Source organism: Mustela erminea, chromosome 10 (genome assembly GCF_009829155.1).
Source record: "Mustela erminea isolate mMusErm1 chromosome 10, mMusErm1.Pri, whole genome shotgun sequence".
NCBI lineage: Eukaryota > Metazoa > Chordata > Mammalia > Carnivora > Mustelidae > Mustela > Mustela erminea.
In genome coordinates this window covers 37,135,231-37,192,462 of record NC_045623.1, presented here as the reverse complement: position 1 = coordinate 37,192,462, position 57,232 = coordinate 37,135,231, and the positions used below count along the sequence as shown (strand labels likewise).

The 57,232-nt window shown below is 38.2% G+C and overlaps 1 protein-coding gene across 1 annotated transcript; it reads left to right on the top strand.

The window, feature by feature from the left end:
- Positions 1–7,176: 7,176 nt before the first annotated feature.
- CLCA1 (chloride channel accessory 1) lies at positions 7,177–37,353 on the top strand. Its single transcript, XM_032303497.1, has 14 exons — positions 7,177–7,416; positions 12,218–12,358; positions 13,128–13,275; positions 15,865–15,970; positions 19,869–20,046; positions 23,041–23,259; positions 23,826–24,053; positions 26,899–27,073; positions 28,917–29,023; positions 31,028–31,243; positions 31,813–32,074; positions 33,139–33,309; positions 35,536–35,775; positions 36,856–37,353. Exons 1-14 carry the CDS (start codon positions 7,255–7,257, stop codon positions 37,236–37,238), a joined length of 2,736 nt encoding a protein of 911 aa, XP_032159388.1. The 5' UTR covers positions 7,177–7,254; the 3' UTR covers positions 37,239–37,353.
- Positions 37,354–57,232: the final 19,879 nt, after the last annotated feature.

The following is a 57,232-nucleotide window of genomic DNA, read 5'->3' as shown; positions in this document are numbered from 1 at the left end:
CTCTCTCTGCCTGACTTTCTGCCTACTTGTGATCTCTGTCTGTCAAATAAATAAATAAAATCTTTAAAAAAAATTGACTCTTAAGTGTCCATGACCTTAAAATACATACTGGTCATTCTTGATACCATCTAATATAAAGCTCCAGCTTTCTCCAGCTTGTTGGTTTTTCTCCTATTTCTCGCCACAAAGTTAAGGTTTGGGTGAGTGGAAGAGAAGGGGAAGCATATTATTTGTTTGTTAAATAAATTTTTTGTTTATTAAATGCTTATTTTTGTTTTTATTTTATTTTTTGTTTATTAAATAAATTCTAGGTGCCAGGCATTGTGTGACTGTGTTATATTTATTTTGCTTTATTTTTTCAATATTTATTTATTTTATTTTATTTTTTTTTTTAAAGATTTTATTTATTTATTTGACAGAGAGAAATCACAAGTACACTGAGAGGCAGGCAGAGAGAGAGAGAAGGAAGCAGGCTCCCCGCTGAGCAGAGAGCCCGATGCGGGACTCGATCCCAGGACCCTGAGATCATGACCTGAGCCGAAGGCAGCGGCTTAATCCACTGAGCCACCCAGGCGCCCTATTTTTTCAATATTTAAATAACAGTATACCACAGCAAATGTCATAAAAAAGTAGATTTGATGCAAGAAATACTAGAGAAAATATAGGTACTATAGAAAAGGCATTTTATAATGACAATGATATAACAATCCTAAATTTGTATTCAGCAAATGACATAGCTTTAAAATACATAAAGCAAAAGTTGACAGAACTAAAAAAAGAGACAGAAAGAAAGAAGAAAAAAAGAAGTAAACAAATTCACAATCATAGTTGGAGATCTTAACACAACTCTATCAGTAATTGAAAGAACAAACAGACAAGAAATTGATAAGAATAAAGAGGATCCGAATAATGTGATCAACCAACTTGGCCTAACATATATAGAATACTATTCCTAACAACTACAGAATGCCCATTTTTCTCAAAAGCACATGGAAGATCTTATCAAAATAGACCATAATCTGATTCAAAAAGAAAGTTTCAACAAATTTCCAAGTATTTAAATTTACAGTATGTTTTCTGACTATAGTGAAATAAAACTAGAAATCTGTAATAACTTAAAGTAACCCCAAATGTCTGGGAAATTAAACAATATACTTCTATACAGTTCCTATGTTAAAAAAAAGAACTTGAAAGTTAGAAAATAATTGGAAATGAATGATAATTAAAATGTGACATATCAAAATTTCTTACATTATGAAGCTAAAGCAATAGTCAAAAGGAATTTTAAGAAGGAAACAATATCTGTTTCAGAGAATAGAAAAAAGGAAATTCTTCCCAACTCATTTTTTGAGGGAGATAGCCTTGATTCTAATACCTGGCAAGGACATTACAAGAAAGGAAGAGTACAGAGCAATCTTTCTCATGAACATAGATGCAAAAATCCTAAACAAAATATAAGCAAATTGAAAAGGATACTATATCATCATCAAATAGAATTTATGCTAGAAATATACCCCATGTTAATTTAATATTGAAAAATCAATGTAAGTCACCACATTACCCAAACAAAGAAGAAAAATGACAATAATCTCAATAGATGCAATAGATGCAAAAAAAGCATTTGATAAAATTCCCCGATGCGTAGGTGGCTCAGTCAGTTAAGTGTCTGTCTTCAGGTCAGGTCATGATCCCAGGGTCCTGGGATTGAGTCCTGCACAGGGCTCCTTGCTCAGTGAGGAACCTGCTTTTCCCTTTGCCTGCCCTGCCTGCCACTCTCCCTGACTATGCACTCTCTCTCTCTCTCTCTCTCTCTCTCTGACAAATAAGTAAATAAAATCTTTTAAAACAAAAAAAAAATTTTATAAAAAAAGCATTTGATAAAATTCAACACTTATTCATGGCTTAAAAAAAGAAAACTAGGAATAGATGGAGACTTTCTTAATCTGGTAAAGGTATCTATAAAATATCTCTAGATAAAAGCATTCTTAATGGTAAAATATAGAATCTTTTCCACTCAGGATTGGGAACAAGAAAAAAGAGCCCATTCTCTTCACTTGTATTCAACATTATACTGGAAATCCTAGCAAGTATAATAAGTGAAAGAAACAAAATAAAAGACATAAGATTGGAAAAGAATAAGTAAACAGATTATTATTCACAGGTGGTATAATTATATATGTACAAAATCCAAAAGAATCTAGCTACTAAAAATAATAGGAATTTAAGAAATTTACTGAATATAAGGTCAATACATAAAAACCTATTATATTTCTATATACCAGCATAAACAATAAGGAAATGAGAAGTTATAAAAATATCATTTATAATAACACCCCCCCCAAAAAAACCTTTAAGTAAATCTAATGAAAAACCTTACCCTGAAAATGGTAAGACATGAGATCAATGAAATAAAATTAATTTAGATCAATTAAATAAAACCCAAAATGATCAATTAAATAAAACCTATCAATTAACTAAGATCAATAAAATAAAACCTAAAATGAGAAAGGTTGTGTTCATGGATTGAAAGACTCAGTATTATAAAGGGGTCAATTCTCCTCAAACTGATATACAAATTCAATGGAATCCTATCAAACCCAGCAGGTTTTTTTTTTGGTGGGGGTGGAGGGTGAAATTGAAAAGCTCATTCTAAATATTATGTCAAAATGCAAAGGACTTAAAATATCTCCAAATAATCCTGAAGAAAAACAAATCTAGAATGATATCAGATGTCAAAACATGCAAAGCAGCAATAATTAAGACTCTATACTACTGAGGTAAGGAGAGTCACATAGACTAATGAAACAGAAAAGAGTCCAGAAACAGACAGGTACATTTGCAACCATCTCATTCACAACAAAAGCACAACTGCAATCCAGTGGGAGGCAAGTATGGTCTTTTCAATAAATGGTCTGGGCCTACTGGCCACCCATAAAGGAAAACCAAACAAAACAAGACAAAAATCTTGAATCTTACCTCATACTATGTTAAAAAAAAAATGACTTGACATAGACCACAGACCTAATTATGAAAGGCAGAACAATACAGCAGAACAGAATACTGTGTATTTTCATGAACTTGAAAAAGCTGTTCTAAATATGACACAAAAAACACTACCCATAAAAGAAAAGATTAGACTCCCTCTGCCTGCTGCTCCCCCTGCTTGTGTTCTCTCTCTCTCTCTCTGACAAATAAATAAATAAATAATCTTTAAAAAATAAAAAAAATTAAAATTGGGCAAAAAGACTTGAACAGGCACTTTACAACAGAGGACATCCAAATGACCAAAAGTACATGAAAAGGTACTTAACAACATTAGTCATTAGGGAAAATGCAAATTAAAACCACAGTACAATATGATTACATTTCTACTAGATTAGCTAAAATCATAAGGACTGACATTACCACATACTGATAGAAATGTGCAACAAGCAGTGAAACCACTTTGGAAAGTGTCTGGCAGACCAACTACAAAAAGCTGGACAGGGACGCTCTTCCTCTGTAGCTTCCCACTGCTTGTGTTCTCTCTCTCTCTCTGTCAAATAAATAAAACCTTAAAAGTTAATAATAAATAAATATATAAATAAAGCTAGACCTATGTATACCCTGTGACTCAGCAATTCTGCTCTTGGTATATATACAACCGAAATCAATGCTTATAGTTTTATTAACAATAGTCCCAAACAGGAAATAATCTAAATGTTCTACAACAGTAGCCAGTGACTAAACTGTGCTATATTCTTAAAATGGAATACAGTGGATAAAGAACATATTGCTGCTACATGCAACATGGCTGAATTTCATGCAGCAAATGTTATGTGAAAGCAGCCAGATACAAGAGGATGTACTGTGTATTTCTATTTACATGAAGTTCAAAAACAGGTATAATTAATCTAGGTGGTAATGGAGGTCAGAATAGTGATGACCATTTGGGTGGGGGTTTCTGATTAGAAGAGAACAAAAAAGAGACTCTGGGATGCTGAAAATACTTTACATCTTTGGCAAAAGTTGTCACTCAGGGTGTTAACTTCCTGTACCTCTGCTTAGTGTTTTCTGGCCCATCTGGGCTGTCTCTGACAAGACCAGATCCCGTGTGCCATCATACAATGTTTTATCTGAGCCAAAGACTCTGTGAATCTGTTTAGGCTGAACGTGGACACCAGAGAGAGTGGAGCTGCCACTCCAGCTCATACTAAACTAGGCACTCTCCTTGCGGAGACAAAGATGAGACAAAGATGAGGAAATGAGACAGTCACAGCAGCTGCATGGACTCTCCATTGAGCAAGGAGCCAAGGCTCAGTCAACAGAGAAGGCCAGGCAAATCTGGGGAAGTGCCTGAACTGGGTCTGTCACATCTTTGTCACAGGCAACTGCAGAAGTCACAATCTAATAAGAGCAGGGCAGCTAAGGGCTCAGATCCTTCAGGAATGAAGTCTCTGGTTATACCAATAGGCAAACAAACAATAAGATGAGCCAAATGCTTGCTAAAAGTGAGGGAAATTGGAGATAAAGGAAGGTGATAAATATCCACAATGGCTGTGAAAATTAATATAGGGCAACATCGGTAAAGTGGAATCAGGAGGATAGGAGAGGAGGCTAGAAGGGGGAATCATAGCACTCAACATCAATTGCAGGAAGAACTGTCAGTTATAGACCCCAAAAGAGAACCATCAATAGGAAAAATTAATCCCTTACATGCCTCAACCAGGAAAGATGTACATGGCATCTCCTATGAGAAATCAACTACCCCTGCAACTTGGTCAATTTCCCCAATGGATGGACTTTCTTTCAAAACAACTCTTCCCAATTTCCTCAAATAATGTTCCTTTCCCTTCTTTTTTTTTTTTTTTTGAAGTTGCCATAGCTGGCATGCCCCAAATTACAATTCTCTATTATTCCTGAATAAATCCATTTTGCTGGCAAAAGAACTGACTTTTATTTTAAGATTAACATGGTCTTGAGACCAGCTCTAGCAGCAGACTTTAATTTATTTCAGTATGTCTCTTGCTTTAGGTATTTTAGGAGATTGCAAATGGCGACAACTTTGAAGAAGATTCTACAAAGGACTTGTACCTTCTTTCAGAGAAAAAAAAAAGCTTGGGCCCATACACACAAAATGTAAAGTTTACATTATAATATTAGAGCTAAATATTCTGGAAGGACAACAGTGGATCCCAGCAGTTGAAGGGGTAAATTATGTTGGATTAATCTGACAGAACCCCCTTAGATTTTCTTGGCCCCATCCGTGCAACTGGACCCTCAGTTACTTACTCCCCCTCAGTCCCTACCTCCTACTTGAGGGCCCAAATGGTTCCACCGCCAGAGGCCAACCATTCACCACTTGGAATGTACTTCCTTAAGTACGGAGAAGGCTAATGATCTCTCTTTCTAAGCTGCTGCTGAAGGGGTTGGAAAACACAGCCAGAAAGTTCAGGGAGCTGATCACCTATAGGAGATGAGAAGCCCAACACTTCCCCTTCCTCCCTCCCACAGACTGTTCTAAGGCCTGGTTTCTTTCCATAGGCCCTTAGTAGACATCCCAGATATCAGGGCAAGTACAGTGGTCAGCTTCAATAACATTTCACCTTTCATTGCTTCCTAGCCATCCCCGACTATTTTCCCCTTTCCCTCACTCTCACTGTTCTGGGATTTAATTCTCTAATTATTACACATAAGCTTGCCTTGGCTCTGTTTTTTAGGGAACTCAGGAAAAATTTATATAGTTGGGGGTGTGAGATGTTTTAGATATAAATTTTTATGTATAATAAATGTATATGCTTATTCAATTATTGAATAAGTTATTTTTGTATAAAAGTATATTTAGATCATCTGGACAACCACTTTATAATTGAGTATTTCCACTCCTATGAGAAATCAACTACCCAGCAACTTGGTCAATTTCCCCAAGGGATGGACTTTCTTTCAAAACAACTCTTCCTGATTTCCTCAAATAATGTTTTTATCTCAATCTCAATGGCTCACTTTGTATTAAAGATTATGTATTTAAGCAGTAAGTTCTAGTTATTAGCTATAAATACTAATCTAATTTTTATGAGCCAATGTCAAAGAAAGGGAGTGGACAAGGTGAAATAGATGCTTACTACAGTGTGAAGACCAAATGAAGCCACAGGATGAATGGATATTTCAACTAATTTGAATATTGTGAAATGGTGGACCAATTTGTGTTTCTTTCTGAGGTTCAGCAAACTTAGAAGTGTCTATACAGTAGCTGGAAGTCCATAATTCATATTCTTTTTTTTTTAAGATTTTATTTATTCATTTGACAGACAGAGATCACAACTAGGCAGAGGCAGGCAGAGAGTGAGGAAGGAAAGCAGGCTCCCCACTGAGCAGAGAGCCCGATGCGGGGCTCCATCCTAGGACCCTGGGATCATGACCTGAGCTGACAGCAGAGACTTTAACCCACTGAGCCACCCAGCTGCCCCCATAATTCATATTCTGAGAGACATTTATTTTCAATAAAATAATTTAATGTTGTTAATTTTCATTATATTGATCAATGGGAGCTTTGGAATAGAGAAATAGAGGTCTGATGAGGAAACCGGAGGGTGTTCGCTTTGCACAGTGATATGTAAATTTTATCTTTTCTCTCCATTATAAAATATCCAATAGTATGTTGCTTTCTAATGTTTTTTGGTGCCGGTGGATTCTGTAAGGGAGTATGAAGAGGTGATGAGGCTATGTCAAAATCAATGAGGGTTACAAAAAAAGTGGGGGGAGAACACCATAAAGGAAAACTGGGTATATGGCTTACACTTAATAAATGCTCACTGAATATGCAGAACAGTCAGACCTCCATGGGCAGGTGAAGGTTGAAAGGTGGTGTTAGGTGGGTCCCTGGTTGGCAAACATTTGTAATAAGTAAATATCTTTCAGTGGCCAAGCTGCTTGTCACCTGTGAGTCCCTCCAGGGAACCGGATGTGGGCTCCCCACCCTCATTCCCAGCATCTGGCACAGGCAAGGCTAATAATCCTTTCAAAATGAAACATTTGAAAGTACACAGAATTTGAGACCAAGCTTTATTTCCTTATGGAGGAAACAAATGCAATAATGAAAGAATTTTGGGTCAAAGGGTTAAAGACTTTGATAAACTACCTCTGATAGCTTGGAAAAAATGTGTGTCTATATATTCATGTCTATATATATATATATACCCATATATATATATGGGTAAAGAATACCTCTAAAAGCATCATTCTCCAAAGACAGAAATCAAAGTGCAATGTACAGCAATGAGGTCATTTAAGAGTTCTGTTTTCATCTTGGTCTTTCATCTCCTTGAAGGGGCCCTGAGCAATTCACTCATTCAGCTCAATAATAATGGCTATGAAGACATTGTCATTGCAATTGACCCTAATGTGCCAGAAGATGAAACACTCATTCAAAATATAAAGGTAAGTTCAGGGGCGCCTGGGTGGCTCAGACCGTTAAGCCTGTGCCTTCGGCTCAGGTCATGATCCCAGGGTCCTGGGATCAAGCCTTGCACTGGGCTGCCAGCTCAGCAGGGAGCCTGCTTCTCCCTCTCCCACTCCCCCTGCTTGTGTTTCCTCTCTCTGTCTCTTTCTGTCAAATTAAATAAATAAAATCTTTTTAAAAAAATCAATCAATCAATCAATCAATCAAGGTAAATTCAAAATGGTAATTATCCATGCTTTTAAAAAAAAAATCAAGTGTAATCTTGTGATAGAGCAAACGTGAGTTCTCTAACTCCAACTGTGTGACATTAGCAAATTATTTTCATATCTGAGCCTGTTTCTTCAGGGATAAAATGAAAATAATAACACTAAACTACTAGGATTCTTGTGACAGATGAAATTATAAATTCAGTCACATAACTCAGAGTTTGATACATTGTGGGAGCTTAATAAATGACAGGTTATGGACGATATCATTGAAAACTATTTAGCTTCACACTAAGGTAGGGCCAGCATTGACAGATATTGTGAGATATGGGGAAGGTAATTCCTTTGCTTAATTTCACTATTGGCTTATATCATATTCTCCTTTTACGGTCCCAATTGTAACCCCCTTGTCTGTTATCCTAATATAGGAGCCTAGGAAGCAAATTTCTGATTTTAGAACGATCCCAATCCTTCCAATGAGAGGAAACTGTGCATTTTACCAGCCCTAATGCAAAGGAACCCTCTCAGGGCTGCTAGGCAGCCTCACTTCACTTACTACTTCTCCTATGGGAGAAGGAAAAACGGGAAAAAGACTCTTTGTGTTCCAGCAGAGGCATCTGACCGCCCGTAAGGTAGAGGGATTAGGGAGGTCGTGTGCAACAGCAAACAGCTAAGAATAAAAAGGAAATGCCTTATAAAAGGCTGTAGCACACATCCAGAAGCAGTATTGTATAGTGAGTAGAAGTGTTAGTCTGTAAAATGGGAATAATAATAAGTACCTTCCTCATAGGACTTTGTGAGGATTCAACATAACAATGCATGAATATAAGGGAAGCAGAGTGAAGTGTATATGGGAACTCTGTACAATTTTTGTATATCTTCTATAAGCCTAAATTTATCTCAAAATTAAAAAAAAAAACTTCAAAAACATATGCATAGTGCCTAGTATGTAATGAGAGCCCAGTAAATTGTAGGCATAGTCATCAATTACAAGTACCACTTTTAATTCTTCTAGATCAGGAGTTCCTCCCTCTTAACCAAGCCAAAGGGACTGAAGCTTGTTTCTGGGCAAAGTTCTTGAGTGTGAGCTCAGAAGTTAGTAGAGCAAGGGCTCCAACGTTCACCCTCAAAGGTTCTTTGCTCTCAGCAGCAGCAGATGAGTTTGGAGAGAACCATTTTATCACCAAGAGCATTTTAGGGTTGGAGAAATGCAGCAGTTGATGGGGGCAGAGAGTTTACCTATTGAACTAGAAGACTATCAGGTTTACCACCATTGGTGAAAGAAATTTACACCTTTTGAAATCTCTCAATATCAGAAACCTTGGGTAAGTTTTTGATTACCTCTAAATTTAGAAATGACTACTTCAAAAATGAAGTAGTCACTGAGCAACAGACAAAGTATGGAAGAAAAACATGGCCAGTGATGTTTCTGTCTCTGGCTGGACAGTGAGAAGGGCTCAGAAACTGCCAGAAGGAGGATACAGATGATTTACCTTGAATACAAAGGTCATTTGTATTTAGATGGTGCCTTAGAGCTTTCAAAGTGCTTTCACCTAATATCTCTGGGAGTTTTCCTCCTGAAAAAAATGCACTTCTCACTTCAGTTCAACTTTATGGTTGAAGTCCTGAATGTGCTGCCTGTAAGTTCGTTTCCATATCTTCTCTATAAAAGGAACACTGGGAAGGGCACTAAGTGTGCTCAGTGTCCCTGAGTAGCTAATAAAAGTAGTTTCTCCTATTTGATGTTCCAGATCCTCAGAGGTGAGGGAGCTCACTGTGGGCTTTATCGCCTTTCCTGGCCATTCCTGACTCTGCTTTCTGAGGGGATTTTCTCCCTCCTGTCCTCAGAGGGACAGAAGCTGCAGCTCTTAAATACCGGCTTCCCCAGGACAGTCCCCAACTTTTTTCCACTTACAAGGCCGGCAGATGGCGCTGCAGCTGTTCTAGCCACCGCGCCTACACTCTACCCAGCGTTAGAGAAGCCTTGGGAGCACATCTACCAGATGAGGGAATAAGAGTCAGGGACTCACTCTCTGTGTGTCCTCTCTCTCTTCCCCCTTCTCTCTCCCTCTCTCCCGCTCTCTGACACACACACACACACACAAACACACACACACACACACACACACACACAATCGGAGTGGTTGGGGGTCTCCTCGATGCATGGGAGCCCAGGCATCTCCTGACTTCGCACTCTTGGACAGTTTACCACTCATCATAACCACTTATTTCATTCATTCAGTCTGTTCCTTCATTCGACAAATATTTACAGAGCATTTACATTATGCTGGCACCAGGAACCTAGTGATGAATGATATGATACCCTTGTCCATAAGGAATTATCAGCCCTTCCTCAAAAGCTGTCATCCTCAACTTTCTCCAAACCTCAAAAGTTTAGATGTGTATTTGGATGTGAGGTCATCTCAAAACCTGGAACAGATGCCGAAGCAAAGATCCCTTATTAATGGTTCCATTAAAACACGGAAGATAAGAGCATTTCATGCTGCTTATTCTTCCAGGAGACACTGAAAATTCACATTTCATAAGTCAAGTTGTGATATAACACCCTAAGGTCGGAAGTTTTATACCTACTTTTCAACTTTTTAGTGATCTTGACTTGATGTTTTCTTTCTTTCTTTCTTTCTTTCTTTCTTTTTTTTTAAAAATGGTTAGTCTACTTTTTTTCTTTTTTTAAGTTTTTATTTGACAGAGATCACAAGTAGGCAGAGAGGCAGGCAGAGGGAGAGGGAGAAGCAGGCTCCCCACCGAGCAGGGGCCCCGATGCAGGGCCCAATCCCAGGACCCTAGGACCATGACCTGAGCAGAGGCTTTAACCCACTGAGCCGCTCAGGTCCCCCTCCGTGTTTTTATTTCTAAAAATGATACAATGTTAAATTCTCCTAGTGGATTGTTAAAAATCTGTCTTTGGGAGAAGGAGGCAATGCAAATCATTACAAGAACTTTTTAAATAATATCCAGGCAGCCATAATTATTATCACTATCTGAAAGGAGGGAAACAGGCTCTTTGAGATAAATTCCCCAAGTTTATCCTGTTAGGAAGTGGCAGGGCAAGAGTCCTCCTGTATCCATGCTCAAGCGCTGCTTCCCCATGTAATGATGAGCTGTTCCTGCCTCTAAGGCCAGCCCCACTGGGCACTGGGGGCTAGTCACTTTGGTCTGCTCCTGCAAGGACATTGCTCCCGCAAGTCTGTTTTCTCTTACGTTACCTGGGTTGTTTTTTGTCGTCGTTGTTGTTGTTTTTCCCATAGTGTACACGTATAATAGTTTCCATTTTAAAAAAACAAACAAAACAAAACCCCTTACCCTGAAGTCCTCCTTCAGCTACTTCTTCATTTCTGCATTCCTCTTTAATTCATAGGAAAACTTCTTGATCTGTTGTATTCACTGCCTCTGCTTCCTCAGCTCCTCTTCTTTTGAACTCACTCATATGGAGCTATCATCTCTCTTCCACTAAAACGGATCGCTCAGGTTGCTAGATCCATTGCTCAGTTCTTAGTCCTCACCACACTTGATTGCCCAGGAGCATGAAACGCCGACAAGGCCTCTCTCCTTCCTGAAACACTCTCACCCCAGTGCCTTTTGACTTCCTCCCCATGCACCTGCTGCTCCTTGAGTCTCCTTTGCTGGCTCCTCCTCACCTCACCTCTAATGCTGGGGCCCTGAGGCTCAGTCCTCAGCCCTCTTTTTTCTTCTATCTATACTTGCTTTTGTGCTTTTCAGTGGGTTTTGGTCCCAGTAGATCCAATGCCCCCTGGTATAATGAATCTCCTATAATACCCTTTCTACTCTTTTGTCATGAAGCAACTCAGGGAGTCTGCAGAGGCATTTAAAATTTAACACTATGGCTCTTTCATTTCAGAGAAATAAAGTTAGGTGTAACTTGAAGATAAATTAATTATGCCACTTCCTTATATTGAACACTTGGTACTATACTAAAAATAAATACTCTCATAACATTTAGTTAACCCCCAATTTATTACAGCGACGTGAGCAGCTGTACTCATTTTAATTTGGGCTTCTCTCCCAGTACTACTTGGTGCGTGACTTTGAGCCCTATACTCTCTAATTGTCATTTTCTCCCTGAAAGGTTTATTGATACTCCAAAGAGCAAATGAAATGAAACCAAAAGCTAACATTTCATAAGCACTTGTGCTGAGTAAACATGGTCTGAAGTGCTTTCCTGACTTCCATTGACCCTCACAACTTTACGAGCTAGTCAATAGAATATTTTCCACTCTATACCTGGAGAAACTGAGGTTCAGGAGGGCTTGAGAAAATTGCATGATGTGCTAATGTAAGTGGTGGAGCTAGAATTAGTGTCTGCCTCTGGGGTCTGCTCCGTCAACCATTACAGCGTGACACAGCATATGGTAAGTGCTCAGAAAAGGTTAACTATTATTATTAATAAAAGGCAATTCCACATTTCCCCTTCCCAGCCTGATAAATAGCTAGTCTTTGGAGATGTGAAATACAGGTGTAAATTTGAATGATTGGCAGCTTTGCCTATTTTCTGTCATAATTGTGCTGGTTACATATGTTTTCTTTTTCTCAGGACATGGTGACCCAGGCATCTCCATATTTGTTTGAAGCTACAGAAAAAAGATTCTACTTCAAAAGTGTTGCCATTTTGATTCCTGAAAAATGGAAAACAAAGCCTGAGTATGTGAGACCAAAACTCGAGACCTACAAAAATGTGAGAATCTCAAGTTCTTTTTTTCAAGTTCAATTCCTTCTCTGTTCAGATTTTTTTCATCAAAATATTCTAGAATCAAATGAAATTGTTCCAAAATCCTCCTGTGTGAATAAAGTCATTTATTTGCTGATATCGATGTGGGAAACAAAAGTAGAAGAAAACTTACTAAGTTTCCTTACTACCTACAGCCCATGCACAAGTCCTTAAAACAGGCAGAATGACATTCCTCTAGGGACTGAACTGTCTTTGTTGATACTTTGCTAGTGGCAAATGCAACCTTAGCCCAACTTTCTGGAACCCATAAGTCTACTTTAACGTGTAAGAATTCCTTTGGAAACTTCCTTATCTCTACCCTCCCACGATACTTGGGATACATCCCCCAAGCATATGACCTACTGATATACATTTGAAAGGTCTTATGACTAGGTTTTACTAAATGGGAAGATATGACCTTTCCTTACAATAGCTAGCCCCCTCAGGATCCTGGAAACCTTGTTTCCAAAATACTGGGGAGTCTTACACTATAAACTTTCAAGTTGGAAAGGGGTTAGGGATACCTAACCCCTTTCCAACTTGAAAGTTTATAAGGAGCCACTCCTCATGACTCCAGTGCAGCTTGTTCTGCCCACAGGTTCTGTCCCTGTGCTTTAATAATACCACATTTTTGCACCAAAGAGGTCTCAAGAATTCTTTCTTGACCACTGGCTTTGAAACCTAATGTCTTTCTTACATTAATATTTTGTGATAATGACTTTTCCTTAAATTTCAGGCTGATGTCCTAGTTGCTGAACCGAATACTCCAGGTGACGATGAACCCTACACGGAGCAGATGGGAAACTGTGGAGAAAAGGGTGAAAGGATTAATTTCACGCCAGACTTCCTAGCAGGGAAAAAGTTGGATATATATGGACCACAAGGTAGGGGTAGAAATAAAATATTCTGCTATATTTCTCACAATTTAATAATTTTATGTTCAAAGTAGATCAACAATCAACATGATCTGAGTGAGCATATATAAGCAAAATAAACTATTATAACTTTCACTTAAAATAGGGAATAAGAATAATGCATTTCTCAGTTAAAGTTTAACTTCTTCGTATTTAGCATACATGTGTAAATGCAGTATTTTTAATTTTTAGAGACTGTTATCTGGTAATATTAGTATAAGATAATAACTGTAAGATAGTTTTATATGTATATTAGGTTTCTATGGATCCTGCGGTGGGGGGTGAACACCTGAACAAATTAAACCTCCTGCCTGCAACTCAGGTAGTAGCCACCAGATGGCAGAGGTGCACAGTGCGCTCAGACTCTTCTGTGATTTCACTTCAGAAATGGCTTAAAATGCAGATGCTGTTGAATAGGTGTGGGACCAGACTCAAGAATCCACATTTTTATAATTTTTTAAAAGAATTTATTTATTTATTTGACAGAGAGAGATCACAAGTAGGCAGAGAGGCAGGCAGAGAGAGAGAGGAGGAAGCAGGCTCCCTGCTGAGCAGAGAGCCCAATGCAGGACTTAATCCCAGGATCCTGGGATCATGACCTGAGCTGGAGGCAGTGACTTAACCCACTGAGCCACCTAGGCGCCCCAAGATCCACATTTTTAATAAGTTCCCAGATAATGCTGATACTGTGAGGCCATGGACCACACTTTGAGTACCAGACAGAATATCTCAAAAACCCATGACTAAAGAAAAGATCCAATTTTTCTTCACAAAATAAGCTACCATTCCCATATCAGCTATTTAGAGCAAACTTTGGAGGAAATATTAAAAAAAACAAGCAATGGAGTATACATGTTATGTACTTCCCAAGTATAATGAAATATGATTCCTTTTAGATAATTAGGTTAACTAATAACTAGTAGTAGGTTTCTTCACTATCTTGAAAAGGTTAGAACCAGTTTGATTTTATTCATTTAAATGGGCAAGGCAGAGAAAACAAACAAGAGTGCTAGCACCTCCATACCCCACCCCCAAATACCCTAGAACACCGACAGACCTTATCAGAAAGAGGTGTCAAACAAATGTACTTCTTTGTTGTTCTTTTACAACACTCGATCTCAACTCCGTATCAAAGAGAAAATTCCCAACATATGGCTCAATGTGTGTTGAATAGATTTACCTAACTGCCCCCTCCCACTCCTGAGCCCACCTTAGCCACCATAGTCACCACATATAATGCCATTCCTTTATAATCTTTCCTTTCTGTACTGTGACTTCATGCCTGCTCCCCCAAAACCTACCCTTCCCTTTAAGAAGCCATGAGTTATTCCCCAGCACTGATAGAATAGTTTAAATCTTCAGTGTGATCTACAAGGTCTTTCTTAGCATGTGCCCTCTCATTTAGCCTTCCAAATTCAGCATACCTAGGAATTTACATTCCAGAAAAACTGAGCTGAATATAAGTCACTAAGATTCATGCAAATTTAACAAATACTGAGTGCCTATTTAGTTCTAGGCACTATTTCCAAGGCAAGACAGTGAAGAAATCAAGGTGTCTGTTCTTATGAAAACAAGTGTCTAGGGGAGACACTAGCATGTAAGCAGCATTGAAAATATAACATGTTAAGTGCCATAATGGAATGTAATGAAAGCGCAAAGAAGGAGTATCTGGACTAGTCTGAGGGTGTCTGAGAAGGCTTTTGGTGACTATGAGCCTGATTCTGAAAGAAAAGTAGGAGCTATCCAGATGGAGAAAGAGAGAGAGTGTGTGTTCTGAGCCAGAGGAAAAATATGTGAAAAGAACCAGAGATGGGCAAGAGCAAGGTGTAACCCTAGAAAGTAAAAGGGAGTTTAGGAATTCACTGTGCTTGGAACTGAGTTAAGAACAGCAAGAAATAATGGCTACAGAGAAGAGCAGGGCCTGGATCATCAGGAACCTTGTATGCCATGTTGAGAAATGGGATTTAACTTGAGCACCATAGGGCAGCCACCGAAGACTAGCGATATGGAGGCGAGGTGGGTTTCTACTGCAGTGATTCAGGAGTAGGTGGCGGTAAGACTAGAAATATGAGACTAAGTCAAAGCAAAAAGGCAGAAGTATAGTAGGCAGGCCTTGACAGTTAGCCAGAATGAGCCGTGAGGGAGAAGGACACACTGGTGATGCTGCCCAGGCTGCCTCGTGACTACCTCTAGCTCCACAGCAGCCCGCGCTGACTTCCATCATGACACTTACGCAACTTGGGATTTAGTTATCTGGTCATCTGCGTCATCTGCTGGAGCATGATCTGCATGAGGACAAGGCAGTTGTTTCATCTTTGTATGAGCAACTGCCTGGCACTTACCAGTGTCTAATTAACATTTGAGGAGCCAAAATAAGGAGTTACATTTTTAAGAAATGTGCAGTTGTTATTTGATTTTTTCCTAAGGAAATCAAACATTTAATTTTAAAAAATTAACATAGCAAAGTATAATGATGTTTGGAAAAATTATTTTCTCCCAGCACGAGAAGATAATCTTGCCATTCTTATTGTAATTGGGTGTTTCAAATATTTCTTACAGGAAGAGTCTTTGTCCATGAATGGGCTCATCTACGATGGGGGGTATTTGATGAGTACAATAATAACCAGAAATTCTACTTACTCAATGGAAAAAGAGAAGCAGTAAGGTATGTATATTTTGATTTAACTTCTCCCAAACTATTTTAAATTGAAAACAATTTTTTCAGGAATTGATGACATTAAAAGTATCAGGTTTTTTTCATCTTATTTTGATCTCTCATTCTTAGTGTCTTCTTTTTCAGCTTCCCAAAAAACTACCGATTTTGTACACATTGTAAGTGCTTCAAATAGTTGAATTCTCTACTGTGTAGCTATAAATTATTTGCTTCTGTGTGTGTGTGTGTGTGTGTGTGTGTGTGTGTGTGTAACTATAAGAAATCCACAGGTGCTATGTTCAGTGTCTCCATCTTCCTGCATCAGAATCAGGGACATAAACAAATCTCACGCATTCTTCAGTGCCTTCAGGGCAGAATGATATCTATGCAGACTTCATTAGTATGATTGGGCCTAGGAGGGACAGTAGAACTTAAAAGAATGACAATCCAAATATTAAAACAAAACAGAATTTATCCCAATTTAATTTTTTTTTTTTTTTTAATTTGGAAGAGAGAGAAAGAGCATGAGGAGGGAGGAGGGGCAAAAGGAGAGGGAAAAGCAGACTCCTTGAGGATCAGGGAGCCCAGTGCAGGACTCAATCCTAGGACTCTAGGTTCATGACCTGAGACAAAGGCAGACACTTACCCAACTGAGCCACCCAGGTGCCCCCCATCCCAATTTAAATTAAACTTTCTGTGGTGTCAATAGAAAGCAAACTGAATATTTGTAAAGTACTCTTGGCTGCCTTATTTTATGAGTGAGATTGGTTTCAGTGAATATAAACTTCTTTAGCACAAACAGGAAAGACAGGGAAATTCCTAATCTACTTTGAAGAGCTAGCATAATTCAGAATACTAAAATCTGACAGGCGGGGCACCTGGTTGACTTTTTAGATGAATGGGTAAAGAAGATGTGATATATATAATATTATATATTCCACTCTATGTATATAATATATATATTCCATTCAAACTCTGTTATATGGAATGGAATGATGGAATAATATATTCCATTATATATACAATATGCTGTTAATCCTATATATAAAAATGGAATATATATATGTATACATATATATATACACACAACACACACATATACATATAATGGAATACTACTATTCAGTCATAAAAAAATGAAATATTGTCATTTGCAACCACATGAGTGCAGTATAATGCTAAGTGAAATAAAACAGAGAAAGACAAAAAAATAAATAAGATAGAATAAATTTTAAAAAGACAGAGAAAGACAAATGTTATATGATTTCACTCATATGTAGAATTTAAGAAATAAACACATGTGCAAAGGGAAAAAAAGAGTGAGAGACAAACCAAGAAAGACTCCTAACTAACTGAACAAACTCATGGTTACCAGGGAGGAAGTGGGGGTAGGGGAAGGAGTGAAATAGGTATTAGGGACTAAGGAGTGCACTTGTCATGATAAGCACCACGTAATTAAAATAAAAACTTAATAGATAAATAAAATAATTTTTTTATATATATTTTATTTTATTTTATTTTTTATTTCCAGCATAACAGTATTTATTATTTTTGCACCACACCCCGTGCTCCATGCAATCCGTGCCCTCTATAATACCCACCACCTGGTACCCCAACCTCCCACCCCCCGTCCCTTCAAAACCCTCAGATTGTTTTTCAGAGTCCATAGTCTCTCATGGTTCACCTCCCCTTCCAATTTCCCCCAACTCCCTTCTCCACTCTAAGTCCCCATGTCCTCCATGCTATAGATAAATAAAATAATTTTTAAAGTAGGGGAAACTCTAGGCAATGTGAAAATCAATATGAAGAGAACAACAAAATCCTTCTAAAGGGTTTAAAAGAATATCAAGATAAATTGGGAGACTTTCAATTCATGGAAGATGTAAATTCAACCCAAATTAATATATAGGTTTTATGAAACTATTTAAGATGCTAACAAAATTTTTTAAAAAAAGAATAATAGTAATAACAAAGGGAAATTCTACTTATTGAATTTAAGTATATACTAATGCTACATTAATTAAAACAGTATGGACTGGTAGACACATATATAATAATTTATTATTTAATACAGCTAGAATTACAAAGCTATGAGGAAAGGCAGAATTTCTTAAGAGATCAGGACAATTTTTAAATATGTGGGGGAAAAATTAATAGACCCTTCTCCAATTGGATAGAGTCAACATATAGTGAGAGAGTAGGAAAAGTTAGATGAATATTAGCTCTTTTGTGGTGAAGGTCTTTCTATGCATTCAAGAGTTAGAAAAAGTCATAACTAAAAGAATAACATATTTGGCAACCTAAGAATTAAAATTGTTATTGTATACAAATCAAACATAAACTAAATAAAAAGGTAAAAACAGAACAAAGTATTTAGAAAAATTAAGAAATCAGGCTTTTAAAAGCTTAGTATTATAACTCAAAATGAACTTTTGAAAACCATAAGGAAAACAGTAACATTCTCATAGAAAAATGGATACTGGAAAAGAAAGAATAATTCACAAAAGAAGAAATAAAAATGGCTGATAAACATACAATAAATATTTAGACTTACTAGCACAAATTTGACAAAGATGAGAATTGTTTATTATTACTCTCAGTGGGATGAGCAGTCCCACAGAGAGCTGTAAGAGGCATGAATCGGTGCAGCTTTCCTATAAAGCAATTTGTTGACACATAAGATCTGTGAAATTTTTCTTATTTTTTGATTCTGTAATTCCGTGTTTCAAAATCCATTTTAATGGGGACCTGGGTAGCTCAGTCAATTAGGCATCTGCCTTCAGGTCAGGTTATGATCCCAGGGTCCTGAGATAAAATCATGAGTCAGGCTCTCTGCTGAACAGGTAGCCTGCTTCTCCCTCTCCCTCTGCCTGCTGCTCCCCCCTGCTTGTGCTCTCTCTCTCTTTCTGTCAAATAAATAAATAAATAAATTTCTTTTTAAAAAATCCATTTTAAGGGAAATCATAGAATGGGTTGTATCAACAGATTTTAAAATGTTCAAACTTCTACTCCAGGAATCAATCCTGCAGCAAACTTGGAAACAGTGTCAAAACTTTATGTGAATTTTTATTTATTCATTGAAGTTTTACTTTTAATACTGACAAATTGGGGGAAGCATATTAAGTAAATTAAGACTAGATTCGTATTATAGTATCAAAACATATAGCTATTAAAATCACATTTTAAAAGAATACTATGAATTATAATGATATATTAAAATCTTAAATATGCTAATATACCAAGTTTCTTAAAATAGGAAGCAAAGCTATATGTACAATGTTATGCTGATTTATAGAGAAGAAAATACTTCAACATGTTAACAGTAGCTTATTTCTTATGGTGGGACATGATTTTTTTCTTTTCTTCTTAATATTCTTGCTATTTTACAAACTTCCTCTAGTGTTCATATACTCAAAAAATAAAATATTGGGTAAAGACAATCCATTTATAATAGCCACAAACTCATAAGCATATAAGGAAAAATCTAAAATACCTATGAACATACAAGAACTATGCAAAAATTGCATGACATAAACTAACTAGAAAACCAGAAAAAGTTCACAAGCTTTTAAGGGAAACAAAAGAGAGCTTCTGATTTATGACCTAGGAAAGAGGGTCCTAGATGAGGACGTGGCTAAGGATGTGGATCCTTATTACCTGATGGTGATCATAAGCCAGACTTAGCTTTTCTGCTGCAGAGAAACAAATTCTGATACTGTTTGGGGAACTCTTCACTGTCTGGCAAACAAAAATGACACTGATGTGAATTTCATAATTTTGCTATTTAAGGTGATGTATTTGTTCACTGAATTATAAGAGGAAGTGGTAGACATCAGAACAACCTGACCACAGAGTCTAAGCCTCTGAAATGATTATAGCACCTAAACTTCTAACTTTAATATATTTTCAGATGTTCAGCAAGGATTGCTGGTAAATATCAAGCAGAACACTGTCAGGGAGGCAGCTGTGCCTGGAAACCATGTAAAATCGACCAAGCAACAGGGCTGTACAAAGAAGGGTGTGAGTTCATACCTAATAAATTCCAGACTGAGAAGGCTTCCATAATGTTTTCGCCAAGTATTAATTCTGTAAGTACCCTGTTCTTTTGCTTTCTTGGCACTTACGAATTTAGAGAGGTTCTTATTCCTGATTGCTGCAAGGAAGGATCTTACTTTAGGAAATCACCAGTGAGCAGCTGATTCTCTGTGGGACAAGCTGGAAGTACAAAATCAGGGATAAAGTCATATCTTCCTCCTCCCCTTTCCTTAGGTCAATTCCTGCGGCTCCATTATCTCCCTCCCAGAAGCTTGGACTTTTTTGTTTTGTTTTGTTTTTTTAAAGATTTTATTTATTTATTTATTTATCTGGCAGAGAAATAGCACAAGTAAGTAGAGCAGCAGGCAGAGGGAAAGAGAGAAGCAGGCTCTCTGCTGAGCAGGGAGCCCGATGTGGCACTCGATCCCAGGATCCTGGAATCATGACCTGAGTCAAAGGCAGCAGCTTAACCGACTGAGCCACCCAGGTGCCCCAAAAGCTTGGAGTTTCAGTGCTTAGAATTACTTCAAATATCCTTAAAGGCAGACAAGCACAAAAATTCTTAGTTAAATAAGAAATTTACCCAAAAGGATCAGACACTTCTTTTTATTTCTTAATAAGGACACGATTAATAGCCTTAAATCTGACTTGCAGAGATCTTTTCAGCCTGCATATTTGCTGTTGGTTGTTAACTGTAATTTTTTTTATCTTTTTAAGAGCATTGGTGAAGGCATTTGTAAGGAGTTGGTCATAGATTTAATAGGCTTAAGTAGTTTTAAAATACTTCATAATTTTTTTTTAATGATAAACAGGTGATAAAATAAACTTGACAAATTATCCTTATTAGTGCTAAATAAACATTTTGGCAAATCTGGACAACCTAAACCTAAATGTATCAGTTATCACTGACTAAAGTCAGTGGAGAGACTTTGTGGGGAGTCCCTTATCTTTCAGCCTCGTATATAAAATTCTGTTTTCCTTTTGAAATAGAGGATGATGTAAGTTATCAGAGTTATTGGTGGTCTAAGTTTTAAAAATGTGATTTACCATGCTTCAAAAGGATGCAATCCATTTCTAGACTTACTCGGAAATTTGTAAGAGGGGGTGCCTGTGTGGCCCAGTCGATTAAGTGTGTGCCTTCAGCTCAGGTCATGATCCCAAGGTCCTAGGGTTGAATCCTGTGTTGGGCTCCTTGCTCAGTGGGGAGCTTGCTTCTCCCTCTGCCTGCCCCTCCCTGGCTCTTGCTTGCTCTCTCTCTCTCTCTCTCTCTCTGACAAGTAAATAAATAAATAATCTTTTTTAAAAAGTATAATATAGAAAAATAAAAAGAAAGAAACTTTCAAGAGGGGGCCCAGATTTTGTGGCTTTGTGTTTTAAATTAATCACAAAGTTAAATTTGTTGTACAGTCAGGTTTGGGAACCTCTGCCTATAGTTTACATATAAGTTTTTCCGATCCCCTGCTAAAATAGAGCCTTATGATATTATGGAAACACAACCAAAATGACCTGGGAAATGCCAATGAGGAGGAAAATAAGTGTTTTACAGATAATGATTACTTTCTAAGTTACTAGAATCTTGGATATTTAGGATTTTTAATTGGACGATAATACCATGAATAACAATCTGAGAGGAGGAATGAAATTACACATGCTTTGGGTACTGTGGCTCCTTTTTTAATCCCTCAAATACTAGAGATACAAATCTTAAAGATAGGGGAGGAAACTGTCATTTATCGGCTGTGTTAGTATGGACCTTATTCCCTATGTTCTCATGTAATTCTTGCATAATAACTATTGCCCTTTTGTAGATTTAAAAAAAAAAACCTGATATGTAGATTTTAGGTTACTCAAAAAACAACAAACTTATATTGAGCTTTTATTATGTCAGACACTAAGCCAAGTTTTGAGGAAGCAAAATTTAATGAGACAATTTTCTACTATAGATGGGTTTGTAGCCCAATAAGTGTACTAACAATGTTAAAGAGGTCTTACTGAAGTATCTCTAGGGTACTGTGAAGCCACAGGGCTGAGTGAAAATTCTTTGGGGGGAGTAGGAAATAAAGAGAAAATGAACTTTTGGCTGAAATGTGAGGGTAAAGTTCACGATGCAGAAGACAGAGGAAGAGGAATTCCTTGACCAAGGGGGAAACCATGAGCAAAGGCGAGTTTGAGAACTTATGGATTACAGTAGGGGAAATTAGAGACTTGGAATGCACAGCCAGAGTGAGGATGGAGAGTGAAGCAAAGTCTGAATCATGGAGATTGCTGCTTGCTATGCAAATAGTCCAGAAATAGTGTGTGAGAAATAAGGAGCTGCCAAAGGGTCTTGAGCACAGAATTAATAAAGAAGCTGTTTCTGGAAACTGTGGAGTGGGCCAATTGGAGGGCAAACAAGATGGAAAAGTCAGATAGTAGACCAAAATAGTCCGAGGCAGGGACCATAAGGCTTTGAATGCAGATTCCAATGGAGAAGGAAAAAGATGATGAACTAGAGAAGCAGTGAAATAGATGGATCTTGGTTATTTTGTAGAAGGAGGAAGATAGGATTTCCTGATGGAGGTGACTGGGTGGACAGGAGGAGGAGCAGAGTTAAAGGAAAGGTGGTAAATTCAACTGCGAACACATGAAGGTTGAGGAGCTGGCGGGACGTCTTAGTGGAAAGAGCTGGAATGCAGGGTATTGGTCAGTGAGTGGGAAGAGGGAGTGGGAAGTAAAAGGATGGAGAGATAAGATGTTACCAGCAGAGAAATGTTAGGAAGTGGGTGGTTTGAAGACCGTGGTGATGCTTGAAATGGCAGTTTGAGAAGTAGGAAGGAAGCCAAGAGCAGATAAATAGATTGCTGAGGAGTACCAAGGGTCCAATAAGGTTGAAGATGTGGTATGAGACAGGAAGTCTGAATTATGACTGTGAATTTCCCCAGCAGTGCCCTGTAGTGATTGCGGGATTAAGCCAAGCTTATGGGTTAGCAGGGCAGACTAGGAAGGAGGGCAAGGGATTTAAATATCCTCTCTACTGTTTATCTCTGTAATTTTATCGACAATTTCAGGTGGTTGAATTCTGTACAGAAAAAAACCACAATAAAGAGGCCCCAAACCCACAAAACCAAAAATGTAATCTCCGAAGCACATGGGAAGTGATACGTGATTCTGAGGACTTTCAGAAAACCACTCCTATGACGACCCAGCCACCTGCACCCACGTTCTCACTGCTGCAAATTGGACAAAGAATTGTGTGTTTAGTTCTCGATAAGTCTGGAAGCATGACGGTACGTTAACTGGTCTTGGTCTTCAGGGTGCTGCTCTCAACGTTTGTGTATGATATGATTGGGACCACAGTTTGTAACAGGTTGGGAATAAACAGAACCCTTAGGGTCAGAACAGTTATAGCAATAACATTACCATTAAAAACACCCACCTCAACTCTATTCAACAGGAATTCAACAGCAAGAGTCTCATTTGCCAAATAAAATTAGCTTTTAATTTGTGAGCAAGATCTGCTGAAGTATATAGCCTTGACATTTTTTAATGTTTCACTGACAGTATGTCCATCTATAGAACTCTTACTAAAGCAGTAATGATCTAACTACTGCCTAATCTAGCTTGATCTTTTAGGGCTGTTTAAACAAAGGCCCTAAAATTCTACCCAGATGTTACTAATTATAAAGGAGAAATTTAATATGGAAATTTAATTTAATATCAAGACCCCTGAATAGGCTTATTGTCATTTACTCGATGTTAAGGCAGTCATTTTCAAATTTCCTCTGCCCTGTTTTATTATTAGTCTGCTCATCTAAACCCAACCTGACTGCTTTTCTTTTACTTTTCCATTTAGAATGGTGACCGCCTTAACCGACTGAATCAAGCCGGCAAACTTTTCCTTCTGCAAATAGTTGAGCAAGGCTCCTGGGCTGGGATGGTGACATTTGACAGTGCTGCCCATGTACAAAGTGAACTTGTACAGATAAACAGTGCTGCAGAAAGGGATGCCCTCACCAAAAGGTTACCGGCAGTGGCTGCAGGAGGAACATCCATCTGCTCCGGGCTTCGATCAGCATTTGCTGTAAGACGAGTTGCCCTGTCACTTGTCAATGTTTACAATTTGTTTCCTAAACTTAAGTCTGTTTTCAACAAAATTAAGTCAAATTTTCTCCAATACTTAAATTCTTTCATAATAGAGCACCACCTACCTACCTTTCTAAGGTCCCATACCAGGAACACTCTTCCAGGTGTCCTATATCTCAGCAACTTGGATCACTTGTCCTTCAGCGCTTCCACACCTTTGCCAGGCTCCCCCCTTAGAATATTTTCTCCTTCCTCTTCTGTCCCTCAAATCACAGTCATTCTTCAAGAATCCATCCCAGACATGACCTACTTCTGGACATCTTTCCTGATTCTTTCAGTTGTACAGAATCACTCTTTCTAAATCCTGTAAACTTTAACAAAAAAATTTCTTCTGACTTCTGGCTCTTCTGTCTGATTTTCTTTTTCTTTCTTTTTTTTTTAAACATTGTTTTATTTTATTTTATTTTATTTAAGATTTTATTTATTTATTTGACAGAGATCACAAGTAGACAGAGAGGCAGGCAGAGAGAGAGGAAGGGAAGCAGGCTCCCAGGGAGCCCGATGTGGGACTCAATCCAAGGACCCTGAGATCATGACCTGAGCCGAAGGCAGCAGCTTAACCCACTGAGCCACCCAGGCGCCCCTTCTGTCTGATTTTCTAATCATGTGCTTCACTCAAGCAAAATTTCATTAGGGATAAGACTTAACCTCTTGACCTCTGAGGCTGCTGCACAGTATCTTTTATACAGAAGGGTCTCAATAATATTGAATTATTTGATAGCACCTGATACCTCTTTGCTCCAAACACATAATCTAATATTCCATAGTTATTTAGAAGATCTTTAACCTCATGAAACAAAGAATAAGAGGCTGAAAGAAGCTGGCTGATTAAGGTCTCAAAATCCCTGTGACATCTTGGGCAGGTCAGCTGTCTGTCGAATAGGGGGAACAACACGCCCCGGGGCTGTTCCAGATTCCCAAGCAGCAGCAGGAACATTTAGTTTCCAGCTCACACTATTGTATGTGGACAACACAATATTTCCTCAAATTCAGTCTGTCCCTGGGACCTTTTATTCCACCTTTAAGTTCAGTTCCCTAAAAGTGGTTCCCACTGTATGCACAGTCAGCTGCAGAACCCTTGTCCAGAGGCCTGTGGGCATCTGGATTCTCTCGCCTCTGCCACTCACCCAAGCTTTGATTAAAGAAGCAAATGAGAGAGGTGAATGGACAGTGAAATCGCTGACATGTAATATTAAACTCCTGCTATGCAAAATCTTAGGGGAGATGAGTAATGCCAGGTGGCCTGGTGGTGAAGAGAGAACTTCTGGCTCTGCATTTCCCACTTAGATGGGTGAGAGAGAGTGTGAAGGATACAACTGGAATTTAGATGCTCCCCCTGCCCAATGGAGTCCAGATATGGGATGGGAGGAGCTTGCGTGTGATGAGGTAAAGAGCCTTGGGTCCTACAGTGTCCCAAGTTCCCCATTGGTTCCTGCAGCAGGGCCCTTGTCAGGTCTGTTTTGGGCTCCCCTGTCTGTTGAGGTGCCCATTGGACTTTGTTCTCTGGGCTTGATTCAGGCCCAGTCATCTTTGCTGACTAAGCCACACCCTGGATCCCACTATTGAAGCAGAGCCCTAAGCACCACTTTGTCCTCCATCCGACTCCTAAGGAGACTGAACACCCCTCAGCCTGTCTGGTGAGATGACCTCTTCTCTTTCCTGCTGACTTCTGTCTTCTCTGTGGGATATGTGGGAACTTACACACATTTTCCACAGCATATAGCAGTGATAGAGAGTAGGACAAAGGAATCCAAATTAAGGCCTTTCTCTGGCCTCTCAGTTTGTTCAGATCAAGGCCATGGCCATGGTTGAGAGGATCCTGGGCTTTAGGCTCTATCATGTAGCAGCAGGCACAGTTCTGCTCTCTTCCCTTGTGTGGCAGCCCCTCAGAGTTCAAACAGTGCAGCAGAAGTACTCTCTTCTCTTAGCTTTTCTTTCAACCTACTGAAGGTGCTTTCCCTTTCTGCGTCTGGTCCAGGGAAGAGAGGTTATTCAGGCTTGATTGCTAGTTTTCCCTACTGGGTCTCTCCTTCTACTCTTTTTAGGGGAAGAGTGGACTCTTGCATTCCTCTTCTGAAATGAGTAACACTATTTTTTAAATCTAATTTTCCTTCTATCAACATCTTATCCAACACTGGTAAAAAAAAAAAAATCTGTGCTTTCTACACAATGTAAAAAACTATAATCCATGTTAATCAGGAATGGTTGAAACATTGATGTCATAAGATCATTAGGAGCTGGGGTTAATAGAATAAAATTATTTATTTTAATCAGAGGTAATATTAAAAATTTTAATAATTCCTGTGACCTGGGTACTTACCAGTCAGAACTAATGCCAACCATAAACAGCTGGTATAGTCAGATGGTGAATATCATGCAAGCTAACTCTACCCTGTGTCTAATATCTCCCATATATTATCCCTATTCAATGAGGGTGGTTTCTGAAAGCATCTGGGAACCTCCAGAAGCCTGTCAAGGAGAGATCATATGAAGGAAACTAAAAACCTCCTTTGCGGCTTCCCCAGTGCTATGAATCTCTATAACTACCCTGACATTTTTTTACAGAGCCCACTTTGCAGTAGGGTAACCAAAAGAAAAGACTGTTGTCAAATTCCTTTAGTGTTGCTGATTTAAAATTTTATCACTTAGAGAGAGAGCTATTTGACAATTCTCAGGCACTTTTGTTCAATCCCTCTGGAATTTCTCTTCTCATTCCTGTTAAATGCTGTTCTCCCAAATACCTTGGCCACACTGATAACTCATACACTGCATTATGTTCTTAGGTTATTAGGAAGAAATTCTCAACAGATGGATCTGAAATCGTGCTGCTGACCGATGGAGAGGATAACACTATAAGCTCGTGCTTCAACGAGGTGAAACAAAGTGGAGCTGTCATCCACACAGTCGCGCTGGGGCCCTCTGCCGCAAAAGAACTAGAGGAGCTGTCTAAAATGACAGGTGAAGGACGGTCTGCTGCTGCTGTGTCCCACTGAATTGCTGAGTTGTCTCTTCCACTGTACTGTGCGCTCCAGTGAACAAGGGAGAAGGGGAAGGGTGGGCTATATATAGAGAGGGGGAATCTTATTAACCAACTACCCGCCTTTTCCTCCAAATGACCATTAGAATTGACTCTCCCCATTTCTCTTAAGGCCTCAGTTCTAGGATTATGGTAGTCTGGAGGAAGATGGGATCAGCACAGCACTCTAGTTAGGACTCAGGTCTCTTTTCCCAGACACTTTTTAAGTAAGGACTGCAAAGAACATAATATATTAGCCAGGAACCACTCTTTTCCAACTGGCAGCTGGCCTACAGACCCAGGGGGAAGAGATGATAAGCCACTAATTATATAATGCCATGATACAAGTACTCTATTAACTATAGAAGGCACACTAGAATGGAAAGCCTTTGACCTTATTAAGGGAAGGAGAAGGTCCAGAAAGGTGACCTCTAAATTGAGACTTTAATAAGGAGTAGCAGGGGAAAAGCAAAGAACCCGCTGAGTGCACAGAAGGTCACTCTGACAATGTAGAAAACAATGCATTTTCTCCTTAAAATATTAATATATTGAGTTCCTAATCTCACACACACAGATGGTTTAAAAAGATTCCATATGTGCCTGGCTTCCTTAGCAGAGTAAGTAGGCACAGTATTTTTTTAACTTAGGGCCAGCATTATAGATATCAATTATTATGCTGAGTTGTCTCCTGAGGGAGCTAAAATGATGGACTGCTTATTCCTAATACCACATGTCTTGGGCTGGGTTTCCTAGCAGCAGAGCCTGAGACAAGGATTTGGGTGCATGTGATTTATAGAGGGAGAGCTCTCAGGAGAACAGGAGAAAGGGCAGTAGGATAGGACAGGGGAAGGACACAAGCACAGAAGTGGACTTAGAGTCTAGCTGAAGCCTAACACTATAGGGAGCTCTCAATCTGGAATTGCATCACACATTTGGTACACTCTTGAGGCAAAGGGCTGACCTTTTGTACCACTGTGTCCATCAGTCATCAGCCGTGGACAATCAAGGCAAGATGGAGGTGAGGGAGCATGTTACTTCTCCAGCAAGCATAACCTCTTTTGGTAAGGCAATTTTCTGGAAAAAGGAAGAGTTATATTCCATTAGCAGCTAACACTTAGAGCAGCAGGGGAAAGATTCGATTGCCTCAGAAAGGGTATCTGGGTGGGGCCCCAAGAGCATTACCAAAGTACTTAAACCCTTAGATGGCATTAATGGTTTAAAAGTGTTTTCACATCAACTGTCTTAGTTACACGTGCTCTAAACAGCCCAAGACTGGGATACCTGGTGTATAATCTATTTTTTACTCTATATTATACTTCCTATAACTGTCCCTTGCAGCTGTTATTTCTTGCTGTTGTTAACATATATATGTTTTATGATTTAGGAGAAAACCCAAAAGTCAAGCTTGTTAAGATTATGTCTAAAATAAGAATAAACCAATAGGCTTGGAATAAGGCTTAATGAATTCTCTTATATGAAGCATATGACCTTTAAAACATGAAATTTTATGTTACTAGTTTTGACCTATCAGAGATTCATGGCTGCTTTGCAGATAATTGACCTAGCTGGGCAACTGAGATGTTGCTGAAGCTATTATTTAGTAGGATTAAAAATTTAGTATCGACTTCTGAATTAATCTGGATGCCTGGTTGATGGTGATTGATTAATATTTTAAAACTGCAATAGATTATTTATGTCATGTATTCTGCTATCTTAACAGTAGCTAAAATGGTGCAAATACTTGCTTTCTAGAAAACAACTTCTGATAATATAAATGTGTTTTAGGAGGTTTACAGACATATGCTTCAGATCAGGCTCAGAACAATGGTCTCATTGATGCTTTTGGGGCCCTTTCATCTGGAAATGGAGCTGCCTCCCAGCGTGCTATCCAGGTCAGAATTTTTACTCTCTGGTTTTTCATGTTTCTAAATAATTATAACCAAAATGGAGAGTTTAATGGTTAAAATTTTTAAGTGCTACATTTGTCTAGTAGTAAGGTAAAACTAAAAATAGATGTTTTACCCTGATATTGGACATTATTGCTAAAATGTAACACTACTTTTTTAAAGCAAAGCAATTAGTGTTTACTTGTTTGGAAACAGTATTGACTTCTCCACAGAAACCAGCAACATACAATATAATAGGTCCAAAAATTCTTTTTTTTAACATCTGTTAACAAGCACCCATAGCAATATAATTGGCTCAAAATTTTCTTCACAGTAGATCAACTTAACACAAATTTTCTGGGACAAGTCAGTGTTCGTGGATTATGTGCTCTATTTTTCCATTACCTCAAATCTCTGATATTTGCCAGGATTTCCTTATGGGTGAAAAGTGTTTTGCTCTGTGAAAAGCCCATGATGTCTGTCAAGACACCTGGATTCTGGTCCTGGGCCTGCCATTAACTCTCGAACTGTAGGTTAAGAACTTCTCCTTTCTGGGCCTCAGTTTCTCAGCCAGATACGAACCAGAACCATGGGCCCATTTGGTTCTAAAATGCCAAGAAAACCAAATTTTCTTTCAAAAATTTTGGGACTATTCATTAAGAAAAAAACAAATATATTTTAAATGTTCTTCTTGCGTTTCAAAAGCTACTCATATGAATTTTTAAGCTAGAGAGTAAATAATCAGAACTCACATCTATGTGAATTATTATTTTTATTGTGATAATTTTATTGTGAGAGTTTGGATGAAAGTAAAAAAACAATGTCATGCTAAAGCCAAAAATTGACAGATTTTGAAACAATAGGTTTTCTGATCTACCAGGGTAGCATTTATTCAATCAAAGAAGATAGCAGTTATACTCATTTGTGTTATCCTAGCTCAGATTTAGAAAACTGAACTCAAGAGTCCAATCTGGAAATTGGAGGAATGTGTCTGAAAAAGTGATTAAACTGATGAAGGACAAGTTCATGGTCAGGCAGTTTCTGCCCATTACTTTTGTATTTAAGAAGCCTAAGAGTGAGAGAGAGAGAGAGAAATGAGCAGAACTCATTTCCCCACCTGCCTTAAGAATCAGATTTAGGAGCCCTTCAGTATATGAGTGTAAGAGCCCTTTACTTCTTCCACATCCAAGATCAAATCTACCTATGAAATCAGAAATCTGACTCTATGACCCAGCCTCCCTATCTTCTCTTAGATATCAGTTTAAGGACAGGAGATAATTATCTAGGAGACAGTCCTCAAGGTCACATTCTCTGTAAAAGTCCTGTTAACCCTTCCCCACCTCAGTCTCTGTTCTAACCACTTCTTCATTCTTCTCCAAACAACAAATCAGCCTTGGCCCTTGACTTATTTTCATTTATCTTCACAGGGGCTACTTGATCCAGCATTGGTTATTTGCAAAAAGTCCCAGTCAGGCCCCTAAAGAGTTAAGTTTATAGTCTAGTAAACAGGATGAGATATAAACACAAGTAGGTATAAAGGAAAACACTGGGAGAGTATCAAAGGAGTGACAGAAACAAGATTCTGTGAGAACTCACAGGAGGGAGAGATAATTCTCAGTCAGTAAGTGAGATGGACTTTAGAGAAAATTTCAGAGAGAAAGTGCCATTTGAACCCAGTTTTGAAGGATTGGTAAGGCTTAGATAAATGGAGTTGAATGTATAGACTTCCAGGAAAAGCAGAGAGTATGATAAAGTCAGAGTCAGGGATTCATGAGTGTCATTTGGGAAGTGGTCTAGTTTGGGTGTAGGAATAAACATTGTGGAAGCTAAGGCTGGAAGAAAGGTAATTTAGAACTGGATAATGATTAAGACCTAAATACTAAGCCAAGGACTCAGGCATCACAGAAGGCTTTTAATGGGGCAACTGGGAATTGGAGGCAGAATGGAAGAGACTGTGTGATGGGGGCTATATTCTCCAGAATGTAAAGAGCTGTTTTTCTTTCTTAACAGCTTGAGAGTAGAGGCTTAACTCTCCAGAACAATCAGTGGATGAATGGCACAGTGCTTGTGGACAGCACTGTGGGAAAGGACACGTTATTTCTCATCACTTGGACAACACAGCCTCCCCAAATCCTTCTCAGTGATCCTAGTGGAAAGAAACAAGATGGCTTGGTAGTGGACACAAGCACTAGAATGGCCTACCTCCAGATCCCAGGCACTGCAAAGGTATGGACTAGGGTTTTATCCTTCCCACAATTTGACAAGATAAATTGAAGTTTTTACAAAATAGCTTTTTCAATGTGGGTGGTTGCTAAAAGGAGAGTTAGTATTGAATGAAAGAGAGAACAAGGAAAATTCTCTATCTAATTCTCTATCTCATTAGTATGACAGCAAATCAAGGGAAAGGAAATTGATGATATTTTCTACAGGTACTAAAGGGAGAAGTTTCAAATTACATAGAAGTCAAGATGCAAAATGGTCCTTGAAACTTCGGGATCATGAAAAATATCACCTCAGCGACCCATTGATTTGATACTGCTTTTTAGAAACCAAGGAAATAAGGACACAGCTTTCTGACCTCATTTTCCCCAACTAGGATTTTCTTGACAGTAAGAACCATGTAGTTAACCCAAATGTACCAGAATTTCCCTTGGTTGACAAAATTATCAGAGATCTTCTTAAATATGCTTTTGTAACATGCTTTTACAAGATAAGCTCTCCTATAGGTAGCATTCAAGTCAGGTCTGTGTCACCTACAGTTATTAATTGGAAATGTCTCCATTTGTTTTGGTCAGGTTGGTACTTGGAGTTACAGTCTGAAAGCAAGCTCACAAACCCTGACTCTGACTGTAACCTCCCGTGCTTCAAGTGCTACTCTGCCTCCAATTACAGTGACCTCTAAAATGAGCAAAGACCAAGGCAAATTTCCTAGCCCTATGGCCGTTTATGCAAAGATTCATCAAGGATCCTCGCCAATCCTCAGGGCTACTGTCACAGCTATAATAGAATCAGTGAATGGTAAAACAGTTAACCTTGAATTACTGGACAATGGAGCAGGTAACCATTCCAAAGATTGGAAAACACATCTTTCTTTTCCAAAAAGCAATCAAGGAACAGAAGGAGGGCATGATCTGGTGCGGACAGTTAGAATCAGAGAGTCAGTCCGCCATGGGGGGTCTGGTTGGGAGAGTTCTCTGCTTCCCCACAATTCCTGTATTTTAAAATGTTGGACAGCATGAAGAAGGGCTTACCTTTAGCTTCTGCAAAGACCAAACACATTAGTGGCTCAAGTTTAATACACTTAGATACTCTAGGGAGTTGTCAGAGGGTATTCCATACTCCCCAAAAGGGAAGGAGGAAAATTAATAGCTATTTTATGTTATAGTATCTTCATTTTTATCTTTACCGCACTTTTGAGATATTATTAACCCTACATTACAGATGAAGAAATTGAGGCTTTCACATTTAGAAAGAGGCAGAGATAAATTCATGTGCAGTTATATGTGCCTGCTATATCTATGCAGACTCTGCATTAGTTTGCCCCCAAAATGAAAATCCTGCCCATTATTTTTTAAAGAAATCAGGGAGTGAGAGAAAGAGAATTCTACATTTCTTTATAGAAGGCACATGACTGCTTACTATGATGCAAGTAACCTTATTAGAACAAATTCTATAAATGGATTTCCTACCCAAATCTACCCTGGTGAGAAGCCATAAGTTTTTTAAAAAAAGATAATCATATAACGTTTTTTCTTCATAGTAATGTGCAACAACTCAACTCAGTTCGACAGATACTTAATGAATAGTTACCTTGACCTATGTTGGATGTAGCAGACACATGGCATGACCTCTGATTTCAGAAAGAAAGACAACAATTCAGGAAGATAAAATATACACATACATATGAAGCTAAACACACACAGAGACATATACACGCATATGCATGTGCACCTAAGAGAAAAAGTAGATTTCATCTTTAATGGAATCAAATCCTAAACTCTCTTGGAGATAGTGCAAGGTTATCTTTGCTTTGAAAATTTTTAACCCACATATGAGTTGGAAATATACAAATGTGCATCCGCCTTTCAGATATTCATCAATTTCTTCATTTTCCTGTCAAGGTGCTGATGCTACTAAGGACGATGGTATCTATTCGAGGTATTTTACGGCTTATGATACAAATGGTAGATACAGTGTGAAAGTGAGGGCTCTGGGAGGAATAAATGCAGCTGGACAGAGGGTGAGACCCCAGCAGAATGGAGCCATGCACATGCCTGGCTGGATTGAGAATGGTAAGTAATCTGTAATCACACACCTGGCTTGAATAAAAAGGCTTGGGATCAGGAGAAAACCAATAAGCCTGTGGGGAGAATGGTGTGATTGGATATCAGGGTTTTTCAGTCTGAACACTATATTTTGGGCCAACACTACATTTGTGACATTTGGGGCCACATAATTCTTTGTTGTGGGGGCTGTCCTGTGCATTGTAGGAGGTATACTAGCATTCCTGTCCTCTACTCACTAGGTATCAGAGGCATCCCCCACAGTCATGGCAATCAAAACTGTCTCCAAACATCATCGACTGTCCTCTAGAGGCAAAGTAACCCTCAGATGAAAGCCAAGAGATTGAAAGCAGCTTTCTACTGCCTGGGTTCACATTCTAGCCCTCTACCAAAGTATTTTAGATAATCTCTTTGTGCTTCACTTTCCTCAGTTATAAAATGGGAATAACAATGGTAACTACCTCGTAAGGTAGTTATGAGGAATGAACAAGGAAATACATCTAATGAGCTGTTGCTGGTAAATAAAAGTGTTAAATAAATGTTTGCTATTATTTTTAATAAATTTTAAAACATTTTATAATGAAGCTCTTTCCACTGATAGTGGCATTTCTATAGAATAAGGGAATTTACAGCTTATTATATGCATCAGTATCACAAGCCCCACTGTCTCCTTTCTCTTGCTCAGACCTGGGAGAATAGTAGATGAACCTAGTATCAGCCAGTACACTGAGCCCACAAGTAAGCAGGTGGGGAAATTGTGCTCCAAGAAACAGGCAGTCCTATATAGTCTTGGTCATAAACACCTGCCCGGGATTAGAGCTGGAATTGGGACCAAGACTAGTACTGATGGGTTCCAGGACTTGTTTTCCATCAATCTCTTTTTCTTAGCACCTGGTGTATTGTAAGAATAGCTCCTCCAAGAAGCTTCCCATTGTCCTATTTACTTGGATGTGTGCTCAGTAAAAGGAGGATTTTAGGACATGTGGTGTTTCATGCAAAGGTGAGCACAAGAAAAAACAATGCATTAAAGACATTGCTTCCAAAGCTATTTCACATATTTCGGCTTAGTTTATTTTCATTTGTTCTTCTTTCCAAGTTAGGGGGAAAAGGCAGGAGCTTCTTGGTTTAATGGCTATATCTAGCCTCATGCTCAGTGTTTTGCTCACATTAGAACATTACATTCTTCTAATTGTGCCATTTTAAAGACCGAGAAACAGAGGCTAGAGAGGTTATCGGCCTGTGATAGGACCTGGCTTGGCATTGGAGAGCCATATTTTTTCCTCTATCCCTTGATGAATACCAAGAGAGATGCTCTCTATTGGTGAATTGAATACTAACTCTGAACCTGCTACAGTATCTGCTTTATCTTTGCCCAAGACCAGATGGATGGGTATGAAGATCGATCTGTCTTTACAGACAAAAATTTTAAGAGTTAAAGAAGTAGGTTTTAGGAAAGAGTAAATTCTGTGTAATGCCTTGTTAGGGTATTACGGAATATTTTTATTGAAATGAGAATTGGAGAACCCTACTGATTGAGCAGGTCAGGATATTCTTTGAGTTCCAGGATTATTTTTATACAACATTTCAGCAAGAATGTGAAGAATATTGAAATTGCTACAAGCACTAATTTCCTAGGCATTCAATGGAAAATCGGAAGTCTTCGAAAAGCATAAAATTTTAGAACCTCTAACATAAAACAGTTTATGAGAAGCTGCCGTCTAATAAGAATGATAAAACACAAACATAGAGATAGAGGGGGAAAATGCATGGAAGAAATAATCAGGGCAATTCTTGATGGTCCAAATTATTAATTACCAAGTAAATAGGAAAAATAATAAAACCAACCACATTAACTAGGTGAAAGAGATTTCTTGAGGCAGTCTAAGAAGGCTTAAAATAGAGGTGGGATTTAAACTGATCTAGGAAGAGTAAAATCAGGATGGGCAAAAAGATGGGAAGAGAAACAACTCCACGACAAATGTCATGAAAATAAATTATGAGAATTGTTATTCCAGAAAATATCTGTAAGATAAAATAAACTGTGATTCTCTCTTTGCTTTTTTTCCTCTGATGCAACCTGATTTGGGATCTTACACAAAACTAATTTTGTGTGTGGAAGAAGGCAAAGGCGAGAGTAGGAAGAGGGCAATCTGACAACAAAACAAAGGGAAGTATAGTCATATAGTTGCTTGTAATGTAATGTAATGTAATGTAGTGTAATGTAATGTGTTGCAGGTGAAATAAAATGGAATCCACTGAGACCTGAAATTAGTAAGAATGATCTTGACGGCAACCAAGTGTGTTTCAGCAGAACAACCTCAGGAGGTTCATTTGTGGCCTCTGGTGTCCCACAGGCTCCCATACCTGACCGCTTTCCACCTTGTCAAATCACTGATCTTAAGGCAAAAATCCAAGGGAACAAATTTATTAATTTGACTTGGACAGCTCCTGGGGATGATTATGATCATGGAAGAGGTAAGCGGAATGTGGTGTGAACCGTGTAAAGGAGTTTTCCAGCCAATAGGGGTGCAGAAGGAGGTGAGGCAGACAGACATGTTATGGTGCATGGGGAAGACAGGAAGCAAGAGGGATTGTGAATGTCCTATGAAATGAAAGGTTAGGATTTTTAAATAGGAGAGGTTTAGAACCTGAAAAGCTGGCCCACATTTATCTTTTAAGAGGTTTCAACCAGTAACAGGCAATCTTTAGATTTTTTTGCAATCTTACCAAACTGTCTTTTAATAAACCCCATTCTTAGCAATCACTTTGGAACGGCTTGGGAATACAGCATAGATCTCTATGGAGCAGAACTGACCTTTGGGAGAAAACTCGGGTCCTACTAGATTTTTGTCTTGAGGTATAGTCTTCAGATGGCAGCATGGACATCATAGAAATGCTTGTTAGAAATGTAGAACTCCAGTCCCCAATGAGACCTACAAAACCAGAATCTGTCTTTTAAGGTCCCTGGGTATTTTTTATGTACATGAAAATTTGAGAGGCACTGTACCCAAAACTCCTCTATAAATAATAAGCAATAAGCAATAGTTTAAAGACTTCCTCTCTCAGCCAGATGCAAATATAGAAATGCTGATCAAGACTTTAGCTCATGCCTGCCCAGTTTTAATTATTTATTTATTTATTTATTTATTTATTTATTTATTTATCGAGAGAGCACGAGCATGCATGTGATGGGGAAGAGTGGAGACAGGTGAAGGAGTAGGGGCAGAGGGAGAGGGAGAATCTTAAGTAGGCTCCATGCCCAGCAGGAAGCTCTTCAGGGCTTAATCTCACCACCCTGGATCATAACCTGAGCCAAAATCAGGTAAAGATGCTTAACCAACTGAGCCACCCAGGCACCCCTTGATCCAGTTTTACATTTATCACTCTGTTGAGATACACAAACAAGAATGTAAAAAGAATACTAAAGCTTATAAATATGGACCATCAACTACATTTATTCACTAGAACTTTATAGAATGGTAATATAGTTTCTTATAGACTTAAAACTTCTATAACACTTGAGAATAACAAGTCACGATTTTTTTTTCTTTTTAGCTCTCAAATATATCATTAAAATAAGTGCAAGTATTCTTGATCTCAGAGACAATTTCACTGAATCACTTCAAGTGAACACATCTGATCTTATCCCGAAGGAGGCCAACTCTAAGGAAGTCTTCGTGTTTACACCGGAAAACATCCCTTTTGAAAATGGCACGGATCTCTTCATTGCAGTTCAGGCTGTTGATAAGTCTAATCTCAAGTCAGAAATCTCTAATATTGTGGGAGTGTCTTTGTTTATTCCTCCACCGACTCCTCCAGAGATACCTACTCCTCCTTGTCCTGATATCAATGTCAATAGCACCATTCCTGGCCTTCACATTTTAAAAATAATGTGGAAGTGGCTAGGGGAATTGCAGCTGTCAGTAGCCTTGGGCTGAGTTTCATGAGATGAATAAATCATCCACCCTTCTTTTGATTATAAAATTCTCCAAAATGTATTTTAAACTTTCCCGTAGAGGGTGATATAATAAAATCAAATGCTAAACAACTGGCTACATATGTATAAAGACTATCATTTAAGTCCAGAAGTTTAATCATCACACAGGCATTTATTAATGATTTTTTAAAAAGATTTTGTTTATTTATTTGACAGACAGAGATCACAAGTAGGCAGAGAGACAGGCAGATAGACAGGAGGAAGCAGGCTCCCTGCTGAACAGAGACCACCCCCCGCCCCATGTGGGGCTCAATCTCAGGACCCTGGGATCATGACCTGAGCCATCCAGGCGTCCCTATTAATGATTTTTAAAGAAGAGGTGCTTGCATCAATAAATGAAAGTATGTTTAATTCATTTTAAGGAGCTTTGCCAATGAAAAAAGAACATGTAATTGCATGTGAAAGGTGCTAGGTCCAACTATCTAAATATAAAAGGCACAACTTGCTATTTGTATCAACATTACCAGGAAAATGGATTCTCTTCTCTAAACTTGCAAGGATTACCCATTTCAGGAAGAGATTGCATTGCAGAAAGAAACAGTAGGATGATGACGTCTCCTTAGGCATAGAAATGTATGTTATGTGCATGAAATTACAAGTCAGTGATGCTTAAAGCCACAGTGGTGGGAGATGAGGTAGGAAATGTAGGTTCAAGCCAGATGTGAAGTAGAAGTGACTAAGAAATAAATGTTTTTTTGTGTGTGTACTTTGTGCTAAATGCTCTACCAATGCCCCATATGCATTTTCTTATGTAGTACAATTCAGTTCATTCAACAAATGTTCCTCAGCTGCCTATTATATTCCAGGCCCATGCTAGGTCCTGAATAGAAAAAAAAAAAAAAAAAAAAGAGTAAGAGTTGGTTTTTTTCCTCTAGGTAATAAAGAACATCTGAGGATATCTGATTTTTTTTTTTTTTAATTAAGAGACAGGTATAATCAGAGCTATGCTTCAGAAGAGGTACTTTGAGGACCATGTGAAGAACTGAATAAAGGTTGGAGATGTGTGACAGATTAAAAGGGAAGGAGAAGAAAAGGAAAAAAGGAGCCAAATAAACTTAGCAGTATGAGAGTCCCCACAGAGACTGATCACAAACTGCAGGGCCTCCCAGAAGTATTACTGCAAAAGATGGTTCAGGTTCTCAGTTCATTAGCATAATGAGTTCAAGATGTGGGTGTCTCTCTGATTGAAAATAAACTATTTTCAATAGGAGATTTTTCTACATAGGCCCCAAATTTATTTCTATGTAGATCTTCCTTATTTCAAAATAGGATTTCAGGTACCTTAGAGATACATTCAATAAACACAATAAAAAATTAAGAAAAATTAAAAATGAAATGAAATAAGTATATACTAAAAATAAAAGGAAGGTTCAGTACATCCAATGCCTAATATAATGTTCTGTACAATTGCTATAGCCTAGTCGCACATTTTATTTTGAGCTTCCAAGTAGGCAGAACAAAGGAAATATACAGAGTAACAAAATTAACAGAGTCTACAGTGGAAAACACATCAGAGGCTCAGGAGGAGCCAGGTGAAGTTTTACCCATAGATTCTTAATAAATTAGGGAACTGTGATATTAAGGGCTGCAGCCTCAGTGGCATCTATATCATAATCACAATAGCAAGTTTAACAGAGTGCAGATCACAGCATTCTTCTCTGTAATCCCACATCACTGTGATGTTACAGTGGAGTGATGTCCCAGCATTGTTTAGGAAAGACAATTATACACGGGGGAATCAAGCTCTTGAGTTTGCTCCAAAGATAAATTTTGGAGTAATGGATTGCCTGTCCTTCAGAACATTTTCTAAGTCAAACTTTCATTATAGCAAGTTTGTTATAATAATTGAACAGCAGAGAGTTCTGAGGCTAGGAAAACACCGATGTTCTAAACTTCAGCATTGCTTATTAAGGACACATCCAGGTACTCGGCCAACCAAATGGACAGAAGGTCAAATCAAAGTCTTCTTCTGAAAGTTACAAAACCAAACTGAGGCACACATATGACCAGAGGGCCACTCACTTAAGCCATGTGGAAAAATGGACCTGATGTCTCCAACTCAGCCCCATAGAACTTGGCTGCTATGGGTTTCACTTGGAAAATGTCTAAATCACTCATTGAGATTTTAATGTCCCATTTGGGCAAACTCAGTGGAATGTACCATGGGATAAGGCCAGGAACTGCACAGGGATGTATAGTGTTAGTTCAGAGAAAAGATAAATGTCAGCATGTAAATAAGAAAGCAGAGAATGGCAAAGAAAAACATTTTTATTTCCTCTGGGATGTAGGGAAGCTTGTTGCAAAATGAATCTGGAGTCATATGTGGCAATAAAACAAAAAACAACAACAAAACCCCCAAAATTTTGCCTTATGCCATTACTACCCCACAACCACCTTAGTTTTTTGTTTGTTTGTTTGTTTTTTGTTTGTTTGTTTTTAGTTTCTCCTAAGCCACTTAAGTGAGTGGGTGAATCTGGTGAATATATCTAAGACATTATTAACTTAGGACTTTCAAATAAAGGCCTGTGTCCTATGTAGGCTTTTTCATCTGAACCAAGTTTTACTCTGCTTCCCCTGTGAATCTTCTCTCTGCCTTCGTTACTCAACTGAACCTGAACCCTTATTGGAAGACTCCCTTTTCTCTAGAAGATACTACTCCTCCCAATGCACAAGTACTAGGGCTGGGTGGGGAGCAGTATTCTCTAAGCTCCCCTTTGCAACTTCCAAACTAGTCCATTACTCCTATGGTCTCATGTTTGTTTTTTCATGGGTTTTTGGAGAAAGTCTTCATCCTAATCTATCGCTGATCTATGTCATCATCCATCTATTTTCTTCACTGTCATCTACCAATTTCACCTAAGACAGGCACCTGGGTAACAATGTTTCCCCCTTGCCTGCTAAAATCATACTGCCTAGTATCAGAAACGATTTGAATGAATCCATCAATATCTTAGCCTCAAAATTCTTTGATCTTCACCCCATCTCCACTAAACTTTAGCAAACTATTGGACTGATTCATGCCTACACACACACACACACACACACACACACACACACACACACACACTTTTTTCTTTAAGATTTGAGAGAGAGAAAGAGACAGAGCACAAGCAGAGGGAACTGCAGGCTTCCTGCCAAGCAAGGAGATGGATGCAGGACTCCATCCCAGGACTCCGGGATCATGACCTGAACTGAAGGCAGATGCTTAACCTACTGAGCCACCCAGGTGTCCCATATATATATATAATTTTAAAGATTTTATCTATTTATTTGACAGAGAGAGACAGCAAGAGAGGGAACACAAGATGGGGGTGTGTATGAGAGGGAGCAGCAGGCTTCCTGCTGAGCAGGGAGCCTAATGAGGGGCTCCATCCCAGGACCCCGGGATCATGACCTGAGCCGAAGGCAGATGCTTAATGACTGAGTCAGCCAGGTGCCCCAAAAGTGCCTTTTTCTAAGTAAAAAAATGAGAGAAAAAAAAACCGAGAGAATATTGACAATTCCACATGGTTTGATCTAATATTTCTTTTTAAAAAAAGATTTTTATTTATTTATTTGAGAGAGAGAGTGCATGCACATGAGCTGGGGCTCAGGGGAAGAGAGGAAGAGGGAGAAGCAGGACCCCCACCTATCAGGGAACAGGATGAAGGACTTGATCTCCTATTACTTCTAAGGCCCAATCCAGAACTAATAATGGCATAGAACAACCTCATATATGAAATCTTAAAATCCAAAAACCTATTCTGACCACAATGTCTTAACTTCTGAGTTGTTCACTTCCTAACCCACTAAACTGGCTTTGCAATTTTATGATGACCTCTCATTACTCGATAGCCTCTATTACCCAGCCCATTCTCTTTTTTTCTGTACACCCTGATATGGTGTGTCACTTCAAGTATCCCCTTGACAACCCCTTCCATTCCCTCATCTACTTCTACTTATCTTGTTACCATACCTGCCCTGAAAGTCCCTAGCTTTGCATTAAGCATATTGTCTGTGTGCTAGAGGCATTCATTTATCCATTCAACAAAAAAATTTTTTAAGTATCTACACAGTGTCCCAAGTACTGTGTTAGATGCCAAAGATACAATGAGTGGACAAATCAGGTAATCGTTTCTGCTCTTAAGGAGTTTATAGCCAGCTGGCAATAAACAAACAAGCAGGCAAGTAACAATGCACAATATGTAGGTGCTGTTTTGGGAGAAGCATCTATTTTAAGAACCTATAGTTTGGTAGCCAGTCCACATGTGATGTCTGCCAAAGGAAGTGATATTTAATGTCATAATGTCTGGCTAAAAACTAAGAGAAGGAAAAGAAACAAAATGATCCTAAACAAACTTCCATTTCTCCAAATATTACTACATCTTTCCCGTTGGTCAAAATCTATTGCCAGATGGAAGCTGGAGTGACTCTGGAATCAGGTTCTTTTCATTCACTCAATGATAATCCAATCAGCAACATCAGAAAAAGAATGAGAAAGAAAATATAAACACCATGTTTTTAAAATTATACTTTAGCTACCTGCATGTGAACCCAATGAATTCTACATGCTCCCTGATAATCCTACATGGTTTCAGACTTTTAAGGAAATATCAAAATCTTTCCAAAGAACGTGCTGTCTAACCATGTTCATTAAAACAGAAGACAAATCAGTGAGACAGTGCTCAAGAAAGCTTACAGTAAAATTTCACCAAAATGGTCAAAGATGACAATCCTAATAAGAACTAAATAATGAGGGCAGGAAATTCATTGAATTAGGAAGCCTAAGCAGTGCATAGTTATTGTAATTGAGAAAAATCTATTTAACCCAGTTCTGGGCACCCAATGTGAGAAGGGAAACATGTTAAATTGTTCTTCTTAGCCTATTTAATTGTTAGTAGAGATAAATCTTTTCCTAAATATCAGAAGTAATCCCAAATCCATTATAAAAACAACAACAACAACAAAACATATGTGATGAGCTGCAGAATGGATAGCACAATGCATACTGTAGAGTGCAGAGCAAGCTCGTGCATGATTCCAGCAGGAACAGAACTGGAGCTAAGCCTACTCCTAGGGTTTAGCCGTGAGACCCAGAGCAATACTTCAAGGAACCAGACAACCAGTCTACTTAGAGGAAGCCTTATTCAGTATCTGGGGGTTGGAAAGCAGAATACTACCATGACCATGATTATCCCACTGACTTGGGGGTGTGGAAGAGGTGTTGGTGGAGGGAGTTGTGAGCAGGGTTTCAGGGCTTTGAGCACAAAAAGAGAAAGGTATTACATTATCACCATCATCATTTGCTCTGTTACCTGATACTGATAACAGCCATCATTTACCGGATTTTACCAAGTGCTAGGCACTAAGTGCTTTCCATACTCACAACCTGGCCCTCCCCTGATATTTGAGAGGACTGGGGGCAAAATTACAAACAAGGGACCCACCTAAAATATGTCTAAATATGCAAACATTATAAATCAGACTAACAAACCATTCAAAATGGTTTTTTTTGTTTGTTTTTTTGTTTTTTTGTTTTTTTTTACCTCCTATCTTCACAAATATACCTTCATTATGACTTGGAAAGCCAGATTCAAATTTAAAATTTTTGGACTCCTCTATGGGTCGCTTGGGTGGCTCAGTCAGTTAAGCGTTCAACTCTTGATGTCAGCTCAGGTCTTGATCGCATGATCATGAGTTCAAGCCACATGTTGGGGTTTGAAAAAACAAAAATAAATAAAATAAAATCCTTGGATGCCCCCCCCCACCAATGTCATGCTGGAATATGGCAGGTCAGGAAGAGATGGGCCATGGAGCACCCTTTTTTTCCTACTCTTCCCACCTCCAGTCCTCACCGTGAGGGACCTCATGTTCATGGGTGTGGCCCCTTCAAGCCCATGTACAATATCAACAGCAGCCCTTTGCCCATTTCTCTAGCCTGGAAATGCACACACTTCTGACATAATCTGCTCTAGGGAGAACTGACCCTGGTACCCAAATCAGTTCTGGGCCGTATAGATCATGGAAGGAGGATCATTAACTAATCAGGGAATTTCCGGTTTCAGGCATGAGTGGATGAGTGGTGTGTTCTAAAAGTGGAGAAGAGGGTCATCCACTTGAAGGGTACAATTCGTTAGCCCTCTGGACTCCTTGCACCATAGAAAGGGCCAGTTACATAATTATGGGAACCTAGCACAAAATGAAAATGCAGGACTCCTTGTTCAAGCAGCAGTAACTAATGTTATTAAAGCTACCAAAATGAAAAGCTTTCTCCTTTCTTTCATAGTCTTTCTCAGCTTGTCCTGGTGTTTTAGTTATTTAAAGTTGTTCTAAATAAAAATAAATTATAATCTTAGAGTGCTTATATGACTTTACTATTCATCTTTCTATGTACAATGGGAGTCTTAAATGCAAACATAAGAATACCTAGCTTGTATGAAAAACACACACAATCTGTATTTTGTAGCTTGTACATGCATGCATATTTTATTCTTGCCAGAATGGTGAAAACAGTGCACAAAACCAACTCAAGTTTTGTTTTTTGTTTGTTTTTTTTTTTAATTTCACATCTTATTAAATGTGCTTTACCTTTAACTTCCTTGTAAGGAGAAGGAACTATGGGTGGCCCTATTTTTCCCTTTCCTTCTATACCATCATTTTCAACATAAGTAGTTAGCTAACAAAGGGAAGTAAAAACAAACAAAAAAATACAATACAATTTCTTCATTGTTTGTATTTCTTAGATTATCGATGCCTTTTTTCTTGTTCAAAGAAAGTTCTGGGTTGAACTGTAAGCTCAGACTCTCAGAGCTGTCAGGGAGACACCTACTCGATTGTAGACATAACATGTTCACCTGGTACTCACTTTGAGTCTCATTGAACTCCAGTGCATTGTGGGTCCACTCAGAATTCTGTGTTTGTGGGATATCATGAATGCTTTATGCAAACTGGGTTGTGAGGAATGGTACATGCTCATAGTGCATCTATTTCCTCTACTTAAATGCATGGCTTCATTTACAAAACACAAGCTCAAAGACAAAATTAATGAGAATTTCAAGACAATGACAGCAAAGCATTAAACCAAGCACAGGACATTTCTGAATAGAGGGCCATTTGTGACTACACAGATCAGGCCTGTGAAGCCAAACCTGGAGGAGATACGATTATCAAAGAGCCAGAGCAGGGAACTCTATAGGGAAGAAATGTCACATTAAAAGGTTATAGTTGGTTTAGTCAGCTAGACACCTGACTCTTGATTTTGGCTCAGGTCATGATCTCAGGATGGTGATATGGAGCTCTTACTGGGCTCTGTACTGGGCATGCTTAAGATTCTCTCTCTCCCTTTTCCTCTGCCCCTCTACTCCCACACTACTAATACTCTCTCTCTTTCTCTCGAAAGAAAGAAAGAAAGAAAGAAAGAAAGAAAGAAAGAAAGAAAGAAAGAAAGAAAGTTAGTTATATAGATGGGCAACTAAGGCTTGGAGTTCAGTAAGCTGCCTGAAACAATTGGTTTTGAAATCTGGACACCAGCCTCTTCAATCAGTTTACCTTAGTCCCTCATGAAACAGACACTTAGTTGTGTGAACTGGATCAACACTATACAAGCCTCATATTTTCAGACATTCTTTTCCCCATAGCCAAGAACTTCCAGGTTGATTCATTGGCAGACTGGCCCCAGCAACATAGTGGCAATGATACTATTGTTATGCATAAAGCATTAGCTTGATGAAGAGAGAGGAGGCAAGTGACTTTCCTTAGTAGTAATAAATAATTAGAACACACAGAATAATAAGAATAACAAGAATACTTATTGTTATTTAGTAGTAATAATGAGAAGAGCAAACATTTACCATGTGCCAGGTACTGTTCTAAGAGCTTCTGCTCTGTTATCGCATTGTCTTCCCAGAAAGTTTATGAGGTTGGTAATATTATTATCCACATTTTACAAATGAGGACGCAGAGGCAGAGTGGTCCAACAAATTGAGTATGGTCACACAGATAGTGACAAAGTCAGCATTTTGAACTCAGGCAGTTCTGATATTTTGAATCATCCTTATTGTTTCATAGATCCATCTTTACATTAGTCAGGTCTGTTTGCAGACAGGTGGAACTAAACCAACTGACCCAAGATGATTAGTAACGTTTCTAGAATAATAGTACAAGGAACTATTTTGTCCGACATAACTAAAATCTCATGTTAACCAGTTTTTCATACATTTTTTTTCAGAAAATAATTTTTAAGTGTTCTCCTTATAGACCTAATTTTTTAATCATGTAGCCAAGGCTCCATATGGAAACACATTTTATTTTTAATTCAGCGTCCTGTGTACCTTCCTTATCTACACTTATATTATATACAGGAACCAGGAAATAGGAGGAAAACTCTGTAGGCTCATATTACAAGAAACTGTTCTCAACACAGCTATTAACTTTCGAATTGAGTGTCATCCAAATTTGCTACCTTACCGTACAGGATTGATTGTTCCATTCAATTTCCACAACTGGGAATAAGGGTATGTTCTAGACCTAATTTTCTATGTGCTGTGAGCAATCCCACTGACTGGTAACAGCAACAACAAAATCCATACTACTAAATTAAAAATATATGGAACACTATTTTTACTTTTAAAACTAACAAGATGTTTTTAAATGCTAATATTTATAAAATGCAATGAGGTGTATACTCTCAGATACTACCTTGTGAATTATAAATTATACCTGGGCACTGTCTTTCTAGAAAGCAACTGGCAATGTCAAAGGTCACAAATATCTTCACCTCCTGACACATCAGTTTATGTCCAGGTATCTGTCATGAGGAAATAACTAAAAGTGCCAATAAAGATATTTATAGCAGCATTATCTTAATGATACCCAAACTGAAAATCAATTTCAATGTCTAACAATAATAGTAAAGTATGATGTATTCATGTGGTGAAATTGTATTCAATCATTTTAAATGGGATTTATAAAATATTTTGACATAAGAAAATGAATGTCAATTTAAATATATGTATATAACCACTCACTAGTTATGGAATATTAGGCATGTTACTTATTTCTCTGTACTATAGCTTCTTTATCTGTAATGGAGATAATAAGTCCTATCACAGGACTGGTGATAGAAGATTAATTGAACAAACACAAATAGAGTGGTTAGAGCAGGACCTGGCACAGAGGAATCACTAAGGCAATATTAGTTACCTCATTACTTCCTTCATCTTCATCCTTATTCCAAATACCACCAGCAACTTTCACAGAGCTAGAACAAATAATCCTAAAATTTGTGTGGAACCTGAATAGCCAAAGCAATCCTGAAAAAGAAAAGCAAAGCTGGAAGCATCATGATCCTAGACTTCAAGCTCTAATATAAAGCTGTAGCCATCAAGACAGTATGGTACTGTCACAAAAACAGACACATAGATCAATGAAACAGAATAGAAAACCCAAAATAATCTTTTGTAGAATGCTTATAGTATGTCCAGTTTTTAAATGTTTACAAAATTGAAAGTATAGTATAGTCTTAATAGTTTAACAAAAAAGGGTATATGTATTTATAAAATAGAATGTGATTAAAATTTCCTTCTTTAAACCTTATAATTTTTTTCCAATTTTTAATAATAAATATTACTTACAATCAGAGCAAAGATTTTAGACATAAAAAAAATCTACACAGTACAAAAGCCAAAACATTGAGGGAAAAAAAAACCAGAAGAGTGATCTTAGAAATTCAAAATGACAACAAAGAATAAGCACTAGGAAGACAGAACAGAACCAGAAATGAGAAAAATGGAGAATTTAAAACTCTGCCGCATAAGGACATCTCAGTAGTGCCTTCAGGGGCCACGGTGCCATGTTAAAGATACCTGGGTCACCACACACCTCTACGAAGATAAGCAAACTTCCAAGAATATTGTATTGGTCTCCAGAGGAGACTTCAAAGGTTGATTTAGAGAATGATGATCTCAAGTTTGCAGCTAAACAAATTCTAACATTAACTAGAAGATGCCACACAGAGGCAAGCCCAACCATTCAGAGAAGATGTCAAGGAAATGAGTTTTCTCCACTCCTTTGCCCCATTACTGATTACCATATGAATTTATTTGATATTGCTTACTAAAAATAACTGAAAATATGTCACTTCCCTCTGTAAAAATATGTGTGTACCTCAATAAAATCTTTCCCTTTTGATAAAGACTTATCTTAACGCCTACTGGAGGATATTCATAAAGACTCTTGCCATATGCACTCACTCAGGTCCAATTATATTACCTAAACTATCTTCAACACATCCTACTCAATGTATTCTCTTTTAGAAAGACAGGCATGAAAATAGTTAAAACTAAGTTTTCGAGCTATATGAATTAGGCTTTAGTTATCTGGAAGTTTCAATGACATTATTCCTGATTGATTACAGATCATTAAGGTTATAATATACCCTACAAATAATAGCAAGGAATATCAGATTGGCTGGCACTGCCTATACCACAACCTAAAGCATCTGCCAACCAGGGTGTTTTCCATTCCAGACCTTAGGAAATCATTCCCCAGATAGTTTCAGAATCTGATTTGGATTGAAAAAGTTCCCAGCAAAACTAATTATGCATTGGTTCCTTAATCTGTATTGAATTTTGCACTTTATGAGTTATTATTCTTGCATTATCCTTCATCTGAAGTCAGACTGGTTCCAAGTTCTCTCAGGGACTTAACTTCCTGAGCAAGAAATGATTCAGTTGCCTTTCAGTAAATATTTGGATCAAATGGAGAAGGTTCTTGGCTACTCTAGTTTCATTATAAATCAAAAGGAGAGGTATTGCTTTGGAAATCATACAACCATGCCTTCAGAAAATGAAAGAGAAATGATTCAATATAGGACAAACCATATGACAAAATTACTGTACCGGTGGCATAATCCAGGTCAGTGTGATTTCAGGTCACATATATAACTCAACCAAGCTCAATGGTATCTATTTCTTCAGTCTGTCTGTTGCAATATGGTTCCTTTATCTTCCACTTCTTACTCTCCATGAAGTGTCCTATAAATCATAGATTCAATGGCACACAAATAATAAAAATAGTATCATTTGGGATGCATCCAACAGAACTAGCTTCCCTTCCACAGGTTTGAACAATGTCTTCCTAAAGTGGCACAGAGCATTTGGTGGCTTTATAGCCAATTGCACAAGGCATGAAAACTGGAGAAGGCAGATACAAAATTGCTCATTTACTGCAGTTCAGAAGCTTATTTTGTTACCTAGAAAAACTCTCAATATCCCATTTATCTTTGTATACAAATGAATCCCCTCAAAAGTCTGCATTTAAAACTAGCCTGATTAGCCCTCCTGCCACTCCATAAACAGTTATTAAATAGAGTTATCTTAATAGATATATTTCTTGGGGAACCTAGGTGCCTTAGTCAGTTAAGCATCAGATTCTTGGTTTCTGCTCAGCTCATGATCTCAGGATTGAGAGATCAAGCCCCATGTGGGACTCCATGCTAGGGATGCAGCTTTGCTTAAAATACTCTCTCTCCCTCTTCCTCTGCCCCTCCTCACCAACTCATGCACCTTCTTTCTCTCTCTCTCTCAAAAAAAAATTAGATAGAATTCTTAAATCGGGAGACCTAGCATTGTGCTAAATCCTTATCACCATGGGCTAGCTGGTAAGAAAGCCTAATGAGTCTTTGAATCAGAATCCTGAAAATGGTTTTAGATACTTTACAGTTTTAACAGAGAACTAAAACCATCTAAAACCATTTTCAGGATTCTGATTCAAAGACTCATTAGGCTTTCTTACCAGCTAGCCCATGGTGATAAGGATTTAGCAGTTCTCTGCTTGAAAAAGCAAAAAAAAAAAAAAAAAAAAAAAAAAAAAAAGCCATCTAAAATTATTTAAATCATCAACTAAAAAAATAGGTCTAATGGAAAAAATCTATCATATTTTGATTAAATTCACTGACAATAAGTGACATAAATAACTCTCTGTAAAAAGTCAGTGTTCCTCAGGAATTGTCTTTAATCATTTGGGAACTTTTAATTGATGCTTATTTTGACTAGTACCCAAGACGCAATCCTGATATGCAGAAATGATAAAGAAAATGGTCAATTCCTAGAAATGTTTCTTGCTCTACCCAATCAAAGAAAAAATTATTTGTTCAAAAAGCATTTTTTAGACCTCATCTGGAATGCACTAGAAGATTGGTAAATTCAACGAGCTGTTATTAGCTTAATGTACAAATGAATTCTTCCCTTTTATTCCTCCCAAAAGGAGCCTCTATATCACTAGACACAGCCCTGAGTACTGAGGACCCAGAGTCTCACACTTGTTGACTGGTTGACATAGGTCACTGTTAAACAAGTCCAGAAAGAATGTTCATACCACCACAGGACCATTCTAGGAGTCACCATGATCAATGCCCATAATGTTTAATCATCTGGACCATCATTTGTATACATTCATTTGTATACAAATGAATCCCCTCAAAAGTCTGGACCTTTCCCCAGGACCATCTGGGGAAAACAGTAGGAGTGGGGCCCAAGGAGAAAACAGGTCACTGGTATAGAAATCACTATTTTCAGGAGACAGTCATTAGTCTATGGGATGTAAGATAACAGTTGGTAAGCTTGCTATAAAAATGATGGAACAGTAAAGGAGGCTGAAATGTCTATTTCTTCGCATATGTGGTAAACTATCCCAGAGAAAAATAGTGAATAATATTTCTCTATAAAATTTGCCCCCGTAAAAGAAAAGTCCAAAACTTTTCAAAATACTGTATGTTATGTTCAAATACGTGGGATCATCTCACAGACATCTCCTTGAAATACCTCCAACAATTTAAAATCGGTACTAATTTTCCCAGCCTCAGAAGAAAGAGAGAATAATTGTTGCTAGTTAATGGGTCCTGTGATTCTCAAATTTGACTAATCAGTTAGGGAGGTAGCTAAAATGCAGATTATGGTTCAGTGGATTGAGGGCCCAAGATTCTTCATTTCTAACAACCTTCAGATGATACTTCAGGACCTGAGTTTGAGTGGCAAGGATTGAGACTGCCCCAGACTGCTCATATCTTTACTGTCTGCCCCTGCCATCCTTGCTGTTGTTGATTCACCCAGTATAAGCACTTGACTCAGAACAAGCTTATCAGAGCCCTTCTCCAGCATTTCTTTGAACTGGAACTAGGGAAGAAGATCATTGTCTCTCTGACCCAAAGCTATGTATTCTGAGGCTCAGGACTAGTCTCTGTCCATTTTTTCCTGCTGAAAGGGGAAGTTTCTCTGGGGTGATGATGCCAGTAGAACAAGAGATGGGCAAAAGCCTGGCTACATTCATATTCCTAGTTTCCCCATGAATCTGAGCTCTTAGGGGCAACCTCACCTTTGCAACACTATGTGAAATGTGCCTAATATTCTTTTATATATAAATATATATAACTAACTTATTTGAGTTGGCTTTCTGTCACATGCAACCAAAGAGTATGCCTAGAACATTCATACAATTAATATTTCAGAACGTAATTTATCTCAATCCTCTTTTTTGAGTTGAATAAACCATTCATTGTAACCTTGATACACAGAACCTATTTCCTAATTTTTTATCCTTACCTACTGGTCTGAGTCTAGTACCATCCAGCACCTGGAATATACTTGCTGACTTGGATTCATTTATTCATTGAGCACAATTTATACTGTATAGCAAGTACCATGCTAGAGGCTGGGATTGCATGGTCCCTGCTCTTCCAGTGGCTTACAGTTTACTCAGAGAGAGAGACAAAGTAATTTTTCATGTGATGTGGTATGAAGTAAAATAAATACAGGAGCTAAAGGAGAAAGCATTACAGAAGAGGTGGCACCCATCTAAGTCTTGAAGGACAAATAGAGAAGAAGGAAATTTCAGTCAGAAAAAGCCAAATAGGCAAAGGCATAAAAATGAGAGACTGTTCCCTTTAGGTAAATGTAAAGGTTTCTGTATACCCAAAGCAGAAAGAAGAGAGGGCAAGAGGCTGAGAAATAAGGAGACAATGAGGAAGTAACTAAGCTACAAATCAAGGAAGGCCTTAAATAAAATGACAAAGATCTAGTGCTTTTCCTGTATGCAATCAGGGAATGATAGTAAAATAGCTGTGGCAAGACAAGATCATGTTTTATTTAAAGAGACTGTGCTGGAGCCCCTGGGTGGCTCAGTGGGTTGAACCTCTGCTTTCAGCTTGGGTCATGGTCTCCGGGTCCTGGGATTGAGCCCTGCATTGGGCTCCCTACTCAGTGGGGGACCTGCTTCCCCCTCTCTCTGCCTGCCTCTCTGTCTACTTGTGATCTCTCTCTCTGTCAAAATAAATAAATAAAATCTTTGAAAAAAAAATAAAGAGATTGTGCTGTAGAATATATTGAGAGGAAACTGGAGAGAGACAGGAGGAATTCTGTGAGGACAGAGATCACAATCTGAGCTAGTGAGCTAGTATGCAAAATTATAAAGAGGCAAAATAAAATCTTGCAGGGTCAACTGCTTTTGTCTTTTTCATCACCTGTTGCAAATACTCACCTTTATTACATTTTCTTTTACACACAGGTAGTTTGGGAATTGTTATAACATTATCATTTAAAATGTGTCTCTGTGGACAGCATATTACTGCATCTTTTCAAAACCTAAGTTGAGAGTCCCTGTCTTACTAAGAGTGAATTTAATGAATTCACACAAGGTTTATCTGTTAAAAATTATTTCTGCCATCTTCTTTTATATTTTCTATTTCATGAATTTCCTTTTTCTTTCGTTTCCCTTCTTTCCTAACTTCCATTAGATAGACTGAATTTTGCTCAGCTGGTTTGAAAATTAGACATTATACATTTAGCCTTCTGGTGGTTATCTCTACCTAATAAGACCAATTCATAATTATTATTCATCTATTTGTTTCCTATAGTAATAGAATTCAAAAGCTTATCAATATCTATAGTCCCCTTATCCTTCTCACTTTTAACAGAAATGCCTTAGCAGGTCTTCATCTTTCTCTGCACTCCAACAGCAACCTGCCTCTTGATATTTTCTAGAGTTTAAATTATAAATAGACAGGGTTTTGTTGTTGTTATTCTTTGTTTATTTAGGCAAGAAATTTAACTGAATTATATATTAGCCTTAGTTCCCATATCTTATTTTTTTTAATGCCTTAAGTTTTTATTTAAATTCTAGTTAGTTAACATACAGTATAATATTGGTTTCAGGACTAGAATTTTTGATTCATCACTTACATACAACACCCAATGCTCATCAAAATTGCCCTCCTTAATCCTTATCACCCGCATTTTATTGATTCTTTTTTATTTGTTTTGTTTCTTGTTGGAAAATTTCCTTCAAGAGAGTTTTTAGAGTGTTACTAGGTAATGTAAGGCCTAGTATTTCTGACATTATTTTTACTTCACTCTAATATTTAAGTAATAATTTAAGATATTAGGTTTAATTTTTTTCTTTCAATATTTTGAAAATAGTATTCCATTGTTTCTTGCATTTAGGACTTCTGTTGAGAAATCTGAGCTAGATCTGTAGTTGGTCATCATCAGAGTACAAAGGATAACTGAAGCCATGTGTGTGAGTGAGATCACCCACTGGAACCTAGAGACAAGGAATAAAAGAGAGCCAAGAAAGAACTCTTGAAAAAAGCCAACATTTCAGTGAGAAGAGGGGATAACGAAAGAGGCATTGTGAACTAGACTGAGAAGGAACAGCCAGAGATTTGTCAATATATTCAGGAATGCATCATGTAGACCAAGAAAGGAGGCAGTTTCAAAAAAGACTGAATGGTCAACAACATCCAGTATTATAGAGAGGTGGAGTAAGATTAAATACTCAATGCTCACTGCATAAAACAGTATGTCCAAATTATTGAGTTTTCTTTTTTAAGATAAGAAAGGTTTATATCACTTTCAAATGCTGCTGAGAGGGAGCAGAGATCAGAAGGAAACCAAAAGAGAGGAAGAAAGAGGAAGAGAGAGGGGAAATGATGGTTTGTTGAGGTTCTAGAGGAGACTGGAAGACAAAGAGCACAGGTACATGGAGATCAAACAGTGATTATCAGTGTTTTCTGGGCTATGAGGAAAGGGACAGTCCAGATAAAGGTATATTTGTAGATGTAACGGAAAGAAAGCATTTGGGGGAGTATATGCTAGTAGCTTCTATCTTCCTTGTGAAATTAGAGTTAAGGACTTTTGTTGATAGTTAAGGAACTAAGTGAGTTAAGACCAATATTTTGGATATCCCTTTAGACTAGAACAAAGAACAAAAACATCTTCTAGAACAAACAAGATGTTCTTAAACATACAACTGAAGCATTATATTTCTTTTTCACAACTCTTTCTTTTATTTAATTTTTTAAGTTGTTATTTTAATTCCAGTTAGTTAACATACAGTGTTATATTCGTTTCAGGTGTGTGATGCAGGGATTCATTTTTTTTTTAAAGATTTTATTTATTTATTTGACAGATAGAGATCACAAGTAGGCAGAGAGGCAGGCTGAGAGAGGAGGAAGCAGGCTCCCTGCAGAGCAGAGAGCCCGATGCGGGGCTCCATCCCAGGACTCTGAGACCATGACCCGAGCTGAAGGCAGAGGCTTAACCCACTGAGCCACCCAGGCGCCCCTGATACAGGGATTCAACACTTCCATACATTACCTGGTGCTCACAACAAGTATATTCTTTAATGCCCATCCCCTGTTTAATCCATATCCCCATCCACATCCCCCCGGTAGCCATCAGTTTGATCTCTATAGCTAAATGTCTGTTTCTTGGTTTGTCTCTTTTTTTTCACAACTCTTAAAGGAAAATGAAGCAACATTTCTTCCTGTAGGTCCATTTTGATTTGTGATTCTGGTAAGAGAAGCTTTAAAGTATACAACTTACTCCCTGTTCTCGGCTCTGTTCTTGTCATATGGACAAAGTCAGCCTTCATAGGAGAGAAAGGAAGTGACTCTGAGAGAAGTAGCAACAAAGAAAGGAGAGATAATTTTTAAGTCCCTGGTTTTGGCTGCTCCTAACTGCATTTTCACCCTCCATAATTACATGTTCAATCCTTTTTTGGATTCTCTGACTCAATAACTTCCACTTAATTCTTTAAGCCAATTTGAGGTAAATTTCTGTTTGTTGGAATGGAAAGTTTATACTTGTAAATTATTAGTGCAAATGAACAAGACAGATAAACATTATAGGAGTTCAGAGGAGAGAGATTTCTTTGGCCTGGGAGGTGAAGAAAGATTTAATGACCTTACTCAAGGTCAAGGGAACAAGGACTAGTTATAGATTGTAGAGCTACATAAGCAGCCATCATAACAAATGGGAGAGGCATCTAAATACTAAAGGTGAATAAACTCACGGGGCGCCTGGGTGGCTCAGTGGGTTAAAGGTGAATAAACTCAAAATGAACTTGAACTCTACAAATAAAAGAAAATGTGGAAGACAGAATAATGATGTCCATGTCCCCACAACTGTGAACGTGTTATCTAACACAGCACAGGGACTTTGCGGTTGTAACTAAATTAAGAATCTTAAAATGGGGAGATTATCCTGGATTTCCAGATGGGCCCAGTATAATCACAGGAGTCCTTATCAAGGAAATATGGCAGTGGGAGAGGCAGAAAAGATGTGATGATGGAAACAGAGACATATAGAAAGAGGAACTTAAAGATGCTGTACTTTGGGCCTTGAAGATGGAGAAAGAGGCCATGCATGAGCCAAGGAATGCAGGTCATCTCTAGAAGCTGGAAAAGGCCATGAAACAGGATTTTCCTCCAGTGCTTCCAGAAGAAATCTGCTCTACTGACAGCTTAGCCCAGTGAAACCCATTTTGGATTTAGGAACTCCAGAATCATAAGATAATGAATCTGTGTGGTTTTAAGTCACTAAATTTGTGGTAATTTGTTACAACAGAAAGAGGAAACTAATACAGTAGGATAGGAGTGATTTGATTTTAAGAGATAGGTCTCCATTCTCATTATATTTAACCCCAATCCATTGGCAAGAACTTCACATATCTAGCTTTGAACACAGAGCTTGGTTTATTGAAGGACATTAATAAATAGATTTGTTGGGTAAGTAAATGTGTGCTATATTACTTCCATATCTCTGTTTCTAGCAATAACCCTGCCAAGTACCAACTCACATAAATACACACAACAGATTAATGTGTGTCTGTGTGTGTGTGTGTGTGTGTGTATGTGCACACATATGCTGTATAGGTCTTTTCCATCTAGATAAGCCTTTGATACCTCAAACATAATATGTCAAAAATTGAATTACTGACTTTGTCTCTGCCTCTCACTCTCTAATCTACATTCTTTTTTATCTTCTTCCTTAAATGAGTGGGAGTCAGGAGTCCCAACTCTCCACCTAGATAGCCAAGCCAGAAAACTGGGAGTCATCTGGTTTTCTGTCTCTTCACTCTCAGTCACCAAATCATAGAGAATCCGTATCTCTCCTCTCTCTCCCTGCTGATACCACCTTAGTTTGGGCATTACGCTCTCTTATCTGGGTCAGAGCAAAACCTCATCATGAGTGGCCATGTAAGCAGCACCAGGAGCAGGACACACCAGCCCCTGCCTGGCCCATCCTCTACCTGATCCTAGAGTTCTATCTATAACTACATTCTAAGCAAGTCATATTTTTTCTTAAAATCTTTTTGGGGTTCTTCATTGACTCCATGGTTAACCCCATGAAGTCTAACTCTTGTTGCATGGCATTCAGATCTCTCACATGAGCTCTTGAGGGGTACTATAGTGCCATGGTCACCATTTCAATCCTGACACCTCGCACATTGTCAGGCAAATAGTAATGACTAATTATTTAAATAGAAAATGCTCTATTTTTCCAGCCTCCTCTCAGGCCATTCCCCACCTAATCCTTTACAATATGACAATACCAAACTTATCATTATTCCCCAGATGGTCAATGCTGTTTCAACCACATGACTGCAGTTTTGTTCCTTCTATCAGGAAGGCTTGCTCCCCACTGTTACAAGGAAAACAGAGTCAACCATCAAATTCTTTGAAGTGCTACTTCTTCTTGATTTTTTCTCAAGCCACCTATCCCACAGGCCTCAAACTCTCTTCTCTGTATTTGTTCTGAGCCTCACTTTTCTCATCATAAAATAAAAAACATTTCTTCAGCACTGTTTATGTGTCAGGTAATCTCCTAGGTATTGGAGATCCAGCAGTGAAGAAAAAAGATAAAATTTCTGTCTTACATTCTACTGTTACTTCCGTCCTATCCATGATGCTGATGCTGGTTAGAGTTAAAAAGAATTCGTGTTCCAGGCACTATTCTAAGCACTTTACAATATAAACTCATTTAAGCCTCACAATAACCCCGTGAGGTAGAAAGTGTTATCACACTCATTTTACAGATGAGGAAAGTGAGGCATGGTTTTAGCAACTTGTTTAAGATTTCCAACTGGTAACAAGTGACTAATCCAGCATTCAAATTCAGGCAGTCTTATTCTAGAATCTGCACTCTCAACCACAATCTCATATGTATTTCTGTAACATAATGTGTGTCTGTGGTTTTAAGTCACTAAATTTGCAATATAAATTGCAATCATTGATCTCCACATCTAACATGATAATCCGTGCCTTCATTAAAACCAAGGACTATATTTAATTTGTTATGTATTGCTAAGGCCTACCATGCCTGGTTTCTAGTCAGTAGGGACTCAGCTAATGTTTGTTGAACTATTGGCAACCCCAGTTGCAGTCAAATTGCTGAATAAAGGAAAGAACACTGTGGTAAGTGCTAAGCTTATGAACTTAAATATGTGAGATAAAAGAAAAATGTTAAACCTTCATCCTCTTAAGTTCCTAATTTTTTATTGTGCGAAAATATGCACAACATAAAAAGTTGTGATTTTAACCACTTTTAGGCATACTGTTCTGTCACATAAGTACATTCATATTGTGCAACTATCACTACCATCCACATTCAGCACTTTTTC

Excerpts from the sequence above, each read along its gene's own strand:
- CLCA1 (XM_032303497.1), top strand. The coding sequence starts at position 7,255 with ATGAGGTCATTTAAGAGTTCTGTTTTCATCTTGGTCTTTCATCTCCTT. Across the intron at positions 13,276-15,864 it reads GGATATATATGGACCACAAG|GAAGAGTCTTTGTCCATGAA; the intron begins GTAGGGGTAGAA and ends TATTTCTTACAG. Across the intron at positions 20,047-23,040 it reads TTTCGCCAAGTATTAATTCT|GTGGTTGAATTCTGTACAGA; the intron begins GTAAGTACCCTG and ends CGACAATTTCAG.